We start from the raw sequence: 72,089 nt of genomic DNA on the forward strand, positions 1-72,089 counted from the left end.
ACAGTGTGGTGTTCAATCTGGACGAGGTCGCGTGGTTTTATACTATGGTGGTTTCCTCGTTAACAAAATTTCTGGTGTCTTGTGTTTTCCCCTTTCCATATTAATTATTTATCTTTATAATTGGATATACACAGGTTAGTACGTATTCAATCTAAGTAGATATGTCCGCTTAATTGTAATCGATTATGAAACTTGTTTCTTGTAGAATTTGTATCTTGAAAGATAGATAACAAGTTTAACCACTTGGCAGAATTCCGATTGGATTATTTGGATACGACTAGATCGATCTTGGATATTGATTTTTGAGATCGTCCAAGTACTCTTCTTAACAAGCAGGTTCACGGACCTTGTGTCTGTATAAGTACTGGTTGAGTAAAGGTTGAGATATAAACTCTATATACATATTGTCAAGGATTGATATTGTATTAAGTTTTGCCTAGATTTTTGTTAGAGTGAGAACAAAAAAGGATTCGAGGAGAGCAAAAATCCTTGTCGACTCGTTAACTAGGCCGATATATCTAGTGAGTCAAATTTCTTTATTTTTAGACCATAATACCCCTCCATTCTAATCACGCCTTGTAAACCGACTAAAAACTTTCCTACGATAAAATCAAAGTTATACGTCTTTGTGATCATCAACTAAAACACCATCAATCCTAGTTTTAAATGTTCTTTTTAGCTTTTAACAGTCTTGCCATTGTCGTGTTCTTTTCTAGCGGCTGGTGTTGCGGTAGTTTCATGATCTACTGCCACTAACATAAATATAGTTGATTATCGGTTTGGACGTTAGCGGCTGCCTACGTACCCTCTCCGTTGCTCGAAGAGATCAAGCACGACCGTAGTTTGTCATGATAGTATGAACTACCCATAATCACAGTAACTGCACTATAGTAACAAGCATCCGTGAAACTGGATAGTATGAATTGCACAGAAACCACTACCCCTATACCAACAATATTATAATTGACATACTGTTATACCATCTGCATAACCATTTATTAATCGTTCGAGTACATATGATAAAATATGCACTTAGATGATCCAATGAGAACACATGCACAATAATTAGTAGTAACGCGAAGTGAACAATCAAAAACATTAATCAATATACCTTCTGTTGATGTTTATACAAACCTAAAATTAGGGTTAGGGATTGGAGGTAGAAGGAATTCTGATTTCTGAAATTTGAGACGTAGATTAGGTTAGATTGTGTTTGATTTATGAGCATGTGAGGAAAACATGTGTCGTTAAGGGTATTGTTGTCTGAGCCAACACTCATTATATGAATCGTCCTAGTCAGTGAGTTGACCACGATTTTTGCTCTCCTCAAATCACATTTTGCTCTCCCTCTAACAAAAATCTTTGTCTATACAGGTTTCCGAACGAAAATTTTGGGTGTATTTGGTATCCCCTGCGTTTTTAAAGTGTTTGATATGAGGGTGTGGAAATATCTTAATGTTGTTCTCTATAAGGAAAGCGGTTAAGGATCTCAGTCATTGCATACTCCGATACAATCAAAGTTGTACGTGTTTATGTTCTTGGAACATCTACTATGAATTTGTATATACCGTGTGAAACAGTCAATTTAAAATTCAGAAAACTGACTATTTTGATACATAAAAAGATACATAAACAAGAAAATAATAATATTTCAATATCACGCGAAGCGCAATACCAACTTAATAATAACCACACGAAAGGAAGCCTTTACTAAGATAATACTTATTTATTTTCTTGTTAACAATACTAATACTCCAACAACACGGTTAAATATATTAACCTTTGTTAGAAAAAAAAATCGTTTAAAACATTATATCGGTTTCAAGATTTGTATCATTAGAAACAACTCAACAACTTCATTATCTGATCATCCATGATGGAGCATACAGGAAAAACTAATAATTCATTAAAGACGTTTGGTAGTAAGCTCACCTCTTTCTTGTACTTTGTACATGCATACATCAATTTGCACTTTAAACCCGTTGTGAATTAATGATTTTTGTGGGTCGAAGATTATTACGATTTCACCCTTACATTAGGGTTTCCAACAAACACAATAGATATAAAAACTGTGAATGATTCTAAAAATATGGATCCTACTCAAAAGTAAAGTGAAGATAGAATCAATTTTTTGTGGCAGGTTATTTGGAATACATTCTAAGGGTTTATAAAGAATAAAGGCTCTGGGAGGTTGATCGTTGGGAAACTTTAATAATGTGCATAAAAAACAGGTATACAAATATAAAGTTTTCACCAAATTTGGGGCAAATCAGTAAAAAAATCCATAGGAATTACCCAAACGGATTAACGTCTGTTGAGGATGATTCTTAAAAGAGAAGCAGAGGAAATTTGTGGGGAAAAGGTCACAGATGATCTGGTAAAATAAATTTTATGCACTTGATCCTTTCATGGGGATTAGAAATACGGGTCTCGTAATAGGGTTCGGGGTTTGAGGTTTTAATGTCCATTTAAAAAGAATTTACTTTGTAATGATGATATTGCTAAATACAAGTCGATGTGTTGTTTTTGTCAGGAAAAACTATATGTTATTTAGTATTCACTGATCATAACTAATTAACTTAGTGCAAATATTGGCATTGAACATATGTGTTTGATATTTAATCATCATTCAAATGCTGATTTATTAACTTCATATGTGATGATTGACTACTTGCTGAAAGATTAAATAAATAAAGACAAGTAAGGACGGTATATATAAAGATTATGTTTTTTTTAAACTATTAATGGGGTGATACAAAAAGAAATTGGGGATATAAGAAAAGGACAAAAACTGGTTCCAGATATCAATTCGGGGTCACCGCTTATCTAAGTATTTTACGTATTACCTAATCTACCCCTCACTAATCAGGATTAGTGATTCATAATAATTAGTAAAATCTTAAGATTTTTTATAAATGATTAGTGTGTGTTTTATTTGAATTTGGGTGAGTGAGGTGAGAGTACAAGGAGGGAAAAATATTTTTGAGTAGAAATTTTTTTGTGAAAATGGAAGATGATTGTGAGGAGAGAATTGCAGCCGCTGAATCTTTAGCTCTACTACAACAAAGAGCTAACGACAACAACTCTCAATTGCAACTCTTTGTTAAGCCAACACCCTTAAATGATGATTTTTGACGAGTATGGAGAGTTTTTCGAAGAAGCTACACAAGAAAGTAAACTTGCACAACATACAAGCATCCCCAATACACAGGTAAAGCTGCTAGGAGGTTGAAAAATCGATTTTTTTCTTTAAACCCGCCATTTTTTCAACTGTAAAACCTCGGTGCCGGCATGGTCGTAATACGAATACCATGCCGGCAGACGCGTTACCGGCATGGTATTCATATTACGACCATGCCGGTAAAGCAATATCCCCCAATTTGAATATTGATCCGGCATAGTATTCTACCAAAAAAATATGCCGGTACGCAGTCAACTTTTTTACCTACCAAGGAATATACTACGTAATATTAAATCGGCATGGGTTCATTGATAGGTTACCATGCCGGAACTGCATGAAAAACATACAGGAAACATTTCCATGTAAACCCAAAAACCAAAATTAATAACCATCAACGCCGGAACCAGTTACCGGCGTGGTACCATCAATTTCGAGAACGCCGGCAGTGGAACCGGCGTTGTTGAGTTTCAAATTTACAATGCCGGCACCTACAAAAACACATACAGGAATAAATGTTTTCCATAGCTAAATACCGGCATTACATATAAATTAATTGGAATGCTGGTAGCATGTACCGGCTTGGGACAATAAATTACGACAGTGCCGGAACCTTGTTTTCCGGCGTTGCTGTCTAATGAATAATGTATGCCGGAATATGTTTCAAATTTGGTCTTCAGTTTTGGCTAAGTTCAACAATGCCAGAATATTGGTCGAGCATGCCGGTACTTGTTTCCGGCATAGTTTTTAATTTCGTTTGGAACTAACTTTCGTTCGATCTTTAGGTGGTGACATATATTGATCCAACAAATTCAAAGCTGCTTTATCGGGATACGTCGGAATACTATAAAATACCTCCGGTATGTGTCCAGAGAATACTTTAGTAATGGATTGCTAGTAATGAACCTTCTCATGAATGTGAAATTGATCTTATGTAGGGAATAATAGATCGAAATGAAGCAATCGCTTGGGCTAAAGAGACGGCTCTTAAGAACATGTGTGTGTTGGTGAGGAATACCGAACGTTCAAAGAGGCGTTTTGAGATGGCTTGCGAGAGAAGTGGGAAATACAAGGAGAAGAATAGCCACAAGAGAAAGGATTATGTATATCCAAAGAAGACTAATAGGGTATACAAGACTCGTACGAGGAAGAATGATTTCCCGTTTAAGCTTGTTTTCCGTTTAAATGACATGAACAATTGGGATTGTGAGGTTTTGTGTGGCTGTCATAACCACCGGGATCCGAAAGATTTTGTTGGTCACTCCCTATTTGTGAAGCTGAAACCTCATGAGTTCGAGGATGTAAAGAGATTGACCAAAGCACTTATCAAACCGAGACAAATTCTCAGAGGCTTCAAGGAAAAGGATGAGTCCAACGTGTCTTCTCTACGTACAATTTATAGCGAACAAACAACTATTAGAAGGGTGGAATGGGAAGGGAGGTCCGTTATGCAAGAATTTGAGAAGATGGCTTGGGATTACAACTAAACGTGTATCATTAAAAGAGAGTCGGACGAGAAGCCACTTCAAATATTCATTTCGCATCCTTTGCTTTCACAATTGGCAAATACATGTTGTGGTGTTCTTATGATGGATTGTACCTACAAGACAAACAAATACAATATGTCGTTGTTCAACATCGTGGGGCAAACCTCGGACAAGGTAACATTCACATTGTCTTGGTGTTTAATGGAAAACGAGAGGGACTATAATTATCATTGGGCATTACGACAATTGAAATTATTCTTTCGGGAAAATCAACTTCCGAGGGTGATCGTAACCGATCAAGATGATGCATTAATGAAAGCAATATCCGACGTCTTCCCGAACGCACAAAATTTCCTATGTACATATCATATACGTCAAAATATCATAAAAACTTGTCATGCCTTGTTTGAACACACTAAGGCGGATATTAAGAAGAGAATGATTGTTCAACTAGAGGAAGATGTTCGAAAGAACAAACTATCCCCCGAAGAAGAAGAAGATGAGAGAGGCAAGATAAAGAAGCGAGTGGACAAAGAACATGCGGAAAATCATAAAAAGTGGTTGGAATTTCTAAGAGATTGGGAGAAAGTTTATTGGTCTCTTACCGAGGTTATGTACAAAAGAGATTGGAGAAGTTTATTTCCGATTGGAACGAAGTTTATCCGACTGCCGTCTGGTATTGTCGGACTCAATGGTAGGATAAGTTCAAGGAAAAATTTGTGCGTGCATGGAAAAACCGGTATAGACACTTCAAGACTGAAGCAACTAGTGCATCGGAGTCCGCTCATGGGAGATTTAAAGATCCCATCCAGTCCGGTCAAGGCAATGTGGTTACGGTCACCGAGGCAATGGAGCAATACTTTAAGAATGATATCAATAGGATCAAGGTGGCTTTTGAGAAAATCTCAATGGAAAGGATGACTCAATTTCTTCGTTATCGTAAGTTGCTCCACAGAATAGAATTCAACGTCTCTCAACATGTGCATCAAGCCTTTAAACCCCTAGGCGATCCTAGTGGACGAGTTATAGTCTCGTGAGGGTTTACATAGCTATCTACCCACAAAACCTTACGAAATACCTAACCAAATGCCATAAAAGCCTAAGCAAACACCACTAAACTATCAATCTTCTTAAGAAGAATCCGTCTCCGATTCACCCAGCTGGTGGTACTCCGTGACTTTGGTTACAATATGGTTGACGTTGGCTTCAAACATGAATGCTTCCCCCTTTTCTTGTAAGTAACGCGTTTTCACGGCTTGATGATACAAAAACAACACACAAACTTTGTTTGTTTCATAAAATTTGCAAACGAGTAGATTATGTCGAATTAATCATAAAGATACTTTCGAGTTGTTGAGGGGACAATGTATTGCGGGTAGCGTGATTGATCCGGTGTTTTATTTTTAGATAATCAACCACCGCATTTAGGATGATGTCGTGTCGTTCCTCGATTTGTTTGGCAGTTCTTCCTTTCGGGTTACCGTAATCGTGAATAAATTTGTTAAACATCTTCAACCACATGGAATCCCGCGTGTTGTTATCTATAGTTGAAGGACGAGTTTCGGCGTACCATGCTTGGGTGATTGCTAAATCTTCCTCCGAGTCGAACGACGCCATTTGTTGTATATGAGATTAGGTACTATACTAAGCTATTTATAGATAATTATTCTAGGGTTTAGGGTTTCTAAGTTAAGAGGCTCAAGGAAATATATAAGAACACACGAGTTTTGGACTTTTGGGCCCAAGTATTAGCTCACTTTATATAGAGAAAAACCTCAACGACTATTTTTTTTGAAAATCACCAAACCCGGCATTGAGGTAATTGTGACATAAGCTGCCGGCACCAAGTACCGGTACAGTTTTGCCATAAGCTAACCATGCCGGTACAAGGGAATTTCTTCACAGAGACTGGGCCAAATATGCAACCCTTACCGGTATGTTTGTACAACAACATTCAATGTCGTTACAAAGAACCGGCATTGGATCTATAATAGCGACTATGCCGGTGTTTGTGAAATTCAAAAAAAAAAACGGCTAGTTTTTTTGTAAAATAAGACCGTTGGTGATTCATTTGTATATAATACCCCCCATTCCTTGGGAAGTAAGTAGAATAAACATTACTAACAATATAATCTTCACTACTTGCAAAGTAAGTAGAATAAACATTACTAACAATATAATCTTCACTACTATGACGCATAACTAATATAATCTTCTCTTACAGAGTCATCATTGCAAGTGTCAAATTTACAAGTCACATTCTCATCTAGACATGGACTGTCCTTTTATTTATTCAAAGTGTAGAAGCTGTGATGGGACACGCCGGTTTTGGATTGCAAAAACTGATGATGCTGAAAATGGAAGAATGTTTCTAAGGTGTTTGAATCACCCCAAGTGCGATGAGTTTCAATGGTTTGACAAAGTTGTTGAACTAGCAGAGTCAAGAGAAAACCACAAGGGCCAATGCAAGCCTATCGATGGGTGTGATGGGTGTTATATAAAGGGAAAGGAATATGTTGAAAGAGAAGAAGAACCAATGAAGATTATCCTTGACACCCCCATCCCGGACGATGTCTTCGAACAGATTCGGGAAATGCTCAAAGGTTCCGCAATTGTTGAAAATGGATGAAAATAGTTAATCTTTACCCAAATGTAATCCATTCTATATTTTTTAGCATGTTTTAATTTAAAGTATCAAATCCAATGTAATAGACTTCTTAGGAATGAAATAAAAGAACATTCGAAATGGATTTATACTCAAAACTAGCAGACTGCCGGCATATAAGCGACCAATATTACATTGCCGGTTTTCTGTCGACTATGAAAATTTGGGAAAAAATCATAAAACCGGCATAAATTGTAGAAAAACGACTATGCCGGTACCTTCCAATTTCTATATAAGAACATGAAATTTTTAATCTTCTAGTTCCGGTATGGTTTTATGAAACATTTCCTTGCCGGTACAAGAAACCGGCAATGAACTGTAATTTTCTCGCATGCCGGAACCTGTACCGGCGTTGTTGAACCAAAGATTTTCCATGCCGGAAGAAGTAGTAAATAAATCTTTCAAAAATAACATTTCATTAGAAATCTAAACATGTTCAACATAAAGCAATCACTCGAAACCTAAACATGTTCAACACAAACCAAACAACTGGATTCTGCTTAAATGTTCTTAATCCAGGTAACATAAATTAAAAGAAAACCAAACAACTAAAGAGTTAAATATGAGGTACAAACGAAAACAAGTTCGTAATTGTTCAAGACGTAACAACCACCATTCAGAAAAAGAAACACAACTAAATAGTTAATCACTTGGTCTTTTGCTTCTTTTGTGCCGGTTTCTTCCTAATTTCACCGAACAAATCCCTTGCACTAGGGTCAGTTTCTTCAATTTTATCAAGCTTCTCCACGACTTCCTTCACTTCTTCATTGGATAGCCCCGCTCCTTCATCGTACTTGCAACATAACTGCTTCCTCAACTTGCCAAGCCGACGCCGCTAGTTTCATACATACAACACATAATTAGTATATATATGGTAATATAAGATTATGTGTACATTAAACGACTAAGTAATTAACAATACTTACTGGCAATCCAACGATATTATTAAGTTGGGCGATCGTAGGTGATGGCGGTGCGGGAGTTGGAACGAGAGGGTGTTTCTGGGGTGGAACTTGGACGTCATCCGGGCGGACGACAAAAGGATGTGACCATTGCAGGTAATCTTCCATGTAGTTTGCATCAACCTCATCACCATTTTCCGCAAGCTCCGACTGATCCCACTGACTAATATCTACCAAACGACGTGGTTCCCTATCCCTCCAATCTGTTGGATCCGGTTTTGGATCATACTCTACATGCAACCGATTAGGAGTTGAAAAGCACCGAGAAAGGTCAAGAACAAAACATTGAAAAGAGTCCGTCTTGATATGTGATAATTTCTTGAATCCAAGTTTGCGCATCACACGTGTAGGATTGGCCATAACGTATCCTTTTGGGTGGAACAACGACCCATGGTAGAATGCAACTTTAGCATACCTCAAAACTTGGCGGTTTCCTCTAACCTCCTTGTAATGGTCGTAGAAAACATCTTGGGTACTCATCGCGTCCAAATCCAACCTCATATTGATCAGTCGACCTATGTTACCGGGCTTCGGAGTGTTGTTGAATTCGTATCTCCTAGCTATAGGCGTATCGGGTTCGGGAAGGTCTTTGATCTTCAAGGAGGTCCAGTCCTTGAACAAGGTAGGGAAGTGTACATAAGCCCACACCTATTCCAAGGTGAAGCAATAAGTTTTGTTTCTAAGTTCACGATAAGGGTACATGTGAACAATATACATAATAACATAAGTTTAAAAACAAAATTACCTGCAGTAGAGTGAAATTCCTGAAAAATTGGTTGGTTTTAGCCTTAGAGGCCCTTCTCATCTCCATCATCAAATGCGCCATTACCGCGGTGCCCCAAGAATAACCATAGACATCTTCCAATGGATCCAAGTACTGAAGGTAGTTCCCACTAACCTTGTTGCCATTAGTGTCAGGGAATACCCTAGTGCCCAAGATGTATAACAGGTATGCATCGGCAGTATAACGAATTTCTTCAGGGTCCCATCCATCCTCCAAACATCTTTGCTTTGTGTTTTCAAACTTCTTCTTAAGCAGCTTCAACTTGATTGTCTTTGTCCTACCAGACTTGGATTCATAAAAGCTCTCCACAGAAGTTTTGTAGTCCCAACCCAACAACTTCTTAGTCAGAGCGTGCAACTTCGACCATTCTAGGTCCAGAGACTCATCTCCTTCTGCAATTGATTTGCCGGTAACATTCAAGCCTAGAATGTTTTGGGCATCATCAGGGATGAAGGTCATCTGCCCAAGAGGGAAGTGCATGGTATCGGTTTCACCATGATACCTTTCAACGAAGCAATTGACATTCAAGGAATCAGGCTTCACATAATTTTCAATAAAATCATATAGACCAGATTCCATTACTATTTGTTGGACCTATTCACATTCATCGGACAATTTCCAACAATCTGCGGCTTGGTTTCGGAAAACACGCACAACCTTCGTATGATCCTACAATTAGGAGACAATAAAATTAAGATATTTTACACAAATACACAACAATACATATGCACAAGATAAAAAAATACTTTCATAGGTTTGATAGATAGTACGAGCCCATGAGCGCTTGTATCCAAATAGTATTTTCGGTTCCGGAGCTTCACCCCAAATTCTACCACGTTCAAGGTCAGGTATCATATCATTAATATGAGGAAGGTGGGAATCTTTAACTTTCACTTTTCCATTTCCCTTCTTGCCATTTCCTTGTGTTGGTTGTTGACTTGGACCACCAACTTCGCTTTGGCTTGCTGATAATAGATTTTTGATGGGGTTGTAGTAAATAGGATTCGTTTCAGACTTGTGAAGGACATGGAATTTTTAGATTTAAAAATAAATAAATATATATACAAAAATATTAACAATGGGCGAGAGGTACTGGGACTAAGGATTTTTCCGAATTCACTACACAAGGTTCATTCATATATTCTTTGACAAATAAAAACTCAATAAAATTAACATGGACTCTGATTTTGCCAAGATAGATTCTCAAAACATCGATTGTAAGTCCTAAGCATGATGTATCAAAACACCTAAGCTAAGCATACATCATCAAATTAAATAACAACCAATTAATTCAAATCATATTTCAATTTTAAATTAATGCAAAAGTCATAAAGAAGAATAAAATAAATTTACCCGTGTATGAAATTCACCCTCCTCCGTCGTCCAAGTGTTGGGTTTAGCTCATCATGATAAAAATACGCTCAAAATATTTATTTATTGCTCAAATGGTGTTTACAATGAAGAGAAGAAGAGAAAATGGTGTAAACAACTAATGTGCGACCCACAGGAAGCGTCACAAAAGAACGATAAAAGAGAAGTGCTATTGTCGTTGTGGTTCTAAGACCCACACCTACGACCCACGCCTGTGAGTCTGTTTCACTGTTGATAAAAGGCTGTCCCTGCGAGTCTGTTCTTCGTGTTCTTGGTGTTCTTCATTATCAGCAAGAGCAGAAACAGAGTTTCATCAACTCTTGATTTCTCGCTCCTGAGCTCTCCTATCGACCCCAAACTCTCGACACCCCTTCCTTGTACCTGGAGAAACTTATTTATACTCAACAGGGCCCTTGAATCTCTCCATAACTTCAAAATATTTCCCATGACTCGGCAGTAAAGAGAAAATATTCTCGGATTGTTTTCTTTCCTTTCTTTCCTACTCACGCTGTCAACCAGTGTTTACACGTTCCAAACATGCTCCCAGATCATCAAGGAATGTGTCAAGATGTTGCAAACGCATGCCATCTTCCATACAGCATCGACACAATCCCGAGTATCTTTTCTCAACCACGTATTCCCTGATTTCTTTAAACCGAGAATCAAGCCCAACTGGATCGATTCCAACAACCAAAATAGCTTCCCATATCCATATCACGTCTACCCAACCAGAATCAGAGGTTTAGTCTACCTCTAACCCCTCCAAATATCCGATTGAAATCTGCCAGGGAAGAAAAAAAATTTCCCGCCAAAACTGAAATTTGAATTTGAGAAGAAGGACACCCCTTATCCAGTGGTCGCCCCTTATCCGCTGCTGGAGTCCGAATAACACATGTCCCTTGGGGTGTCTTTACTAATTTTTCTGGGGTGTTTCCAACATTTTTTCTGGGTTCCTCCCGTGCATTTCTGGGGTGCTTCCGGTGCATTTCTGCGGTGCCTTTAGTACTTTGTCCTGGGGTGTAAAACACTACTTTTCGAGCCCATTTCGCCGCAAAGACTTATTTCTCTAAAATTTCCTACAAAGATATAAAATAACACAATAAATACAAAATCGAGCACTAACAATACATACAAATGAGACATATTAGACACATAAATGCGTCTATCACTTGCTAATTGACTTGGAGGAACCACATTATCTTCATCCTCACTTTCCTCTTCATCTTGCTCATCTTGATCATCGTGGTCACGGATTACAGCTCGACTACGGTCACCACCACTCTCCCAAATTATCCCTCTTGTCTCAGCCCCCAAACGCTTTTTACGACCTTCATCTTTCCCTCGAGGAGGGAGAGATTGAGGAGTATCAAGACCGTCTTTCCTTCTTCTCTTAGTGACAGCATCTTTAGTTTTTCTTTTGTTAGCCTCCTTGGCTTTTGACCTATATCATAAAATCACACGAAATGAATGTGAGACAACTCACTTTCAGTTTTTCCACCTGCATTGACTTACTGAAACAAAGCACGCCGGTTGTCTGTTCCGGCATTAAACGATGACTGTCGACAATGCCAGTAATCATATGTAATTCTCCTGTATGTTTTTAATCCACTACCGGCATTCTCGAAATAAATCAATTCCATGTCGTAACCTGGTGCCGGCATTCAAATCAACCTAAAAATGTATGCCGGTACTTGTGATAAATTCATAAACTCTCCTGTATGGTTTAAGTCCACTACCGGCATGCTCGAATTTTCATAAAAGAATGCTGGTACTATAAACCGGCATACAATGGAACCAAATGTCTATGCCGGTACTGGTGACAAATTCATAAACTCTCTTGTATGTTTTTAGACCACTACCGGCATACACGAATAGTTATAAATGACTGCCGGTACCAAGAACCGGCAGGGAATTCGACCCAAATTCTATGTCGGTATCTAAAATTCAGTTTCTGGTGAATCTGCGGAGTGAAACCGGCATTGAATTCATCCTAGATTGAATGTCGGAAGGTAAAACCGGCACCGTATTCATACATATTTCAGTGTCGGTAATTACTGAAACTCAACTGTTTCAGTTAGGGTTTGCGATTCGAACCTAAACCCATTGCTATAAATCGATTAAGACACTCATAAAGTAGTTTAAAATCACTTACCTTCTCACAGAAGCCATGGTTGCGAGAGGTTGATTGTCTGAATCCGCTGCTTGTTCTTCTTCTTGCTCTTGAGCAATCTTAGTAATTCTTTGTTCCTGTTTTTGTTGAGAAATCGATTTTGAGTTCGATTGGGCATTCGTTTTCTTTCGTGGAGGCATTGTTTATGATTCGGGTAGGTTAATCGACGAAGAAATTTTTGAATCGACGATTAATCGATGAAGAACGGATGAAGAACGATGAATTTTTTTTTTCAAAAACCTAAACCTAGATCAGTGCCGGTAGATGGAAGAATAGGGGATATGTGTTTGGTTTTTAAATTTTAAGTTTTAGGGGAAAGGGTAAAGTAGTCTTTTCGTAATGTTTTTTAATTAATCAAAGGATATTTTAGTATTTTCATACACAAAAATCACCCCTTAGCACACACCATGGGTTGGGGTAAGTAATCAATATCCCCCAATTCCTTTTTTATCCCCAATTAATTGTTCTTTTTTTTCTTGGTTTTTCTACCATGAATTTTAATCAACTTCTCCAATCATTGATTAATCAATTAACTAGTGATCATGAAACTTTATCTAAATTGATAATTCCAGGAAAAATGCAATGATTTAAAACTTGGGTATATGCCTCACTATACGACGCCTTTAACAATTTCTAACGCAATTGATTATATGGTTTCAAAGGCCAACAACAAGTCCTCAAAGTTCAATGGTCAATGGAGAGTTTGTAAACAACATCAATGTCAAATCAGTTACAAATCTAAACTAGTAAAATGAACAGTTGTAAGGTTTGGTAGAAAAATATGTAATTAAATAAACAGAAATAAAAATTATGTAGCAAGAGATAACAAAATTATTTCAAACATAATTAATTGAAAGAAAACTAATTGACAGTCACCAACGGGAATATCAAAACATGTTTATACTATTGAGTACTAAATAGAACCTAGTGCTTTGGGAAACTTGTGCGATTAGGTTAATAATTTGTAGTTTTCAAAATAAAAGTAGTTCGGTAAAAAAGAGTAGTCGTGATAACATTCTGAGTATCAATCCAGGATACAGTTAAAGTTGTACGCCTTTTTGTTCATGGAGCATCTAATTTGTTTAGACCCTAGAAAAGTTCTAATTCAACAGATAGGAAACCGATTATACTAATAATAAAAATCAAAAAAAAAGGGAAAAAAGACACAAAAGCAAGAGAAAACTAATACTTCAAGTGAAACAAATTCTGGTCATATTTACTAAGACAATACTTTTTTATTTTCTTGTTAACAATGCTAATATTCAACAACACGGTTAAATAGACACTAATGACAAACAATCTTTTAAAGCATTACACCGGTTTAGAGGTTTTTATCATTACAAACTGTGGTTAAGTATTACCATTCCTTATTTGACGATCAGTTCAACAACTTCATCACGTGATCATTCATGATGGAGCTTGTGTACAGGAAATACTAATAATTCAACATCCTACTTAGTTATATGCCACCTAAGATTTAATTGGATTCTAGAAAAAAATAGCCCCCTAATCGAGATATGAAGAAGGAATATCACTGTTATGTAGTTGGTTGTTAGAAGACATTCTAGTGGTTTTAGGGGTTGGGAGAATTGGTTGTGTTTGGACCATTAAAGAAAATGGGATGCAAATGTAAAGTGTTCACCATATTGATAGCAAATTAGTAAAAATCTCCTTAAAAGACAAGCAACGAATTGTGGGGAAGGATACCATATGAACTAGTGTACTTCATCTTTTCACAGGGAAAAAAAGGGGTCTTGTCTGATGGTTTAGGATTTGAGGTTAACCTAATGATGATACTTCTAAGTTGATGTGTTATTTGCTTCAGAAAAAACATGTGTTATTCAATATCTACTGATCATTATTAATTAACTTAGTGAAAATATTGACATTAAAACTATGTTAGCACTTGATATTTACTTACCATTTAATTGCTGGTTTATTAACTTAGTAGAATTGTGATGATTGACTGGATGTAAAAGACTAAATAAAGACGAGTAAGGATGGTGTTTATAAAGATTTTTTTTTTGTTTTTGTTTTGGTGATCCCAATATAATTTTTGATTAATTTAGCCAGTCGTTGATCAATCAACTAACTAGTGATCATTAAACTTTATCCGGATAATAAGAAAAAGAAATGTATTATCTTAACACAATTGGGGTTGTTTAAAAGTACAATAATGAAATTTGTTTTTCCGTAATTAAGGAAAGGATTTTTATACTTGGCTATATGCCTCAATATAAGTGTCTTTAACAATTACTAATGCAACTAATTTACATGGTTTCAAAGGCCAATAGCCACAAGTCTCCAAAGTTCAAAGGTCAACAACGCGTCTGCGCATAACATATATGTTAAATCATATATGTGAGATTGTGAAATTAATATCTATGAGGTTTGATAGACGAACACGTAAATAGAAATTATGCAGCATCAAAACAAAAAGATTGTGAGATAAGAAAAATTATTTCAAACACCGTTAATTGAAGGAAAACCAAATGAAAGTTACCGAAGGAAAAATCAACACATGCTCATACTTTTAAGCACTTAAAGGAACTTAGCGTTTTAGGAAACTTGTGTGATGTAGGTTATTATTAAACATGTCAAGCATTATTTAGCAATGTATAGCTTTGCGAAACAAATGTAATTCAATAAAAAAAAAAGAATAATCGTGGTAACATTATGAGTATCTAATCGCAAACCTAAAGTATGGAATTGAAGTCCACTTAGCGTTATCGGAAAATAAAAATGAATACCTATACCTATCCAAAACAACAAAAGTAATCAGTAAAAAAATTAGTCATGGTAGCAATTTAACTCTCCTTTATTTGGTAAATGAAGAATTAATTTATATTTTACAATCAAAGAGACACACAATGTTTCTCCATTGCCTCAACCTCCCAATGAAGCCGGGAAGACATAAATTAACCACAAAAATTTGAAAATTCTGAAGTAGACTAGAAGTTGCCTTGTAATGATGAATATACTGACCCTGGAAGTTACCCTGGAAGTTGCCTTGTAATGATGAATATACATATATATCGAAGATTCTTGCAGCTTTGAATTTCCAAAAGCATACTGCACAACCATGCGTTATTCAATATAAAATAATAACTTACTGAAAATATTGACGTTAGCATTAGGGCTTGATTTTAGTCATCAATTAATTGCTAATTCATTAATTAAAAATATTATGGCTGAATGTTTTGATAAAATATTATCTAAGAAAAGTATTTTTCTCAGTCTAGAATCTCTAGATGCATCACAGTAATAATATTCATAAATCAAAATGGTATATATATATATATATATATATATATATATATATATATATATATTTTGTTTTTTCTGTTTGAAACCAAAACAATACAATGATTCTTTAACTTCATTATTATATGCCTAGGGCTAGCTACATGCGTTTAAAACAATTAACACTGCACTGAAGAATAACTTCATTATTCTTCAGCTGGATATTGAAGAACATCATTGAAATCATATTTCGTTTGCTTTAAAGATGGCGCAACATGCGTGAGTACTTCAAGAGATCAAGAATGTGATCAACAATGTACTAGGTGATGGTCAAGGTGATCACATAGTAGCTGGTTTGGGAGAAGTTGAGCTTTGCTTGGAAGAAGTTGGCCTTGGCTTGGGTGGTGGAACTGGGGAAGCTGGTGGAGCTGGTCCAGGCGCAATTGGCACAGGTTATTGCTGCCCGAGATCGCAGGATCAAGCGACTCATGTGGTTTGGCGGAGGTTTAGCAATGTTCCATTTTATTGGTTTTTTGATTTGGGTGCTCACTGGAGACAAGAAACCCTAACTGTTGTCTAGTGTTTTGTTCTGTGGTGGTTGTTAGATAGTGTTTTTCTGGGGAAACTGGTGTTATGTTTTTCTGAGGATTTTAGACAGTTGTGGTATTTATTATGTTATAGATATGGTAAAGTAGTATAAAAAAAAATTAACACTGCACAGATTATGTATCTTCAAACACTATAGCGAGTCCGTGAACAACATAAATGTTAAATCAGCTACTAATGTGAGATAGTGAAATGAATAGCTGTTAGGTAGTGGTAAAAGAGAACGTAAGTAAATAAATAAATCAAAATAAAATTATGTAGCAATATAACAAAAAGATTATGAGATAATTTTTTTTATCTCAAACATAATTAATCGAAAGAAAACTAAATGAGAGTTAGCAAAGGAAAAATCAAAACGAGTTTATATATTTGAGCACTAAAAGGAACCTAGTGGTTTAGGATAAAATATTACGATGTAACAACTTGGGTGATGAAGCAAAAGAGAGAACAACTTTTATCAGAGATGCATTTAAATATGTTGAGGAGTACGAAACAGCAAACCAACATAACTATTCTCCATTCCTCCATTTCCAACGTCTGAACCTAGCTTAGCTAGCATCGTACTATAATCATTCAGGGTCAAGCAAATGAAGACTGATATATATACTAACTTATAAAGAAAAACAAGTCTCTTCTTACGTACACCCAACCAAGCCTCTAATATTATAAACAACAAGTCTCTTCATATATACTTTTCTCCCTACTCTATCTTCTCTTTTTTACTTATCATTATCATGGAAGAAGAAAACGTAGGAATGTTGTATCAATCAACCAATAGTCAAAAATATGAATTCAAATCATTGGTTAAGGTTAATCTTGAGTTTACTATCGATGCTACTACACCCATGACTGGTAGTATGAACTTCCGACTAGTTGGATTTGGAGGAGCTAACATTGAACCGTCATTTTTTTACTTGAGGCACACTCGCTTTATGCAGATGGATAACTAAACATTTGTATTCACTTGACCCATTGTTCCTTGTATTGAAGTAAGTGAGCGTGAAGATGATGATCCAGAAGGAAAAGCAGTTCTTGTATATCTCAAGGGAGCTGACGAGCGTATGAGGGCTATCGAGCGATCTTTGATACCCATTGATTACCACATTAAAATCTGATGAACTCTTCAGAATCAATTACATCGGATTCACAGATCAAGCCTCATTTACGGCTATCCGATGAGTTATCTAACATCAAAACTTGAGCTAAACGACAATTAAGGTTTTAACTGAATTAAACAGAAAATAATAAAATAAATTTAAAGTAACATTTGTTGATTTAAACTTCGATTGAAGTTGAGTTATGCTCCTGATTTTAATGCAGAGTTTGATGACCTAATTGCTTGAGTTGAAATTATAACTCAGCATGTTTATGTTTACATATAAATATGAAAATTTCAAATCAAGCAATAAAACCCTAATTTTAGCACTTAATACATATATAACTAAGAATAAACAATACGAGCTACTGTTAAAATCCAACCACCACCAAAACCGTTGAAAAATGCAACTCCGCATTGATATGGTGAAGATGGACCCGAAGCTGAAACTGTTGACGTCGTTGCTTCGTCTAAATCATGGATTAGGACTAAGATGTTAATGATATGTATTGGTTTCTTTTTTGAGAAAGATCACAACCATACCTGCACAATCAATAAAAAATCCACGACGCAAAATATAATAAAAAAAAATAAAAAAAACGACCAAAACAAATCTGAATGTAAAAACCTTAGTAAATGATTAAACTAGGAGAAAGAGAGCTTTGATCTGTTGAGTCAATCTGAGCAGGAAAGCGCTCAAGCAGGTAGTACTTTTGTTTCTATTCTTTTCCTAGATAGGGCGCCCATACATAATTGTCAGAGAATATAACTGCTACTGTTACTTAAGACACTATTACCTTAATTGCATTAGGAAATTTCACTTTAAAAACCTCAGTTCATGCTATTTACATGTTCTTGTAAACACTGGGTTGGATCTGATCCAATCACTTCTTTGTACAGTGATACATAATGATTTAGCTTCAAGACCAGTTTGACCCCTTGACGATGTTTGGTCCTGCCTCTTTCTTTCGAAAGAGAAGAGAAAAGGTATTCTGAAATAGTTTTTATGACTATATAAATTGAATTGTTTATCAAGAACTGGGAAGTTACAATAGCCTAATAGAAAATATGATGATTTCGAAAAACTTATTTAAGGTTTCTGGTTTCAAAAATAGGCATTATCAATGTATTATCAATGTCTTTTATGAAAAAAAGGCTGGTTGCATATATAATTTAATTAAATTGATTTGGTTGTGTAAAAAATTGGTCCCTAAAGACATTTCTTATGGTAATGTTAGTAAAAGAATTTTTTGGCAGTCAACGTGGATGATCAAACCGGTTTTCCACTATGGAAACTGAGGTCAAAATGAACAAAAATGGTTCAGTGGGCCTCTTCCACTAGATATACACTAAAAAACAAAAACTATTAATATAATATAACATAATCTATAAAGTTTATACTATCTCCGTTTTAAAAAAAGAGATACCATCACTTTTTCAATTGAACTTATTTTTACGTTAAAATGAAAAAAATTAAAGTATCTATTTTCCTAAAAGTGGACAGACTATAATATAAAATACATTTTTTTAATAATATGATTATCCTACCGAAAAAATAGAAGGTAAAGCGGCGATTGAAAGTTGGACGTGGGTGGATAAACATAGGACGCTCGTGATTGAAAATGGTCCTTGCGAGCAAACTTCATTTGCGCGGTGTATGAAAAGACAAACCAATAAGAAATCCATTATGGTGTCTCTTGATCCGCAATAACAAACCAATAAAAATACCCATTATTCATCCGTTTTTGTGGTCTGCTCATCTCACAGTGAGAGCAAAACTTACAAATCTTTGATTTGCCAATTTCATAGGAACTGCTCTAAGCCCCGACATGAGGTGCATGCTGACGGGAGACCCTGTACCCCAGCAGCAGAGCCTGTAACCATCATCACAACACGTTACCCGCTCCCCTACACAAAATAGTCTACTCCCCATAGTTAACATAAGTGATCAATTGTTTTTTTTTTTTTTTTTAATAAAACTCTTCTTCTTCTTTAATGATTCAAAGTTGAGGTTACAAAGAGTTCAAGTACATCAAATTTAAGAACCAAATTGAAATATCATACAATACCAGTACAACATCAAGCATTCTAACAAGAAAAGAGAAAGAACACCTAATAAGGCTAGAAACATGTATGAGTAGAGAACCGATTGAATCGGAGGAGAAATGGCTTTCGGATCAATAGTCCACCATTTTTGTTGATTATCTTCTTCTATATAAAGAGATGTTCCAAAGTAGGAGTGATTTGCTTTGAGTCTTGACCGGAGTGATGAAGATTCTGATGCAACTTCCGGTCGCCGACGGTAACCTTTGATGTACCTAAAAACTAAAAACCCCAACAGAGAACGACCATTAAAGTCGATGAAAGAAGCTCGAAATGCATATAAAGAAACGTCATGATGACGCAGACAACTTGCCACCGGCAAGGGAGGGTAAACCCCAAAACTAAACCTAAAAAACATGAAAACCTAACTAAAACTAAGAACTAATGAACTAAACACTGAAAAGGAAATAGGGTACTGGTCAGATCTACTCCAAGAGGAGCAGATCTGAGCAGTTACAGCTCGCCGGAGAAGAGAGTTAGTTGCCTGAAATCGTCAGTTGTTAATACGAGACTTGTTATGCACTATTTAGACTTTTCGGTTACCATGTAGGTCTATATGGGCATCCAAATCACCACTGATTGATTTTTGTTTCATTGAGCGTGGTCAAAAGTTGTCACGATCAGTGGCGAAGCCAGGATTTTTTTTCTTTTTGCTGTCATGGCTGTTTGTGCATTTAAGGTTGAAGATAAAAAGACAACAAATAGAGGAACAAGAAAATAAAGCCTTGTTTAAGTAGCCAGCTACCACAGTTAACATACAACTTAAACCTACCAGCTAAAACAAACAACTTGAATCCACCAACTAAATAAGTCATGGACCTGTATCGCATTCACAAAAAATCAATACCCCAAAAGAAAAATAAGTGAAGGCTGGTGCATATTCTGAAGTTCTACAGCTCACTATAAAGTCAGTGTAGCAACAGAATGCTGCACATTAAAGAAAGAAAGTTTGATCTTCCCAACTGCTGAAAAGTAGGATACATCTAGCTATGGAGTCCGTGCAGCAATGAAAATTACATCCTACAAATATACAAAAAGAGACATATATATAAATTAAGATAACAGGAAAAGAGACAGTTAGTTACGGCTTACTGTCATGTTCTAATTGTTCTTCCAACGTCGGAAATCCATTGTAAGCGAAGTCGATCGATCAGGACACAATCAAATTACATGATCTCTTCAATGATGAATAAATCCTCTTTGAGGAGCATCAAAAGGGACTCCGTTGAGTCCGTTCTTGGCTTCTGCAAGGAGATGCTTCTTCAATTCTTTAGGAAACTCAGTAGGTTTAAAAGTACCTTCTCTACGGCATTTTTTCCCATATTTGGCCATGCAGTCAGCAAGCTTGTTATCATATCTTGGAATAAATTCCGCAAGGGACATGAATCCAGTAAAGTTATGTGCTGCCAACTCTACTATCTCTTGAAGGATAGGCAAGAAAAGTGAATCAGACTTGCCAAAGAACTGGCGTACGCAAATCTTGCAAATGAGATCATAGTCTTCGTTGTCAGGGTGTATAAAACATTTGGCGGCCCCTCGATACTCAAAGCTGTTGAGGACATCATGAGTCCAGCAATGATTGCAGACAACTTGCAGTATCTTGATTCCTAATTCCTTGGCAATTCGATAACCTTCTAGAACACCTTGAAGCTGATGGTACAGGGGGGAAATTGGTTTTACTGTAAATCTAGAACGGGCAATGATTGGGTTGCCAAGATGGTCTTTTACGACAAGTCCATACCCAGCAATTTTTCTCTAAAGTAGCCATCAGTTTGGATCCAATACAAGTAATCAGGGTCAATACGAGGGCTCGATTGAAAATGAATCTGGCTTTTCTGTTTCCCGATAGTTGACAACATATTCAATTCACGAGTTTTTCTTACCAGTTCAGCTTCATCATCAGAAGGATCAGAAGAATCAGAAGAGGGATGAAGGATAACCAGCAGGAGGCCCCCTATCACCGGGTAAATATCTCTTTCTTCTTATCTTAACTACCTCAACCTCATCAGCAGAATCATAATTCTCATCATCGGTCTGACCCTCATATCTGTCATAATAACCAGGAAGATCACGATAATCATAATCCGCATAGATCTCGGTTTTGTTAACAGTATTTTGGGAGACTACCGATTGAGAGCATGATCCTTTGATGTAACTTTTCGTCAGATCCATTATGATCGAGTGTTCTTTTTGTGATGATACCTCGATTGAAGTTGATATCACTTCTTCTTCTTCTTCCTTTCCTAAACTCTCCATAAATAAAAATCATTCCAAAAAAAATCATAGATCAACCCCTAGTTAGCAATTCGGGATTCGGCAAACGTACGAGTATTATACGGTTTTGTAAAATCCAGATTCGGTCCAAAATTCGGTCAACGGGAAGTGATTTGTCATTAATTCGGAACGGCATACGTACGTGTATAATTCGATTTATAAATGTGAGTTCGGCTCTGAAAATTCGGTATCTATATATAACAAATAATTTGTATTTATAAGGTCATAGACCAATTTTTATGCATATGTGTGAGTTATTTAAGGAAAAAATAAACTCAATATGATGATATTAATAATATATACAACATTAGTTATCCAAAAGGACGTCGTATGGTGGTTTAGATGCTTGGTTAGTGAGTTTGAGATCTCTCTCACCTTCACCTTCAAATCTCTTCAGTCGTTTTTGTTTCATAAAAATTACAACACGTCTAATATTCGGTCGTGTATGTTCGGGAGACAGTAAAGCCCAAAAAGTGGAGTCTTTGAAAAGTAAAAGCTAAAGAATTTATGACGAATTAAGCGGACGTATCATTCGGGATACGTAAAATTCGTGAACGATTCGCGAATAATCCGGGAATGCCACATGATACGCGACTTGGGTTCGGAGTTGCAAACGTACGCGAATAAGACGGTAAAATTCGTGATACGGAAAAATTCGCGAATCATTCGCGAACTTACTAACTAGGGATCAACCATGTAAACTTCCTCCTTTTTATCCTATATTTAGTATTTAGCCTCCTGTATTTATATAGAATGTTTTTTAGGCCCCCTTCATAAATTTTTTTGGCTCCCCCACTGGTCACGGTATGAGTTGCCCGGATGATTTAGAACACCGAAGTGTCAGACTTTCAGTGGAATGCAAGTTTCGCATTTTTACAATTTTACTTGAGCCGATAGCAATGCGTATTAGAAAATACGGTCTACATAATGTGGCATTTTTCTATTTTTCCCATACAATAATTGCCGCATTCTGTACAAGATTTCTTAATGCAACTACGCACACAGATAACAAAGGGTGTATACAAATTACTCTGTTACTGGTATAACTCGAATTTCGAAAATTTAATCCAAATTTATCTGGCAGCTGGTCGGAAAACGGACTCTTCAAATGAATGATATTGGTCAACAGTGCCAAGCTCCATTAATCCTAAATTAAAAGAAGAGTTTGAAGAAATCTTTGACATGTCGTCGGAATTACCTCCTCCGTTGGCTAAATTTGCTTCCTTCTCAATTAAAATTGCATCTTGAATCTCCTTGAGAACTTCTGATATAGATGGTCTCATACTTCCGTGGGCTTGGACACACATTAATGCTTTTTCGGCGATCTTCCAGATTGATTGTATGTTATATTCATTTTGCAGTGATGGGTCGATTATTCCTTGTATGTTCCCACTTTCAATTTGTGTCCTTGCCTGTAATCACCATAAAAACACAATGAAGCATTCTCTAGCAATTATGCAGTGTTGGAAGTAAACCAAAACCACTCTTGGCCACAACTAGTTGAAAAGTAGGCTCACCCATTGGATAATGTTATGGCAATTAGCACCGAAATTTTTGTTAGATATGGCCTCTTGACCTGAAATCAGCTCAAGAAGAATGACACCAAAACTATATACGTCGCTCTTATCTGTTAATTGTTGAGAAATGTAATACCTGTGTCACACGGCAAAGAAAATCATGTTAAGACAGACAAGAGAGTAATCAAGAGACAGAGACGAGGTTTTGTCTCTCCGTCTAGTGTGGTTAACTGCGAACAAAATGGGAGTAATTAGTTAAAATCTTACTCAGGATCTAAATACCCAATGGTCCCCCGAACTATGCTCGAGACATGGGTTGATCCATCTATTGCAAACTTTGAAAGACCGAAATCTGATATTTTTGCTTTCATATTTTTGTCAAGAAGGATGTTGCTGCTTTTCAGATCTCTGTGTATGATGGTTGGAACACAGCCTGTATGAAGGTACTCGATACCTGAAACAATTTTCAAAATTAAGAGTCAAATAGAGTTCTCGGTGCTATGAGCAAAATTTTATCGAGCTGCCAAAAATGAATACAGTCAAGTTTTGTTAACCTTTAGCAGCATCTTCAGCAATCTCGAGCCGCTTCATCCAGCTGACGACACTTTTCTCCCGTGTTAAAGGTCCTTTAGAGTTAAAAAACATGTAAGATTAAGATATTAAGTGGATATGCAGTGCCGGTAGAACGGTAAGACTCACCATAAAGATGTTCCTTTAGAGTTCCATTGTGCATGAATTCGTAAACAAGGATACATTTCCCTTCTTCTTGACAGTAGCCAAGGAACTGTACCAAGTTTCTGTGATGTATTCTTGAAAGCAAAGTTACCTGAATCAAATGCATCATCAGTTGAAAATACTTCAAGACCATTTCACAACACAGGCTGATAAACAGATTAATTCGAAACATCCGAGACTCAAGAAAACAAATGAAGTAGACAAAGAACTTACCTCATTGGTAAATTCTTTCTTTCCTTGGAAAGAATTACTTGTTAAAACTTTGACTGCAACTTCGGTTCCATCTTTCATCTTTCCATAGTACACCATTCCAAATCCCCCAGAACCAACTTTCTTCTCGAATCTCTTGGTTGCTGTTTCTATATCAGCATAAGCAAAGCAGTATGCAGCATCTATGGATGTGTCACTTAGGGAAGAAACTAGCCGCCGAGTTGTCATGCGACTCGAAACATCATCTGAACAGTTAGAGATACATGAATTTCTAGGTTCAGAAATATATGCTTTCTAAGAATTCACAAATTTCAGGAGTGTTTAATTTTAGACCTGTCTGGCTTTGCCTTTTCCTTTCCCTACAGAGTAAGAAAAGGATCACAGCAGCTAAAAACAGAACAGCAGCCCCAACTGATGCACCAACAATAATGCTCAAGCGGTGCCCTTTATTTCCTTCTCTGTCAAGATCGGGGTTTCCAGTGTAGCTATGCATTGGTAAAATTAGAAAATCTATAAGAACCATTGATAGCAAAACAGTCCACTAAAAACTTATGACCCTACTGTTTAGACTAATGCTAGCTCAAATATGCTCTATTTTAGATCTCTCCACAGAACTAAGGTCAATAATAACATACTACCACTGTGCATGTAGGAAATTGGAGCAACTATAGGGATTATATTACTGAACATCTTGCGAAGAAAAATAAGCAAATACTATAAAAGGTTGATGCAAGGCTACAAAAGGCATAGTGAAGGTCTGAAGCCAGCTTAACAAAATCCTTCGTAATGCATCCTAAAACTTCCACTAGATAATTATCTGCCACGCGAAAAAGTTAATACATACAGGATAAATGAGAAATGTACTTAAAAAGCAATTTTGGGTTTAGGAGAAGGCCTGAAGGAATAGTTCCAGACAACATATTGTCCTGCAGGTACCTGCAACCATCAGAATTAAGAGGTAACTAAAAATCTCAGAGCTTAAAATATTTTTCAATTATGGCAAGTGCAAATAACAAAGAGACATAGGAAAGGGATATTTTTATATTTGCTCCGTAGACCCTACCTATGTTATGTCATGGCTATACAGCGTATAAACAATATTTATGTGATTCATACAAACTTAGTTTAACCGAGAACTTACAATTCCTTCAATTTTTGTAGGTTCGTCAAAGATGAAGGCATCTCCCCAGTCAAGAGGTTGTTCTCCAGATGGCTACAGTAAACATTAAACAAAATGTCAAACGTTCTGATCTAATTCTATTTTGATAAATAGAACGATGAACATACTAAAGCATCGGCTTTACATGATCTTTAAATCTTTACTTGCAGTAAAATCAGGTATTGGACCGGTAAACGAGTTTCCATCAAGCCACCTGCACCACAGTGTGTTACATTAACAACTTGATGATGAAGGCAACCATAAACAACATGACGCAACCTAACCACACATTGTGTCTTACAGCTCAACTAATCCCTCCAACTTCGTGAACTCCATCGGTATGCTCCCTGTCAAATATTTCTTAGACAAAGTACTGCACAAAATAGGAGGACAAGAATAGTTACTATAAAGATCTTCATTATGTACCTCTAGCTAGGATATGAATAAGGGATCAAGCTACATATACTAGATTACAAAAATTAAGCTACTGGAAAAGAAGAGCAGAGAAAAATATTTCAGTACATTGAGATAATTTTTGGTTGTGGGTCAGAGTTGCATCGCAGCCATGACCATGGAACAGGCAAGCATGGGTCACCACCTTCTCTTGCCCAATCAGCTAACGAGTGCCGTGAAACTAAACTAGCCATAACCGTTTCTAGAGGTCATAAAAGCTTAATGTTAGAAATGCAAGTACTTCAAGATTTTTCAATCTTTCAGATAGTAAACAAACAAGGAGTTGATAACATTACCGTCTACAGAACCAGAGTTTATTTCCAAGTATCTGTTTATCTCTATAGCATTTAAGAGGGGTCCCCTGGTCGAATCAGAAGTTCTTGCAAATTCAAAATTGAAAACAAAAGGGAATGATAAGTTTGTAAATCCTGGTTCATACAACGCATACATTCCTTTGGCATTTTCTTGGATGTCAACCGTGGGTTTGCTGAGATCAGGCATGCCTGGGACTTTAAAGTGAAACTTCCTGGTATCATTTGGACTCAAATCTTCGATTTCAGCAAAGTAAGAGACTGCCCATCCAAAACCTGGGAAACCATCCAGGTTCAACCGGTAAGTTAACGACCCATTTGTACCGACTACAGCCGTCTGCATCACTTTCTCAGGGGGCCTTTCAGCTCTATCAACAGTGATAGGCATATTGGTGGATACTTTCTTAGTTCCGGGAGCCACATCAACAAGGTAATTTGCTTTCTGCAGAGAGTCTGACATCCATAATCTATCAAAAGGGTCATCCGGATACCTGAAATAACAAGAAAATTGGCTCTTTCTTATGTACAAAAAACAGTCTTTAACATTGAAGAGTGTTTCTCAAGGGAAAACAGTTTAAGCTCATTCTTTGCTAAAATTCTTTGGTTACGTACCCGATAGCATTGCATAAATAAAACATACAAGCACCCACAAGCACTTGAGAACTTAGAAAATCAAGCTAAAATAACGACGTAGTTGACCATATAATTTGAAGCATACCTGATTGGATCTGGACTCAATGCCCCAAAGTTTATTCTTGCAGATACGGCAAGAAAGAACTCAGTTTCACGTTCAGTTAAATAAATTGAACCATTAAATGGCCGAAGCTCAATAGTAGAGATAAATGGTTGCCCAGTTGTAGCATTAGACAAACACACACTAATTGAAGGTGAACTAGCCAAAACAATCAACTCTCTAACCTCTATAGTATCAACATCTGAAATGACAATCGTCGACCAATGAGTCGCCCCAAGTGAAATATCAAACTTTGGGTACACATTACTATTATCAAAATTCCCATATAAGAAAGTTGTTCTTATAAGATACCGAGTTCTTGGGTTCACATCAAGCGTATAACAATACTTTCTTGCATTATCCGGGAAGTATCGCACTGACATGTATTGTCTCCGCGTCTCATTCGGAACTGAAATCGTTGCCCGTTCACCAAACGAAAACCGATTATCAGATTTCCATTCAAGCCCTATACTGTCAGTGAAATTCTCTTTACCACCACAATTCAAGCTCACAAAACCTGTACAGTTCCATATACTTTCAAAAAATTAACTTTTGAATATGCAATAAGTATCCAATTCTCAATACAGTCATCAAAGCAGAATATTATAACCCAAATAACCCAATAAAAAGATTGTTTCAGTATCAAATTTACTTCCTCAGAATTGCAGAAAAACCAATAAAAACTAAGAAAACATGAGATGGTCAATCAAAAAGATAAGAGAAGTCAAAATTACCTGACATTTGAGCATTACTAGTCTGAATGCAAAGAATTGATATCATAATCAACAAGTAAAGCTTTTCCATTTTCATTTTCAGTTCTTCAGCCCCAGTTTCAGACAGAATTTGGTAAAGATTCTTAAAGAGAGGAAAAATCTAGAGAGGGAGAGAGAATCAGTGGGGGTATATCTAAATGTTAATTAGTGTATTATTGATTGAGAAATGAAGACTAAATGGGGTTAGCTGAAAAAAGTGTGTTCTTTTTCTTACTTTCTTTTTCTTTAACTTTCTGTCAGGATGAGTGGATATGTGAATGGGATCTTTTTAGCCTCTTTTGATTGATTGCTACTAACTTATATATTTTTGACTTCTACAACTGCTGGTTGTATGTGGAACAGTGATTTTGACAACAACAGTGATTCATAAAGAGTAACAATGAGTGACAGGTACAAGGATATTTATCTCACATTCAATGCCAACTGACATTCAATGTCAATTTATCCGCATGTGAACAAAACTATTTTATACTTACACCCTAGTTACACCCCTTGTTACGAGGCTAGATAACAAGTATGCACACACTTTTAAGGGGCATTCAACTAGATTTTTATTTTATTTTTCTTTCAAAGAAAATAAAAAGTTGGAGATTTTAAACATCATGAAGTTCTTCAAAGTCCACTTCATTTTTAAATAAGAGTTTGAGCTGGGGAAGGATTTTTGGAAGCACATGCAAATCTGCTATGTTAACACTCATCAAGTCGAAAGCGATCCATGTTTTATGCGCATGTTCCTCATCAAAAACTGGAATCTTTGGATACCTCTGACTAAAATGTGTGAGGATGACCCGATATGCACCATCCCGAGGATATTCACCACCTCCAACTTCAATAGCTTGCTTCGTTGTACTGTGATTCTTTTCTTTAGCCTTTTCGACCATATTCTCCTCAAAAGTTGCCTGCAATAATGAAGTTAAGGGATCAATTGCAGCACTTTTTCATCTTAAGGCCACAATTTTTTTCAGAATATCATGTACTGTTATCCTAATTTCAACAACAATATAAAAAGGTTTAAAACCTCAGAAACTGGGAACACATGCGTTGAGTGAAAATAAGCTTAAAACTGTAACTTTGTTGTACGATTTTATTCAAAACTGACAGACCGACAGAAACATAACCGAAATTAGCAAAACCAGAACTATGCATCCAATGGTTGTGAATTTCAAGGCATTGTAGTAAAAAACTGCTAAATGGAAGGCTGTACTTGACAACAGTAAAGATTTATCCATTACATGACATGTTACCTCATGTATAAGAACAGTCGCTTCCTTAGACGCATCCGTCAGTTCTTGGCAAGGTCTAGTATCACCTGAGTAAACAAGTTTCCAGCCAGGTATAGTTTTACCATCAGTATTATGTCTCTCTACAGCCTTCAAAACAAGACCAAATGGATCTCCACCATGAATAACAGGAACACTAATAAGAGCTTCCAAACCAACTTCACCTAACATCTTTTTCAACTTCTGCTGAACTTGAAAATCCTCGGTTAATTCGCCAAGACTTCCTGGTCCCATACGGTAATTCTCAAAACCCTGCCACCCAACATCCGTCGTTTGTCCACAATAAAGGAACTGCACATTTAGATCCTCGGCACATTGGTGTGCATCTAAGAATTTCTTCAGTTGTTTTGGTGCAATAACAAATATCTTTTCCTGACTTGAACCTTTTAATAATTGGCATCGGAGGGCGAGAATACTTGCCAGACCAGTGTGATGATCTGCATGCATATGGGAAATCCAAATACATTTCAAGCCTCTTATAGCATCATTAGCACCAATCACACCAAACCTGTTCATAATCAGTTCACAATGAATATCCATAATAAAATGGGGACACAAATATAAGAACTCGTGATTAACTAGCATACTTGTTTGACAAATTAGAAGAGAAGCATTTTTTGTGCCCACATGAAGATGGTGTTAAAAGTACGAGAATGATGTACCACACAAGAACTTCCGTAAGTAAACACTCCTAACCCCATCAAAGTGTTGCAAAATGTTGCTTTAATGGATCCCAAAGTACACAATTATTGATGGCTTTGGATGATGTTAGAATATGATATACAGAAAGGATAACCTAATCAGCGGGATCTAGCCCCCAGAACATCACCTACATGTAGAGTCACAATACTAAACCCACACTTTTGGATGGATAAGAGCAATCATCAATCACATGTAGAAAGATAAAAGAATAATACAGTGTAGGAAAAACTTAGGTAAAATACCAATACCTTCTTCTCAGTTGTCCTAGAGTTCCCTCACCACAATCTAAGAGTAGACTTCCTTTGGCGAAAAGATTAATGAAGATTGAACTAACATTCCTATGTTTTGAAGGCTGGGATGATCCTGTTCCTAGAAACACAATCTCCATCTCTTCTCTGGTTACATTTTCCAAACAACTAGGGAGATTAGATTCAGACTTATTCCAAAAATTGCTAACTTCAATCGCAGCATCTGCTATCTCAGGAATTTCTAAGAGAAGATCATCAATGACCTCTGCATGGCTCAACAACTTCGGTATTGTAGAATTATCCAACCCCAACAATGAGCAGGGACGCAAATGGAACTGAAATGCACATTAAGGGGATATTCAGAATTTAGGGTGATATTAAGGACTTATCTACCAGGAGTGTAGCCACATAAATAGTTAACTTACTGAAAACTGTATAATAGATACCTTGAGATGATTTTCAGCAGCAATATATTTAGATGGACTTGAGACAGAAACCTGAATACAACAAAAAAATAAACTACTAATTTTCTAGTAACATGTAAATATAACTACCAATTAGTAATTACTAACACTCTAAGATACAATCCATCAAAATCGAGAACTACTTCCCCAAGCAAAAAAAAATTATTATAAAGAGCGACACAAAAAGAACCAGTACATAGACCGTGCCTCAAAAAAGAAATAGAGAAGAACTCTGAAAGCATCGTATTGCATCTTAGGAAAGCTAGGAATTTTAGGATAGTGACTACCTTTAAAACAAAAGCCATTATGGTTTGTGACGTTAAAAAACTGAAAAGTTGAAAAGAATGCAGGGAGAAAGAACAGAAGATAGTATTCCATTGCAAAAGAAGGAGACCGTAGTTAACTTACCATGTTTGATGCGATGCTATCTTGTTCACCATTGTGAAAATTCGGACGAGCCAAAAATCCACATGATGGAAAGAAGTTGGGACAAAGATAATTAAGTCGAGCTGCCATTTTTGCTGTTGTTGTCAGAATTGGGATCTCCATGTTTTTTCTGCAATTGTTTTTTTGGGAATTTTGCAGTTAAAGGTCAATACAAGCCTCTTAACCTTATTATATCTCAAGAAAGAGCAAATCTTACTTTTCATGCCCAGCCATGATGTGCTGGGCTCCGCCGAATCTTCTCATCCAAGTTTGGTACTCGGCGGTCAGTGTGACAGCTGATGGACTCAAGTGAATAACACAACTCACAATCTTAACACCGTCGAAGTAACTTCTGACAGACTGTAGAGATACCAATTGTTGCAAATGAGAAAGGGTAGGGCAATCCACAAGGAGCACAATCGGGCCAGCAACTGAGGGACCCATTACATCACTTGGATGAACCTGAACAAACAAGAAAATTGGCACCTTATTAACAAATATATAATGGCATACTGCACATAAAAATCCAAAGTAAGATAACCAGTGTTTTTAGTTCAACCCACTGTGATATTTTGATAATCTGAACGAACTGATTGCCCAAGTTGCAGATCACGAAATTTTGGTCCCTGTTTTAGTCCAAGCGCCATGGCTTTCTTTGGGTCAAATTTTCCAATAATTTCGGGTAATTCAACAAAATATATAACAGAAATATCACCAGCCTTTAGCTTTGCCCTGTCTAACTTTGTGAATGTGATGCAACAGGTTTTAGAAATGAAGAATTTGGCGGTGGACAGCAACTTGGTCTTAAAAGAAGAGCCGATATCTTCACAACCTTATTAGCAAATATAGTTGTAGGTTCTTTAAATAATAGTTCACTATCCAAAATAGGATCTCCATTAGAAGTCAAAGCCATGGGTTAGTTCACTATCCAAAATAGGATCTCCATTAGAAGTCAAAGCCATGGGTTCTTCCAAAATTTCACTATGAAAAATAGGAGCTGCATTAGAAGTCGAAGTAGGCCCAATGATATTAGTATGAAGCACTGCCTCGTCTGGGACGAACGTTTTCACAGCATTTATTAAACATTTGAGACCAGAGGGACCCCATATGTTAACCTGCAAAAGAAAAGAAACTACACGTTACAATATATAGTTATGCAACTAAATCTCTGCTCTTGGGTGGAAAAGGTAATAAGCTGGTATTCTACACAATCTCCTCCCTTTATATTGTCTTAATTACTTACTTTCATCCCTATGCCAGCCAGAGTCAACAAAAGACCTGTGAGCACGTAATAAACAAACCACAAATTATAAACTATTCATCCATTTGTTGTCACTTATATTTGATTAAATTTTCAATTTATGAGTAGGTAGGTAGATTCCATACATAATAATAATAATCTATGTTGTACTAGGCGGCTGCAAAGTGGTCTTGTTTTCCACTGGGTGCCATGCAGCGGAAAAAGAGAAGCCACTATCAGAAGGGGCGCCCAGGCCAAGGCGCCAATTGTCTGAGCGCCCACGCCAATCGTCTGAGCGCCCAAAATGATACAGTATATATTAATAATCAACCCAAGAAAATTTAAAACCTACAAAATAGATAAAGAGGTTCAACAAGCTACTTACCCGCTAGTCCACCAGTGGTTTCTGAGCAGGCACGAGAAAAGAATATGTGACCAATCTGGCAAGGAACGGCTTAAATTAATATCAGCAGTATATGTTTCACCAGTTCAAGAAACAGATAACACATGTGTCGGTTACGCTGGAGGACTATATCAAGGATGTCCACAGTTGAGAAAAAAAAGTACATCTATTTCTGGACAATTCTTTAGGCTTTAACAAACAAAGGAAAAAAAAAATCTTGAACAAAAATCTTGGCAACAAAGAATGTAGGAAAACTAGTATACGAGCAAAAACATTCATCACACTAATGAACAAAATCTAGACATTTTAGAAAACTGGTACACAACCAAACAAATGCACGCGTATGGTACTCTGGACTAAAATGAAACCAAATTTCCTTAAAAACAAGGGATCGTGTTAAAATGGGCCTTTCGCCTCATTTTCAGTTCACAATAGGCCAAACTAAACCAAATTTGTATAATCTGAATGTACGCCATACCTTGGATAACTTAAAATTGTGCTCAATGCAGAACCGTTGCAACCCCTGTAACACGCAAAACTCGTTCAAAATGAAGCATTTTCTGACTGCTAGTGAAATTGATCAATAATACAAATAGAGAGCGCAGAAAAATGCGGATTTTTAAGCGTTTTTGCGCCTAATGATAACAATTAAGCGTTTTTGAGCACAATCAGAGGGAATAACCACCAACGGTGAAGTTGTAAACATCTCACACCTAAGATAAACTAACCATGAAAGGTGAAATGGTAAAAGTCTGCATCTAATCAAAATATACAGTACGTTTTTGTGGAGCAATATTTAATTTTGTTTCTCATCAATTTGGTAATCTTACTGAAATCTAGGTCAATGATCAAATACCCCTACGGTGTGCTTCCTTACCAAACCAAAATATTGTCAAATTGGAACTGTTTCGTGAACTGCATGCCTTATTCACAAGATTTTAAACTGAATAGAGCAAAATCAATTATCATGCTAGTAATTTTGTAAACCACTTACCTCTCCAGCATTAAAAATAAAGCTCTGCTTATCGAACAACAACAAAATCGATGGTGAAGTATCTTGCGTATCCAATCCATTTCCCAATATCTGTAGTAGTAGAAAACATCATAATCCAAAAACAACTTAATTCAATCAAACCCCAAAACTAAGCATAATCAAGAGATAAGAAATCCCTTTTTCCAAACTATCACATAAGGTAAAAAAAAAGGGATAAATACCTGAACATAGCAGGTATTGCTGAGAGGATCTATCTTCGGAATTTTCAGTTGTAGGATTTTACGTTTACCACCTTCGGCTTTTCTCTTATTGCAGCATACTGGTTCACTATTTGCCTCCATTAATGGAGGTATTTTCTCTTCTTTTTTAGCTTTTCTGGGAGTTTCCGCAGACAAGAAGAGACGACACTTGTACTAGTAAAGAGGAGAGGCAGCGCTTAACAAGAGAAAATCATCAAAATTGGGCCCTAACTCTCGTGAGCAGGCCCACACAACAAATCCAACATAGATCGTGTGGCCCATGTCCATAAAAGAAGAAAGATTTTTCGGGGACCATGGTTCTATTTTTAGTAAGATATTTAGAAGTAAAGTGAAGACACCATTATCCAAATACTTATTTAATACGAAAATTACCCTTTCTAATTAAGTTTGTGTAATGATTAGTTAGTGTAATTAAATTTGGTTAATTAGTGATTAGTGTAAGATAAAATCAATATTATTTTTTCTTAAATAAATTATTCAAAGGGAAGAAGAAGGAGATTATAAGAGTTGGAAAAACTCAATTATTTTTTTATTTTTTGAATCTGAACCTTCAAATCACCCAGGCATACTTCAAATATAGTTTTTTGTTGCTTGAATTGGCCAAAATTTCCTGAAAATAAGAAATTTTATAGCTTGAATTGGGTTAAGTCAAACAAGTTCGGCTATAAGATCTGAAGAACAGGTAGCCGAACTAATTTGGAAGTGTAGTTTCGGCTGCTTTTTCCTAAAACGCATGTAGCTGAACTCGCTTTTAATGGAGGTTTTGATGATCGGCTAACAGGTTCTGGAACAGGTAACCGAACTTTTATCCAAGAGTATACAGAGTAATGTTCGGTTTCCAACATTAATTTTCGACTGAACTGAACTCAATATAAGATGAAGTACGGTTAGGAGAAAAAATTCTCAAATAAACCAAACTCAATATATGTGTTTGCATCAGTAGAGTTCGGTTAGAAAAAAAAAATTGTGAACCAACCGAACTCAACATATTGATTTTTAGAGAAGGGTTTGGTTAACAATTTTTTTTTTGCGAACCAACCGAACTCAACATATTGATTTTCAGAGAATGGTTCGGTTAGCATTTTTTTTTTTGCGGACCAACCGAACTCAACATATTGATTTTCAGAGAAGGGTTCGGTTAGCAATTTATTTATTTTGGCGAACCAGCCGAACTCAGCATTTGTTGTTTGAATACAAGTGTTCGGTTAAAGGACAAAATTTTCCAATTAACCTAACCAACCGAACACAATATATTGGTTTTCAATGAGGAGTTCGGTTAAAACAATTTTTTGCGGACCAACCAAACTCGGAGTTCGGTTTTGAAAAAATAAATTCGTGATAACCGAAGTGTTCTTCGTGTTCTTGGTTTCAGAATATTCGGTTGGAAAACTTTTTTTTTTTAACTATTCCTAATCGAACATGCCACTTTAACTTCCTTTAAACCATATTTTGATGATTTGTACTCAATTTTCCCAATCAAAAACGAATTAAAAACGGTTGATGTGTTTTTCAATCGAACGCAGAACATCAAGGAAAAAGAGAAGAAGAAGAGAATAATTTATTTTTTCAAAACTAAAAAATTTCGATGCCCCTCATTATCTTTGTTTTTATTTTTGATTTTGGTTAATAGATACATTTGGATTAGATGTATATGATTAGATTTATATAGTTATTAGGTTAGTTTAGTTTAAATTAAAGTAAAGGGTAAATATGTATTTACCTAACTTTAGGAAACCCCTTATAAGTATAGGGAGGTTTCCCTAATAAAATCATGGTCCCCCAAAAAAATCATGGTCCCAAAAAATCGTTCAAAGAAGAACGAAAAAAATCAACAATTCTTCAACATTTACACCCATAAATCCCGATGAACCCATAAATCTCAAGGAAAATCCTATTCTACCATGAGGATAGGAAAAGTGCAAAGTGGGTCTCGCTCAGTAGAGTGTGGTTTCATTCTTACTTTCACATAGAATTTATTTTTGGAGATTTTTTCTGATTAACCAATCAATCTCAAGAAAAAATAGGGAATCCAGATGGAAGTCGCATGGAAGTATAATGGTGGAGCTAAAATTTTCATATAAATGGGATGAGTATATAGATTTTTTTTTTTGGTTTGTAAGGGCAAGTTTAAAGATGTAAGCGTAAGTTTAAATTTCAATGTTTGTTGATTTATCTACGTGTAATAAACTACGTTATACTTTGTAGTTACATCTTGTTATGAGGCTAGATGTAACAAGTACGCGCACCATTTTGAGGGGCATTTAATTAGAGTTTTTTTTATTTGTTGTCAGAGAAGTAAAAGGTTAAAATTTTAGATGGTATTTTTATAGTTAAAGGTGACTTTGAATAAATTTTCTCTCGATTTGAGATTATACGATTGGTTTGACCATGGGTATGTCTGCCTCCCTTAAGTAACATCATGAAATTCTTCATTCCTAATTTCATTTCTAAATAAGAGTTTGAGCTGAGGAAAATTCTTTAAAAACACGTACAAATGCGGCAAATCTGTTATGTTAACACTCATATTATCGACATGTGTTTTCTCTTCTGGATTCAAATAGAAAATTTTATTAACCTTTTAGTTACTAAGGAACATATAATGAGATCCATGACCAATAATTCCTATGTCTGTGAAAATCACTTTTCAACTCAAAAATATTACTCTAATCTGGTGTTTTAAGCTTTCTTATTTTGTTTCAAAGAACACTTTAATTGATGACCTTTTAGAGATGTTAAAAGAAAAGGTTTGGAACTTCGCTCTCAAGAAGTTCATCATCAACAATCAAAGTTCCCTCGGAACTAAACTCAACAAGCAAAATTGATATGAAGCAAAAGGTATTGACGGTCAAAAAGCCGTAAATGAGTCGATCAAGTGGTGGGAAAGAAACGATTCATATTGCAAAAGAATTAATGAAATCCCCTAAAGGTCAGAGAGCTAAAATTTTGGTGTTCGTATCATGGATTTTGGTTCGCGCTTTATGACATTTTTATTATCAAACTAATCCAATCCCGCAAAGGATTGTGCACGAAACAACAATCGAGAGGAGTTGTTCGGTAGTAGGGCTTTAGTCCCAATGTCACTTGAAAAAGCGGGGATCTAACAACCACACCCAATATTTCGATTAGCAATCTGCATGGGCGAACTCTAATATACTTTTAATAGAATTAAGTAGACAGTCAGACTCAATCTTAATAAAAAGTATATCAAGGAGTGAATATCTCTATCTCTTGATTTGATTTATACTCAAGCAAATAGAAATCTGCGAGTCTTTATCAAATACAAGGATAATAAACTTGGATGGTACCAAAGACCAATATCCAAGGATCAATCAATTTCCAATCTACAACCAAAGGTTGGATTTCACAATTGATCGATACAAACGCACAACCTGTGATATTTCAATTAAATAACAAAATATAATGCAGAACATAAATAACACAGACACCAGAAATTTTGTTAACGAGGAAACCGCAAATGCAGAAAAACCCCGAGACCTAGTCCATATTGAACACCACACTGTATTAGCCGCTACAGACACTAGCCTACTACAAACAAACTTCGGTCTGGACTGTAGTTGAACCCTAATCAATATCACACTGATTCAAAGTACAGTTGCGCTCCTTACGTCTCTGATCCCAGCAGGATACTGCACACTTGATTCCCTTAGCTGATCTCACCCACAACCAAGAGTTGCTACGAGCCAAAGTCGAAGACTTTAATAAACAAATCTGTATCACACAGAAAAGTCCATGATAATAGATAAATTTGTCTCTCACAGATAAACCTAGAAGTTTTGTTCCGTTTTTTGATAAATCAAGGTGAACAGGAACCAATTGATAAACCGGACTTATATTCCCGAAGAACAACCTATTATTATCAATCACCTCACAATAATCTAAATTGTACGGTAGCGAAACTAGATATTGCGGAATCACAAACGATGAGACGAAGATATTTACGATTTCTTTTTATCTTGCCCTATCGGAGATATAATCTCAAGCCAATCTTACAATTGAACTCGTACGATAGAAAATGGCAAGATCAGATCGCTCAACTACAAGAGAAATAGTTTCGTCTGGCTTCACAATTCCAATGAAGTCTTTAAGTCGTTAACCGACAGGGTCTCGAGAAGAAACCTACGGTTAAAGGAGAATCGACTCTAGAAAACCAACTAGTATCACACAGGAGGTGTGGGGATTAGTTTTTCCAGTTGCTAGAGTTCTCCCTTATATAGTCTTTCAAATCAGGGTTTGCAATCCAAGTTACCTTGGTAACAAAGCATTCAATATTCACCGTTAGATGAAAAACCTGATTTATCCAAGCTAATATCTTTCAACCGTTAGATCGAAACATAGCTTGTCACACACATAAATGAAATGTATTCATTTAGGTTTGAGTAACCGTACCTAAACGTGTACACTTAGTTGGTTCACAAATAGTTAACCAATGGTTAGCCATATGAGCACTTTCATATTAACCGTATTCATCTTTCTCATAACTAGTTCAAATGTCTCATAAGAACTAGTTCAAGAGTTGTTCAATTGCTTAGATCTTTATACATACACACAATTGAAACAAAATCGGTTTGATTCACTTGAATCAATTCATGAACAATATAACCACGGTTTGCAAAGATTACATTCCTTATTGATTTATTGTTTGAGTTCATGAAACTACCGATTTGAGAAATATAACCAGCTTGGGTACGCGTATGGGTATGCGTATTTTAGCTACCGGATTTGAGTTGGTTTTGGTTTCCAAACTCAGCAGAACTTTTCGGGTAGAAAAGTTTCGCCAGTACGCGTACCTAAGGTGACTGTTTTATGAGTTCGTAAACTCCATACTCAGCAGAATTTTCCGGGAGGAAAAGTTCCGCCAGTACGCGTACGGGTACGCGTACCCAACCTGTTTCCTTCACTAATACCGCATGCACACATATGCACGCACTTGGTTTCCGGCACATGGATTTATACACTAATGTGCGAACACACTATATATGCTTATATCCATAGTTGGTTACGTAATCTCAACTCTACATTTAAATCATTGAAACATTCTTCTACAATGTTATAATAGTCGTTAGACATAAAGAATCGACTATCGTCATCAAAACTATTTTCAAGATTGAAACGGCATCATGACTTTCGTCACGGGTAAAGATGAAAATGGTTAAAGCAAAAGCTTACCTATACATATTTCGAGAAAAAGATAGGCGAGTAAACTCGGCTCGAAATAGCAGAATTTGTATGTATGAAAACTATCATACTTATACGACTTTTGTCTCAAGAGTAGGAGATAGGGTAGATAGACTTTTGGGTGACAGATGAGTTAAAGTCTCCACATACCTTTTGGTCGGATGAAGTTCCAATGGTTCCTTGAGTAGTTCTTCGTCTTCATAAGATAATCGCCATGGAGTCTGGAGCTCAACTATTCCTAACTATCCTAGACCGAGACTTAGTCATAAGTAAACTAGAAATCAAGACATATAGTTTTGATCACTAACATTTACAAACATGCTTGAGATAACAACGCATGCGAGTTCGACCGAGCAATGCTCTAACATCACTACCAAACCTCTACCCTATCTTGATATATGAAAATTTAGCTACAAAGTCTGGATATCTTCGTTCAGGGCATCCTGCTGGAGCGGTTTCATCGGGGCAAAAACACTTGATGCAGGACACTCAAAGGTCAACCTTTTATCTTGGTTCACTAGACTTCTGATCATGCTTTTGGAAGGTGACAAAACCAAGGGCTTTCTAACTATGATGTCTTTATAAAGCAAGTCTCAAATCACATTGATAGGACTAGAGGTCAGATGAAGATTAATCTTTGGATTCTTTAGTATTCTGATTATGCTAGACCTGTGGTGATAAGTAAAAACGCGGGGGTACCAAAATATACCACCAACTTTTTATTAGGAAATCTGTATGGACAAACACAATACAACTCCGAGTGTTCAACTCAATCAAGGAATAATATCTAGAGTTATATCTCTCTATCTTGAGATTAGAACGTTTACAAAATCAAATCCGTGAACCTAATTCCGAAGAGATTACTTGGACGGTACCAAAGACCAATATCCAAGAATCAATCAAGTCGTATCCAACAAACTAGGTCGGATGTATCTACTATGATTGATTAACACACAACCTGTGATATTCCAATTATAAAGATAAACAATATAATGCGTAAAATGAAATAACACGGACACTAGAAGTTTTGTTAACGAGGAAACCGCAAATGCAGAAAAACCCCGGGGCCTAGTCTAGATTGAACACCAAACGGTATTAAGCCGCTACAGACACTATCCTACTACCAATTAACTTTGGACTGGAATGTAGTTGAGACCTAAAAGGTATCTCATCGATTAAGGTACACTCGTGCTCCGTATGCTCGGTTGAACGCAATGATGACTGTCTTGATTCTCAACTACATTTTTATCCTAGTCCGAGACTTAACTAACTGTATACTAGAAATCAAGATGTATTTTTGACAACTAAATTTGACAAAAATCTTGAGATAGCAACACTTGTAAATTCGACCGAGCAATGCTCTAATAATAAGTAAAAGTAAGCAAGCAATTTCTGTGGTCCAAGAAAACAGATGCACGTGCTAACGCACAACGACTTTATAGGTAGGAGTCATTGCTTCTTGGGATTGTCGTCTTCTTCAGTAATATATGCAATGAAGGAATTAAAAAAGGGTCAGGCATTCTGCTTCTGCAACAGCTGCGGAAGATAAAGAAAAAATACCAATGCTATTGGCCCTAGCTCTTGAAAGACCACATATCCAAGCTTTGTTTCGTTCCAAATAACATCCTTTCGAACTCTCCTTTTTGTGCAATTGAACGTGTCTCAGATCTCAATCAAAAGTGGACCGTCTAAAGAAGATATCTACTTGGATCTTTGGCATAAGATGGAACTAGAAAAAAAAGGGTCTAAAATCTATAATATTTGTGGCTGGCGTAGGTATACATGCAGCGAATAACTTGTTTGATCAACTTCGTGGGACCGTTAGCAGAGGTGTTATAGTTGTTAAACATAGTGGACTTGGTCAATTACAAGGACCTTATAAAATATAATATTTTTCTGGAGGTTCACTGATCGCTTGTTTTTTTACCTTATAGCCATCGGAGGGACAGTCGCCAACTCTTTCCTGACCTTGAATTGGGAGCAAAGGTTTACATTAAATTATGAGATCCACTTTCAAACACACCTCTGTATATATCGACTGAGAATATGTTTTAGTCGGTGAAACCGGTGAACCATGCGATCTGGTTAGATGCGTGGGGCAGAGGGATCGTAGTACCCCCTTTGATCCAGCCTCAGATTCACCTACTCAAGGGACAGTCCTGACAGCATGCAAGCTGTGAAAGGCTCTTGAGTCCCGAAACTTTTCGAGCAGACTCTATTTTCTCAGAGGTCATGCCACCACATGGATGCCTCTCTGATCCGCTGAAATCATTTACTTTGTCGACTTCTTTCGTTATTCAACCCCATCTCCAAATGAGACCATTAGTTATTGTTCTTGAGAAATGACATGGTCTGACCCATTCCTCGAAAGAAGTTTTGAGATACAAGAGATTCACTTCATTATCGAGATTGGAATGGCTTTCTTTCTCGCCGAAAGATTCCCAAACTATGCTTCTGACTTTGATTCCTTACTTTACTTCGGTACAACCTGGTGAACCAGGCATATAAAAGAATCTTTCGGTTTGAAGCGGGTAGAAAAGATCAACTAGCTGTAGTTTGGTTGACTCAAAAGAAGCGGAAAATAAAAGACGCTAGTTAATGACCTCGCTGATCACATACGCTATCTCTTACAATACTCTCGCTACTCCCATAAATGAATTCCTTCTTAATCTTTTCTGAAAAAGAGGGGGTCTAACAACCTCACCCAATATTTCGATTAGCAATCTGTATGGACTAACTCCAATATACTTTCTAGAGAATCAACTAGACAATCAGACTCAATCTAGATAAAAGTATATCAAAGAGTTAATATCTTAATCTCTCGATTTGATCTATACTCAAGCAAATGGAAATCTGCGAGTCTTTATCAAATACAAGAGAGTTAAACTTGGATGGTACCAAATACCAATATCCAAGTGTAAATCAATTTAAATCAACAACCAAAGGTTGAATATACTAATTTATTGATCTTAACACACAACCTGTGATATTTCAATTATATAACAAAATATTATGCGGAATAGAAATAACACAGACATCAGAAATTTTGTTAACGAGGAAACCGCAAATGCAGAAAAACCCCGGGACCTAGTCCAGATTGAACACCATACTGTATTAAGCCGCTACAGACACTAGCCTATTACAAACTAACTTCGGTCTGGACTGTAGTTGAACCTTAATCAATATCACACTGATTCAAGGTATAGTTGCGCTCCTTACGTCTCTGATCCCAGCATGATACTACGCACTTGATTCCCTTACCTGATCTCACCCACAACCAAGAGTTGTTACGACCCAAAGTCGAAGACTTTAATAAACAAATATGTATCACACAGAAAAGTCTATGATGATAGATAAATTTGTCTCCCACAGATAAACCTAAGAGTTTTGTTCCGTCTTTTGATAAAATCAAGGTGAACATGAACCAATTGATAACTCGGACTTATATTTCCGAAGAACAACCTAGAATTATCAATCATCACAGAATAATCTAAATTGTATGGTAGCGAAACTAGATATTTTGGAATCACAAACGATGAGACGAAGATGTTTGTGATTTCTTTTTATCTTGCCATATCGTTAACCTACAGGGTCTCGAGAAGAAGCCTAAGGTTAAAGGAGAATGGACTCTAGCAAAACCAACTAGTATCACACAGGAGGTGTGGGGATTAGTTTTTCCAGTTGCTAAATGTCTCCTTTATATAGTTTTCAAATCAGGGTTCGCAATCCAAGTTACCTTGGTAACAAAGCATTCAATATTCAAATCAGGTTCTCGAGATGAAGAACCTGATTTAACCAAGCTAATATCTTTAAACCGTTAGATCGAAACTTATCTTGTCACACACAAATGAAATGTATTTCATTTAGGTTTGAGTAACCGTACCTAAACGTGTACACTTAGTTGGTTCACAAATAGTTAACCAGCTTGGGTACGTATACCATAGCTACCGGATTTTATTTTGGAAACTCAGCAGAAATTTTCGGTTGAAAACTTCCGTGGGTAGGCGTACGGGTATCCGTACCTAAGGTGACTGGTTTAACAGTTTTCAAACTTACAAACTCAGCAGAAATTTTCGGTTCGAAAACTTCCGCTGGAACGCGTACCGAACCTGTCTCCTTCACCAATACCGTATGCACACATATACACACACTAGGTTTCCGGCACATGGATTTATACACTAATGTGCGAACACACTATATATGCTTATATCCATAGTTAGTTACGTAATCTCAACTCTACATTTCAATCATTGAAACATTTTTCTATGATGTTATAATAGTCGTTGTTCACAACTATCGTCATCAAAGATATTTTCAAGATTGAAACTTCATCATGACTTTCGTCATGGGTTATGATGAAAAGTGCTTAAAGCGAAAGCTTACCAACATATATTTCGAGAAAAAGATAGGCGAGTAAACTCGGCTCGAAATAGAAAATGTGTATATATGAAAACGATCATACTTATATGACTTTGTCTAAAGAGTAGAAGATATAGTAGATAGACTTTTGAGTGATAGATAAGTTCAAGTCTCCACATACCTTTTTGGTCGGATGAAGTTCCACTGGTTCTTTGAGTAGTTCTTAGTCTTTGTAAGATGATCGCCATGGAGTCTGGAGCTCAACTACACTAAACTGTCCTAAGCCGAGACTTAGATATAAGTAGTCTAGAAATCAAGAAATATAGTTTTGACAACTAAACTTGACAAACATGCTTGAGATAGCAACGCATGCGAGTTCGACCGAGCAATGCTCTAACAATCTCCCCTTTTGTCAATTTTAGTGACAAAAGTATCAATACATATGGATTACAAAATAGATAAAACTTTGTAGATTCTCGTCCACATGCTTGATCTCCTTGGTGCTTCAACATAACTCAAAAACTTCGTCTTTTCCAAGTACTCCCATGATTCCATAGATTTTCAATTCAGCATCATAGTTATTGAAGATCGTAGCCATAACAATGAGAAAAAAAAATCTCTCGATCATTGTTATACAGTGTCATAGTATTATTACACAGTATCAAAGTTCTTATATCACAACTTCGACAACAATACTATGGTAATATGTATCACTCCCCCTTAGTCAATACTTTCATCTTAACATGAAAACCACTCCCCCTTACATAATGATCCGTAAACCATATGTATTTGTAGTGTGAACTACATATTAATTCTCCACCATTTTTTCAATAAAATTGGCAAAGGTACGAAAAAGAGATCCTAATGAAATTTCCATGGAGATGCTTCAAGACCAAAGAAAAGTACATATCAACTTGTTTAGATGCAATCATAAAGCCGAAGCTAAACGCATTAATCAAGGAGTTTATAAAGATACAAGATAACCCCTAAAATATTCCACAGCCTCACTCCACACAAAGATATGGAAATTAAGCACAAGTTCAAAAAAACTCTCCCCCATTTGATGTCATTCCCGAAAGAACAACAAGAGCGACCTTACTTTTATAAGAAAAGAAGGATTTCTTTGGACACTAAAAACCATAAGGAAATGATTTTGTATCCATAATTTCTCAATCAAACTAATCACAAGAGAACCCATGATTAATTTAATCGGAAACACACAACCAAATTAATCACAAACGAATCTATGATTTGTTTAGTTGGAAATGCTCACATAAGTAAACTTATGGAGCCGCATAATATATACATAAAATATGGATCAGGGAAGATCAATACTGCGGAATATACAAAGATTCATTCTATTCTCATCACTATTTTCATAACGACATATAATAGACATAATCTTTGTAAATAAAAATTCATCCTATCTTCCATCAATTATTTGCATAACGACATAATAGGTTCAATTTTTGTTTGTCAAAAGTTCATCGATATTTTATCAATACATGCATATCGACATATTAAGGAGATAACTTTTGACATTGTATGGGACAATCATAGTTCACGGATGCAAATACACATATCCCATAACATATTGCAATATATAAAATCATAAAGATTAATACTGCAAAAATCAATCTTTGTCCTTAAAAGGTAGAATCAATCTTTTTCGCACCAAGAGTGGTTACCAAAAGCGTATAAAAATATTTTCTTAACAAAGAAGAACATACAAAGTCATTAAAGACCATGCATCATAGTTCACATAAGGTGATTGTGAACATTCAAAAATTCCATAACAATGCATACTACTTCCCATCTTGAACTTCCTTCTTTGTGATTCACCAACATCATTCTTGTAAAAGCTACAAATGATCTTATAAGAGAATTACTCCAAGAATCCAAGTGCCCAGGTCCAGTAGAACAAGTGCGACGAAACGGAGCATAACACTCAAAAACAAGATACGAGACAAATACCAACCTCAAATAATTCACATTTAGGATTTCTCATCACCATTTTGAAGATAATTCAAATAGGAAGATAATGCAAAAAGAATGAGGTCATTCCGAGTTCGGACGAAGAAGTTACGACCAAAACAAATTTACCGGATATCGACGTCAAGTATGCATACGGGTTTGCAAACGAATTTTCGTATCTTGGAGCAGTATGTAAACGGGTATGCATACCTAAACCCCTGGATTTTGATTTTAAATGATGTTATGCATACCTGGTATGTGTACCATGTACTCCAGACATCCCGAACTATTATTTTCAAACCTAAACATTTAAAAACATTAAACACATATCAAGTTAGGTAGAAAAGAACGATAAGAAAGGTACATGGATCATTATAAGTACTTTAAGCAAATAAGAACATAAATCTTTCTCAGGTTTATAGACATACCTTTTTAGAAGAATCCAGTCGAATTCTACAGCCTTGCCGAACATAATTTGTGTGCCCCAATTCTAGTGCTTCCCTCACCGTATACATAGCAGGACATTCCTTGGTGAGGATGCACTTACAACACAATCAAGTTGCATTGGGGTGAACAATGTCCTGCTCACCACAAGTGACCTTTGGTTTATCATGAAAGAGATCGCTTTTAGAACCTTTCACATCCAATTCCATTTTTCCAAAAAACTTGTTAAGTTCCAACATCATGGATACTGCCTTCTCCATAGTCATGGAATTTTCTGGAAGATCATTCCTTTTCACACTCAAAGCATCATTGAATTTCTTTGGTACCCACTTCTGAGTGCGTTTACGAACAACCGGAACCTTCTTCCCATTACTCTCTTCAAGATTTCTCGGAAGAGAATTGGATTGACTATTCTTTTACAAGTTAGTCTTTCTCCAACTGGGAGCATCGGATCTTGTATTAGTCTTTACGAAGTTATCCTTTTGATAACCATTACGATTGTGAAAAGGATTTGTATGACGTTTATAGGCAAATCTAGATTTATCACATCATTGATTCCTTTGCCTAAAGGTTGGACAGTTACAACGTGTTACATTAAGTGGATTAGTCTTAACATATGATCTTGGTTTCACAACTTCTTATGAGACCAAACAAGAACATCATGAAGTTTCTCATTCCATATACGGAAGCGAAATCTCCTTTCCAGGTGACCTTTATTTCCGCAATAGTGACAAACATAAGGAATGTTCTTACCTTGATCCGTGTATGCTAACTTTGGAGGTTGATATACTTTTCTCTTTCAAACCTTAACTGCCGGTGAAGGTATTTCACTTTTTCCATCAGTGGAAAACTTTTGTTGAGAAGCATCACTAGCCTTGACAAATTTTACCTCTTTGCTAGTACTTGGAGCATCTATTCCCTTATAGCCCAATCCTCGTGTATCACGATGATTTTAAGAGGAACCCAATAAAAAAAAAAACAAAGTTAATTTGCTTGAACTAGAATTGAACTTTTTCAAGTCATCTTCCAACATCTTGATTTTATCAAGAGCAGCAGTTAAATCATCCTCAAGGCGTTTTTCTCGAGTGAGATAAACACTTTCTCTGTCATCAAAACTAATTTGTTGAGAGTTAAACCTTGCTTCAGATTCTTCAAGTTTCTCTTCCAACAAAAAGTACTTTTGATAAAGATTATCACATTCAAGTGACTTCATATGTAGGTTTTCCTCAGAATCCTTGAAGATCGATTCGTTAAAACGATTCGGAAAAAAAAAACACCTGCGTAACATCTTCTCAATTTCTTGTTTTCTCGACAGATAGGAGTCAGAAGTGGTGAGACATGAGAAGTTTTAATCTTCTTCATATTCCACGAATCCAAAAACTTAACATACTCTGTGACTTCCTAATCAACATCTCTATCAACATCTGAATCACCTTCATGAGAAAGTTCATCCAACTGTTCTTCTAGGAGAGTTTCTCAATCAACAGTTTTTATATCAAGAGAATGTTTAGATATTGACTTATATGTGACAGTTCTCTCAGGTGAATCCAAGCTTTTAGAATCATCTGGTAATTTCTGAACTGGTACGTTATTAGAGATAGACTCGTCCATAATCAGATCGCTACAAACACAAACTTATAAGGTTTTTAACGTGTTTTCCTGCTCTGATACCAATTGAAAAAGCGGGGGTCTAACAACCTCACCCAATATTTCGCTTAACAATTTGTATAGACTAACTCTAATATACTTTCTAGAGAATCAACTAGACAGTCAGAATCAATCTAGATAAAAGTATATCAAAGAGTTAATATCTCAATCTCTCGATTTGATCTATACTCAAGCAAATGGAAATCTGCGAGTCTTTATAAAATACAAAAGAGATAAACTTGGATGGTACCAAAGACCAATATCCAAGTGTCAATCAATTTAAATCAACAACCAAAGGTTGGATATTCTAATTGATTGATCTTAAAGCACAACCTGTGATATTTCAATTATATAACAAAATATAATGCGGAATAGAAATAACCCACAACCAAGAGTTGTTACGACCCAAAGTCGAAGACTTTAATAAAAAAATCTGTATCACACAGAAAGTCTACGATGATAGATAAATTTGTCTCCCATAGAAAAACCTAAGAGTTTTGTTCCGTCTTTTGATAAAATCATGGTGAACAGGAACCAATTGATAACCCGGACTTATATTCCCGAAGAACAGCCTAGAATTATCAATCACCTCACAATAATCTAAATCGTATGGTAGAGAAACTAGATATTGTGTAATCACAAACGATGAGACGAAGATGTTTGTGATTTATTTTTATCTTGCCATATCGGAGATATAATCTCAAGTCAACTATTCAATTGAACTCGTACGATAGAAAATGGAAAGATCAGATCGCTCAACTACAAGAGAAGTAGTTTCGTCTGGCTTCACAATCCCAATGAAGTCTTTCAGTCGTTAACCTACAGGGTCTCGAGAAGAAACCTAAGGTTAAAGGAGAATAAACTCTAGCAAAACCAATTATTATCACACAGGAGGTGTGGGGATTGGTTTTTCCAGTTGCTAGATGTCTCCTTTATATAGTTTTCAAATCAGGGTTTGCAATCCAAGTTACCTTGGTAACAAAGCATTCAATATTCACCATTAGATGAAAAACCTGATTTAACCAGGCTAATATCTTTCAACCGTTAGATCGAAACTTAGCTTGTCACACACAAATGAAATGTATTTCATTTAGGTTTGAGTAACCGTACCTAAACGTGTACACTTAGTTGGTTCACAAATAGTTAACCAATGGTTAGCCATATGAGCACTTCCATATTAACCATATTCATCTTCTTCACATAACTAGTTCAAATGACTCATAAGTTGAAGAGTTGTTCAATTGCTTAGGTCTTTATGAATAGACACAATTGAATCAAAATCGGTTTGATTCACTTGAATCAATTCATGAAAAATATAGCCACGGTTTGCAAAGATTGCATTCCTTATTGATTTATTGTTTAAGTTCATGATCTTCCGATTTGATAAATATAACCATCTTGGGTACGCGTACGGGTACGTGTACCATAGCTACCGGATTTGAGTTTAGAAACTCAGCAGAAATTTTCGGTCGAAAACTTCCGTGGGTACGCGTACGGGTATGCGTACCTAAGGTGACTGGTTTAACAGTTTGCAAACTTACAAACTCAGCAGAAATTTTCGGTTCGAAAACTTCCGCTAGAACGCGTACCCAACCTGTCTCCTTCACCAATACCGGATGCACACACTAGGTTTCCGGCACATGGATTTATACACTAATGTGCGAAGACACTATAAATGCTTATATCCATAGTTGGTTACGTAATCTCAACTATACATTTTAATCATTGAAACATTCTTTTATAATGTTATAATAGTCGTTGTTCACAACTATCGTCATCAAAGCTATTTTCAAGATTGAAATGTCATTATGACTTTCGTCACGGGTTAAGATGAAAAATGGTTAAAGCGAAAGCTTACCAACACATATTTCGAGAAAAAGATAGGCGAGTAAACTCGGCTCGAAATAGAAAATGTGTATGTATGAAAACTATCATACTTATACGACTTTGTCTCAAGAGTCTTCGTAAGATGATCGCCATGGAGTCTGGAGCTCAACTACGCTAAACTGTCCTAAACCGAGACTTAGCTATAAGTAGTCTAGAAATCAAGACATATAGTTTTGACAACTAAACTTGACAAACATGCTTGAGATAGCAACGCATGCGAGTTCGAACGAGCAATGCCCTAACATTTTCTATCCGTGAGGATCCCACCAGAGTGCCTGAAAACGCGGGGGTACCAAAATACACCACCACTTTTTTCTTAGGAAATCTGTATGGACAAACTCAATACAACTCCGAGAGTTAAACTCAATCAAGGAATAATATCTAGAGTTATCTCTCTCTCTCTCTTGCGATTAGAACGTTTACAGAAACAAATCCGTGAACCTTATCAAAAACAGATTACTTGGACGGTACCAACGGCCTATGTCCAAGAATCAATCAAGTCTTATCCAATAAACTAAGTCGGATATATCTACTATGATTGATTAACGTACAACCTGTGATATTTCAGTTATAAAGATAAACAATATAATGCGGAAAAAGAAATAACACGGACACCAGAAGTTTTGTTAACGAGGAAACCGCAAATGCAGAAAAACCCCGGGATCTAATCTTGATTGAACACCAAACTGTATTAACATGCTACAGACACTAGCCTGCTACCAATTAACTTTGGAATGTAATGTTGTTGAGCCATAAAAGGTATCCCACCGATTAAGGTACGCCTATTGAATCCTAGTAGGACTCCGCGCAAAAAAAATTCTTTTAGCTGACGTTACACCAACTAAGAGTTGCTTCAACTCAATTGAAGACTTTGAACCAATCTGCCTCCCACAAATTAATCCTATATATGATTTCCTTTTACAATCAAATAGTTTGATCAAAGATGATGGAAATCGATAGCAATAGACAAAGTCTAGCTAACTCAAAATCCGGACTTATGCAACCTGAAGTGCAACCTAGATTATTATTCACCTCACAAGTATAAAACCTGTAGAATCAACAAAGTTTGAGACGAAGAGAGAACTTTGATGATTTTTATCTATCCTGATCAAGTGAGCAGCTCAACAATCGATCAAGATCATGATACTAGAGTTATCAAGGAAAGATAACTGGACCTGACTTCACGAATTCCTATGAAGTCTTTGTAATCGCTAAACCCTAAAAGAGTTAGGAAGAGGACGACTCTAGATACAACTAGGACACACCAAAAAGTAGTGTCGGGATTCAAAGATCCCCAGTTGCTTGAAGTTCCCCTTTTATAGACATTCAAAGCATATGTTCCTTTAGGTTTAAGCTAAGATAGCTTTGGAACCTCGTTTGATTGGGGTCCATGAATACTAATTGGGGGCCTCAACCATTTTATTCCCACCCCAAATATTTTGGGGGTGTTATAAAATATAGTGAATATACTATTTTAACCTTGACTATTTTTTTCTTCTTCAACTAACGACTCTGATTAACGACCCTTCAAAGACAATAACGACTGTTAAGGATCATCATGGTCGTTGTAATTGCAGGAAATCCCACAACACACCCCTTGTATTATCATGACTATAATTTCTAGATCTAAACTTAGTTGATATGAAAATAAAGATAAAAATAATGAAAATAGAAAATAAGACACAAGATTTACGTGGTTCGATCAATTTGATCTACATCCACGGAGTTAGGTTTCACTATGATTGTTTGTAATTACATATGGATTACAATTGAGACTCCATTAATGAGTATTTGGAGCTCTCTATCTCTCTGGTTTTTGGGGAAGAATAAAAAGATAATAATAATACCCGTCCCTTTTCTCTCTCCTACCTTTCTTTTTATATAGATATTTACATAGTGGATGACAGCTCATATGTGGTGGAATACAACTAACATTTCCCCTAATTTCGGAATCACCGTGCGATGTTCTCGCAGGCTCACGTTGGATCTTAATTTGCACACATGTTACGTTCTCTCGCAAGCTTCCCTACATTCTCGCGAGATATTTATTATTGTGCGATATTTGGATCCTACATCTTGCCTTCTTTTTTTGAATATTGCTTGAAGAGCAATCTTTACGGAAAAATCCGTCTTTTTGAAGTTGTTGGAGTAGTCTTTAATCTTTATTGATGAAGGAACGAGCGAAAGAATACTGGACTTGAAAAGTACGTACTTGCCTCTATTCTTTTGTGAAGTTCTGGAACGTTGCGAAGTAAATAAGAAGTATCATCTCTTGAAGTATGCGAAGTATGAAGTATCCTTGAAGAAGTATAAGAAGCATGAAGTATCCTCGATGAAGTATAAAAAATATTCAATTCTCAAAATATAAGAAGTATCCGTCCTTGAATGAGAATAATAAGTATTGCCTCTATTCATGCGAAATTATTACTCCATTTTTGGTGATTCTTGCCGAGAAGATAAAGAACATAAAATGTTTTCTTGGTAATCCATAGTTGCCTCTGTTCTTTATCTACGAGGATAGAATCTTTGAGAAAATGTTGAATGTGCGAATTGTTTCCTCATTCTTATCTTGCCTCTGTCTCATGTGTTGTGCTCATGCGATAGTATAATCTCTTCAAGTTGCTTATAATTGTGTGAAATAATTGAGCGAAATAATTATATCGTTCGGAATAATCGCATTCTGCAAAATTCTGACACATTTGACGAAATTTTGAATCATTCTGCGAAATTCTGAATAATTCTGCGAAATTCTGAATAACTCTGCGAATCTAATGCTTATGTGATGATTATGTTATGAAATGTGTATGCGATGTTTATGCCATGAAATGCTTGTGCAATGCTTTTATGATGCGAGTATGATGCTTGTATGATGAGAATGCTTATCTATTGCAATATGTAGTTAATGTTTGTGTTACTTAGCTCATTTTGCCGTCTAAAATTGATGTAACTTTAAATTGCTTCCATTCTTCATTTCTCTGGCTTTTTCTTTAGTGTATTCATTCCTCTTCGTGTAGTTATTATTCCTCACAAGTTCTTACTTGTGTTTCATCTTTCCTCTTTCCTGCACTATTAGTATCTCACAACAGTATGATCATAATATCAAGTCTGCGGCATTTTCACTGCCTCAGTTTCATTTCCACGTACATATTCGCAAGCTTGTTTGCTTACATATAATCATTCTCGCAAGCTTACTTGCTTACTCATTTTCTTATGTGGTCTTATTTTTCCTTCCTAGTTAAAGGTCTTATTTTGCCACCTCTTGTCATTGCGACAAAATCGCAGGACGTCTTTGCACTTTCATGCAAAAACCCATTGATCTTGCCTTAACTTTTTCTTTTGTATTATTGCCTCTTCAGGATTGTTGCGACAATATGACAGGCCTAAATATTCTTGCGAAAATAAAGCCCCATGACATTGCCGTCTTGCGACAAAATCGTAGGACGTCTTCACACTTTCATGTAATGACCCATTGATCTCGTCTTATCTTTTTCTCTAGTATTATTGCCTCTTCAGGATTGTTGCACAAATATGACAAGCCTTAAAACCCTTGCGAGTAAAAAGCCTCATGACATTTGCGTCTTAAGATACTTATCAGCTCCCCAATGGAGGGTGCCGCCCTTATCTCCCCCCTGGTTGCCCCTTCAAGGAGGCGTACTTCTACCATACAAGGTTAGCTCCTCCCATCCGGTCTTAACAACAACCAGTTGTTTTCGCAGCCTCTTATCCCTTTTACCTATAAGGCTTATGGTTACGAGACTGCACCCTAAGTGGGGTTTTCTTCGGGCCTAGTGCAGTATAAGCCAAGACTTGTCAAGAATGGCAAGGACGCTTCAAACACCCATGGCACTCTTGACTCAACCGTGTACCTCGGCGCCTTAATCAGATTCTGCACTCCTTGAGAGAGTCCTTATTACCTTAGTCGCCCAACCTAAGTCATATGCTTAAGCTGAGAATCCAAGGTGCCTCTCCCGGATGGGCTTTATTGACCCCAAATCTCCATGACTTAGGTTCCGGGGGCGGTGTAACCTTTCCCTGAGTCATGCAACAGGTACCCCCTTATATGACGTACTTTAGGTCTTACATTTTCCTCTTGCGAAATTTTATTCGCGAACTAGGGTGTACGCCATAAAGGTTCGCCCCTATCTGCGAAATTTTCGCGTCTCTTTGTTTCTGCAAAATGTTCGCGTTTCTTTATTCTCTCATTCATCTTTTCATTTCTGTCATCTCTTTCATTCATTCTTTCATTTCTGCCATCTCTTTCATTCGTTCTTTCATTCTCATAATATCATATCATTTGAATCAAAATAAATATTCAAGAGAAACTCTAATACATGGTAAATATGAAATCTTTGTAGTTGTGAAATCTTTGTAATTCTGCGATTCTATCGCGTTTTTTAAATCAAATCAAAAATCTTTTTATTCTCTGCAAAAGAAATATTCTAGAGAAATATGTAAATTGAATTTTCTCAGTTTTCTGTAATTTTGAAATCTCGCAATCTTTGTAATTTTGAAATCTTTGTAATCTTGAAATCTTAGTAATCTTTATAATCTTTGAAATCTTGAAATCTTTGAAATCTTTGTAAATCAAATCAAAAATCTTTTATTTTCTGTAAAAGAAATATTCTAGAAATATATATAAATGGTTTTTTTTTTTAAATCTTGAAATCTTAGTAATTTTTGTAATTTTTGAAATCTTGAAATTTTTGTTATCATGCGATTGAATCGCTTTTTGTAAATCAAATCAAAAATCTTTTTATTCGTTCTTAGTATAAAGTAAAATGTTCAAGGAAGTGGTACTTATCTTTCATGTGAGTCGTTGTTGTTATCAGAGAAGTGAATAAATGCCTTGAAATGTATGAATTTCGCGCAGCAAAAAGAAGTATGAGAAGTGAGATTTGAACCCTTGATCTGCTTTTTGGATTTTCTCGCACCATACCAACTGTGCTAAGCCTCTTTTGCAAAATAATCAAAGTTATCCCGCGACCTACTGCTTGCATTCATGCCTCCTGACCAACTGTGCTAACCCTCTCTTGCGAAATAATCAAAGACTGTGCGAAGTAATCAAATATCAACTCTGCGAAATGAATATTTGCGAAGAAAAAATTAAATTATTTGGTCGCAGAGAGAATCGAACCCATGTCCTCTAGTTTGCATACTCCTTCTCTGACCATCTGCGCTACTTGTTGCTTGCGAAAGAAACACACAATGTTGTACTTTATTCCATTTCTTAGACTTTAGGATTTCCAAAATGTGCGAAAAATTAAGCTTGATGAGGGATTCAAACTCGAGTCTTACAACTCACTCTAGCGAAGCTTGACCAACTGTGCTACCTCTTGTTTGCGATCTAATGAAACAATATTGCGAAATTACTCATTTTTTCGCTATCTGTAAAAAAGAAGAAAACTATGATCGCAGGGAAGTTCGAACTTGCGACCACGAACGTACATATTGTTCTCTTTACCAACTGTTCAAGAATCTCTTTGCGAAATAAACGCACAATATTTTTCTCTTATTCTTTTATTCTCCCATGCAAATGAGAAGAAAATGAAAAATATGTGTCTCTGCGAAATTTGAATCCGTGACCTATCGCTTACTCGCTCCAGCTCAAACCATCTGTGCGAATTTCTGTTTGTGATAAACATTACAGCATCTGCCTCTTATCTTTTCTTCGTCCTTCCTTAATTTCTTTCACATTTGCCTTCTTCTCCTGAACATGAAAATCTTCCACTGAAACTTCCATTTTCTCCTTAAATTTCACCACTACAACTAATTTTTTCTCTCATTTTTTCATGTCTTTGAATTGTTGATGATGTTTACTCCCCGAAAGTGTGATTTCTTCCATAAAATTTCCATTTTTGAACCTAAATTTTCTAGATCTAGAAAAATATGAACAGTAGCTAATCTTCATGAAAAATTCTTGAATCAACAAGTTACAGGAAGGATAAATCCTTTACTCGTCCCTATTTCTAGCGCCATTATGTAATTGCAGGAAATCCCACAACACACCCCCTGTATTATCATGACTATAATTTCTAGATCTAAACTTATTTGATATGAAAATAAAGATAAAAATAATGAAAATATAAAATAAGACACAAGATTTACGTGGTTCGATCAATTTGATCTACATCCACGGAGTTAGGTTTCACTATGATTGTTTGTAATTACATATGGATTACAATTGAGACTCCATTAATGAGTATTTGGAGCTCTCTCTGGTTTTTGGGGAAGAATAAAAAGATAATAATAATACCCGTCCCTTTTCTCTCTCCTACCTTTATCTTTATATAGATATTTACATAGTGGATGACAACTCATATGTGGTGGGATACAACTAACATTTTCCCTAATTTCGGAATCACCGTGCGATGTTCTCGCAGGCTCACGTTGGATCTTAATTTGCACACATGCTACGTTCTCTCGCAAGCTTCCCTACATTCTCGCGAGATCTTATTATTGTGCGATATTTGGATCCTACAGTTGTATTCAATACTATTACGACCCTTTAATGCATTTCTTCCATTAATGACTGTTCGAAGATAACGACTCTTTTTAGACAATAACGACTGTCCAGTAACGACACTTCAAAATAATAACGACTGTTTGGAGTCGTCATATACATAATCAATTCTCTGACGACGCTTTAAAAAAAATAACGACCCTTTCAAAGGGTCGTTAGGGAATTGATTATGTATATGACGAATCCAAACAGTCATACAGGCTACGTATTTCCGCCGTTAATGACTTTCGAAGAAGATAACGACTCTTTTATAGGAAATAACGACTGTTTAGAGTCGTCATTGAAACACTCCAATACCATGATGATTTTTCATACAAATCTGGGCAAAAAAAAAATTGCAAACAAAAAAATTGAAAAAAAAGTTAAACTCTAATTAAATAAGATTATCACTAATTAATTAAGATTATCACTAATAATATAAGGGTAGATTAGCCATTTAATATATTTTTTGATAAGGGGTGACTCAAATTAGGTTTTAGTGAACCGTTATGTCCTCTGGTGGAGGGCCCCAATTAGTATTCATGGCCCCCAATCAAACGAGGCATTGGAACCAAACAATCAATATCCACCGTTAGATGAATTTTTGAATCTGATTTATATAAACAAGATATACACTCTGGTCATGTTAAACCATAACCGAACCGTGTTCAACATGGTTAGCCAAAACTAGCCGATTTGAACTTAAAAGCTTAATATTCATTTTCATGAACACATAAGACATTAACTCTGAGTTACAATCATGTGATCAAATAAGTCTGGTGTTTAGTGAGTTAATCAAATGTTAATTATCTCATAGAAATAATTTAATCGCACTTGAAAATAATCGACATGGTTAGTAGGTGTAGAAGGTACAAATACCATTGACGTCCGTGAGTCGGTTCAGTCACAGTACGTGTACCGGTTTGTAAGCTAACGATCCAAACCAAGTTCTGGATTTACAGAACTATTTAGGTATGCGTACCGACATGGTTACCTTAAGACTATCACCGGTTCTGTAGTTCACAAAACTATTTTGGTTTGCGTACCGGTTTGGATAAACAGTCGAGTTTGGGAACACAAAACTATTTTGGTTTGCGTACCGGTTTGAAAACTAATCTCGGTTTCATAACCACAGGTCCAAAATGGTTTGCACACAAGTATGCATATCGATCTAGTTCACGAGTTAAACAGATTTTCACATGATGTGCATAAGAATATGCGTACCACAAATCTGTAAGTCGATATATAGCTACTATGTTACGTGTACGAGTACATGTAATTCGGGTTTAGACTTATAACAGTTTTCCCAGTTTGTAAGACTGATAACACCGCATTGTATCTGAATCTATAGTAGTTCTATATTTCTCTCTAAATCGATTCGAAACATTCCCGAATAATATCAATGACACATATCCCTGTTCCAGGCTATTTTCAAACGACAAAACTTGAATTATGATTTTGATTCTGAACTATAAATTGCCCTTAACCGAAATTCATCAAGTATGAACAAATATTCATTAAGCTTAGTCATTATATTTCGAGAACTTATTATCAAGATAAACTTGACTCGAAATTCTTGTCTATGCATAATAGTTTAATCTATGCGACATTGTCTCGATGATAAAAAAAGTGAATATAACCTGAGAATAGGTGGTTCAGTCTTCACTTACCTTTTGTTGATGAAGTTCTCCAAAAGCTTCGGTTGATCTTCGCCTTTAAACGGTAGAACGCAATGATGACTGCCGTGATCCACTATTTCTCAACTACATTTCTATCTTAGTCCGAGACTTAACTAATTGTAGACTAGAAATCAAGATATGGTTTTGACAATTAAATTTGCCAACAATATTGAGATAGAAACACTTATGAGTTCGACCGAGCGATGCTCTAACAACGCCTTCTACTTCTAATAGGCCATGAACTATACCAAAATCATTCTCAACGAATCCATAAGAAGTGATCCAATTTTTTTCATCGGGTCACCCGTTATTGATTGTACGATTTATTCCTGATCTAACATGCCACTTTACTCAGTCAGATAGAAGATTTGCTCTTGCTTCGTACTTAAAGAAAGATTCTATATAAACAATTACGAAGCTAGATTTTCTCCTGCTGCATCAATGCTCGCCTTTGTTCTTACTGCTCATGAACAGAAATGATCGCTTGTCTTTCAGTTTGCCCTGGAAGAATCTCTAACTTGCTTGGCTTAGCGCTTGCATTTTGTGGGAGCGAGAAGTATAGTATATGTTTGGTGTTTCTTCCATCAATCATCCAGATCTATGCCGTATATCAACAGATCATGGTTTAAGGGTTATCTATTATGAAAATATCTTCTTACCGCCCTACCTACATCATTTATGAAGATTATTTGGAGTATCTTCCCGATATCGTTCGTGACTACATTAAATCCACCGACGGTGTTGATGCAGAAGGGAATTATGGTTACCATGTCGTTGTGGAACAACTTAGATGTTTTAGTGGGGGCGAAAGATTACGGTGTGGAACAATACACCTACTTAAGGAAAAGAATGTTGAGTGACCTACACCATGACTGTGATTTTTACAAGTCAATGATGAGAACGGGGGAACGAGGAGAACAAGAGAAGAAGGTGCTAGAATATTGAGACAATGAACAATAATGTTAGATATATCAAAGTATATATAAAGAAATGAATTAAAATAACTCTACCACAAACAACTTGACGAGGAAAAAAATCATGGGTTCTTCGTTTACACATTAATTATTTCGCGGGCATACTCAAGAGTGAGCAATGCTATACCCCGACTTTACTATGATAAGACTGCCCGATATAGCTTGTATTAGCATAACATAAAATACTCACTCTCTGAACCTAGCAACTGGATTGAAAAGAATTAAACAAGCAATGCGCAAAACAAAGCGAGAGGTTAGGGAAAAAAAGTCAGGATAGTAGCCGCTTCCGGAAAGAAGAGAAGGTTGCTTGCAAATTAAGGTAGGTTTAAGTTTTCTTACAAAAACAAGTTTTGTTTCTTGTAAAAGAATTCAAAAATGAAAATTGAATTTTCCCATAAATAAAACATGCATATGGCATATATGAGGAGACGTAGTATTCGGACGGCCGTGCACGCCCATCTATATTGTATATTGGACTATTGTCCATAATAGTATATATGGAGGAAATCATTCTATAGTATACCCAATGTAGGACTAAAGAGTTTCATTCACTCAAACAAAATGAGTGAGCATCCATAAAACTCTTAGGTCCTAAGATCAAACAACACCAATGCGAAAAAATATTTATTTAAACACATTTTATCCAACAATCCCTCACATGAACGAAATCTCGCTAAAAACAAAGAATCGAAATATGAAAAAAAATACAATAAAGTGTCAATAAGGTCTTGAATCCTTGCTTAGTGAGAAACTGAAACTCATGACCTTGCATTTCCCTTTTGAGATCAGTACATTTAGTATCACTATTTAATTTGTTACCATCAGGCGCACAACTACTTGCATGGAAACAACAGGAGTCATAAGAGCTCCACAAAACTTAACAACATTTGAGTCTAAGAAACTATGTATGCTACCACTATCAATGGGGATGCTCAACTTTTTCTTCTTAAATAGATCATGAATTTTAATTGTGGTGTGAGAAACATTATCATAGAGTGCATGAAGTGAAATCTCAACTGCTTCCTCAGACTCTTGGACTAAATGTATAGAAGCAACAGGTGATGTAACTTCAGAAGTAGTTCCTTCATTTTCATCTGCTGCTAACATGAATAACTGTTGCTTAACATATTTATGGCCAACTGAGAACTCTTCATCACAATTGTAACAAAGCCTTTTGTCCCTCTTAGCTCTCACTTTAGCATAAGAAAGTTTTTTAATATGGGATATTGAAGGACTTGTTTTGTAATACCATATGAAACTGGTTTAAGTGGCACCCTTAGACTTGTGCTAGTAGATGTAAAGTTCATGCTAGAAGAAGAATGTGAAGGAACATATAATGGTGATGGTCTATGAAACCCCTTATTCTTCTTAAAAGAATTTTCTAATAAGTACTCTTGCATCTTTGCCAAATAAATAGAATGGTCCAGTGTTTGTGGAGAAAATATTTGTATATACATACGTAGTTCCTCTTTAAGTCCACTAACAAAACTAGAGGTAAAATATGCTTCAGTGAGATGACAATTCTTAGCCAGCATTAAAGTCTTTAATTCTTCAAATATCTCTTGGTAGTCAAGAACAGATCCGATTTGACTCAGTTTATTAAACTCACCCACAATATCATCATGTCCAATCTCTTGAAAAGGAGTACAAATATCTTTAAGGAAATTTTCCGAGACAACTGCTTGTTTACACACTTGATAATCTTGAAACCAAACATCAGCCTTACCCTATAAATAAAGAGAAGTTAGATTTACCTTCTGATCATCATCCATGTGATGGATTTGAAAATATTTTATGCACTTCCTGATCCATGACCTTGGTTTCTATCTATCAAATCTAGAAAATTCCACCTTTGGTTTTGGTTGATGGTAACTGCCTGCACCTAAACCAGCTACATTTCGATGTGAGTGACTCCCTTCGTATGTGAAATTAGATCTCGAATTTGTATTAGAAATTGGAGGTGTACCAAGTAAACTCCCAGGAATATCTTGTTGAAACTCTCGGTGATTAAAGGATCTGTTATTATTTTCGAGGATTTGGGAAAACATTTCTCTCTTAACTTTCATGTGTTCATCATAAGGTTTTTTATAGTTGTATGTGACATTTTGAAGAAGAGCATCATGTTTTTGAGATAATTTTTCTTGGTTTTGAGAAAATTCAACATGTTTCTGGGTGAGATCTTCTATTTTCTTAGTAAGTTCATCGACTGCATCTCTATTCGTCATGAGAGAGAGAAAAAAATATTTAATGAGGACGTTACAGCTCTGGTACCGATTTGTAGTGGTATACACATACAAAGGCGTCATCCAACACATTCACGTAATAAAACAGAGAAGGACTGAAGTAAAGATGAGATATCAGAAGAGATTAGAAATGAAAGGAGGAGAATGAAGCATAGAATGAAGAGATAAGAATTACTCGGAAGGGGAAAAGATGAACATAATAACAGAAGAGAAAGATATTTCTTTTACTAATAATTCATAACAACCAAAGAAGAGCAGGATACGACTAAATACAACAACATGCACGTGAAGAGTAAAAACTATTAAGGCACTCGACTACTAACTAACGACAACTCAACTGTTAGGTGGCCCATAAGAGGATATGTCATGGCTAGGGACATGACACACGATCACGATGAGGGTCTTGATATTAGCTTGGATCAAACAAAGAATCAGTTTTAATTTTGAAACCGTATATTTATAGTCTTTGTGGCATTGTATGGTAATCATAATGGAAGATCATTCGAAGTCATTTGAAATGATTCGATAAGCTCTTCAAAGAGTTGATTAATTTCAAAAGCAATTGTCCGATGTTAAGGAATCTCATCCTACACATCCCATTTGGAGATGAGAAAGTATATCTTAGTAAATAACTTAAACCATTGCAAACAATTTCATTCACGTTTAATTAATATTTATCATTTAAAACAAAAAAATCATTCACGTCTAGTTAATATTTATCATTTAAAACAAAAAATTGTGCTAAAAATCCATATCTATGCTAAAAATTCATAACCAAGTTACATTACGACAGATTCATAACTTAAAACAAATTCAATGTGCGTAAGATCCATAATGAAACACCACTACAAAGTCAAGAAAATTCATTCATTCGTCATTAGTTAGCCACACCTCTACATGAGTCTTTTCTGCTCGAGCTCTTTACTTTGTTGACGAGTACCGCGAACACCCCGACCTTGGCCGAGAACATCCTCTTCATCGGTAAATGACTCCACCTCATTAGCAATAGACAGAGTTTCCCTAGATGAAGGCGGAGTGTCCCTAGATGAAGAACCCCTATTCCTCTCGGAAATTCTTGGTTCATCTTGATAGAGATGCTGATAATGAGGCATGTAATCAACAACCATATTGAATCAAATAGGTTTCAAAGATTTTTAGAAAATAAAAACAAACTAACGTCAAAGGGGTCAATATAAGGTCAACTGTTGACCGGACCCGAACACAACTCTTGATAGAGTTGGGACCTAATCACAAAGATGTACCATTTAATGGCCCAATGTCAATATACCCAACTATTTATTATAGGTAAATACTCCTTCCTTCCCACCAAAGTTGACCTAGTAGGCACAATCTAAGGATATACTCCCTCCGTCCCTAATTAGATGACCTAGTTGTAGTTTGCACAATTTTTAAGACAAGAATGTTAGTAAAACTTAGAAATGGTTTATCTCTTAAACTATATCACGGTTTTTCGTAAACCTTATACCGTTGAAAAGCATTTTAAAACACCTACGTAACGAATATAAACATAACTATCAAATTATATATATTTCTTATAGTAACAAAAATAGGTCATCTATTTATGGGACAAAACTTAAAACCAAGTAGGTTATCTAATTAAGGACGGAGGGAGTAATAGAAACGATTGTAAACTTTATACCATTGAATAATATTTTAAAACGCTTAACTAACAAATATAACATGACTATCAAATATGACATTGTTTAATGGTAAAGGTTAATTTTGAAGGGAATGTATTTAATATGAAAAAAAGGTCACTTGAGTGGAATAATATAGATTTTCTTTGTCAGGGTGCTGGACAAAACCAAGAAACCGAACTAGCCATAGCCCTGGATAATGAAAACGATAAATTGAATAAACTAAACGTAACTAGGTGCATCCATGGATAATGAAAACGCTAAATTGAATAAAGAATTAAAGAGTAAGGTCCTGTTTGGTATAGTTTTCAAAAACAGTTTTCTGTTTTTAAAAACAGAGAAAACGGAAAACAGGAGAAAACGCGTTTGGTAAGGACATTTTCAGAAAATGTTTTCTATTTGTTTTCTGTTTTTAAAAACAAAAAAATGAAAACAACAAATTATTGTTTTCTGTGTTTTCTCTTTTTTTCTTTTCTTTATTCTTTTCTTCTTTTCAGAACAAAGTAAGAGATGGGGAATGACTGCAAGTGAGTCATGGCTAATATCACTATCTCTTAGACGAATCTTTACATTTGATCCGATTTAGTTGGTTTTCCTTGTTTTCAAAAACAGTTTACCAAACAATTTTTAGAAAATGAAAACAAGGAAAAAAAGGTATGTTTTTAAAACAGTGGAAAACTATTTTTGAAAAGTGTTTTTCAAAACTATATCAAACGGGCCCTAAGGTTTTCAATTTTAGACCTACCACGGGTCTTTCCTGCTCGAGCGCTTTTATATTTCCACGACCTCTATCACGGGTCTTTCCTGCTCGAGCTCTTTTACTTTGTTCACGAGTACGTGGAGCACCTTGGTCCCGAGCTTGGCGAGGAACATCTACTTCATCATTAGATGACTCCACCTTACCAACAATATGTGGAGCACCCCTAGATGCAGAACCCCTACTCCTCCTTGGTTCGTCTTGATGGACATGCTGAGAGTGAGGCGTGCCTTGATCAAGGCCCATATTCTGATTTTCAAATCACATGCTTAGGACATATTTAACGGTAGTTCAAGCGGTCAGTCAAATATAGATTAATTTCAGAAAATAAATATAAAGTAACGGTCAAGAAGTCAGTTTTGGGTCAACTGTTTGACCAAGAAGCCAAACTAGACAAAGATAAGCAGCTAGAGAGTAAGGTTTTGAATGTTAGACCTCTCTGGGTGTGCTTTTCCCTTTACTTTTCATACGGAGTAAGGAAATGATCACAACAGCTAAAAGCAGAAGAGCGACCCCAACTGATACACCAATAACAATGCTTAAGCCGTGCCAGTTGCTTCCTTCTTTGTTAAGATCGTGGTTTCCAGAGTAGCTATGCGGCAGATAAAAATTACAGGATCAACTTTGGGACCAAAAAAATGTTCAATAAAAATGTTTATACATACAAGAAAAACAAGAAACCTACTTAAAAACCAATTTCTGGTTTTCGAGAAGGTCTGAAGGAATAGTTCCAGACAACATATTTCCCTGCAAGTACCTGCAACCATCATAAATAAAAATCAGAACATAAATAGTTTTCAAAAACAGTTTTCTGTTTTTAAAAACAGAGAAAACAGAAAACAGGAGAAAACGCATTTGGTAAGGACATTTTCAGAAAATGTTTTCTATCTGTTTTCTGTTTTTAAAAACAAAAAAATGAAAACAACAAATTATTGTTTTCTGTGTTTTCTCTTTTTTTTCTTTTTTTTATTCTTTTTTTCTTTTCAGAACAAAGTAAGAGATGGGGAATGACTGCAAGTGAGTCATGGCTAACATCACTATCTCTTAGACGAATCTTTACATTTAATCCGATTTAGTTGGTTTTCCTTGTTTTCAAAAACAGTTTACCAAACAATTTTTAGAAAATGAAAACAAGGAAAAAAGGGTATGTTTTTAAAACAGTGTAAAACTATTTTTGAAAACTGTTTTTCAAAACTGTACCAAACAGGCCCTAAGACTTCCAGCCAATATAAGGTACTCTAAGATTTGAGAAACTTACAATTCTTCCAATTTTGGCAGGTTCGTCAGAGATGAAGGGATCTCTCCAGTCAAGAGGTTGTTCTCCAGATGGCTACAGTAAACATTAAACAAAAATGTCAAACCTTCTGATATAATTTTTTTTTTTTTTTTTTTTTGAAAGGCTAACACCAGAAAGACTAAAAATTGGCTTTACATGATCCTCAAATCTGTACATGCAGTGAAATCGGGTATTCGACCGGTAAGTGAGTTTCCATCAAGCCATCTGCACCACAGTATAATGCATTGACAATAGCATGAGAAATGCAACCATGAAAAACCTGACATAACTTAAGAACATGTTGTAGCCTTACAGCTCAACTAATCCTTGCAACTTTGTGAGCTCCAACGGGATGTTTCCTGTCAAATTTTTCTTAGACAAAGTACTGCGAAAAATAGGAGCACGAGATTAGTTGTTAGAAAGATCTTTATTACAATTAAGCTACATAGTTTACAATTAGGAGCAGAGAAAAATCCTCGAGTACATTGAGATAATCTTCGGTTGGGGGTCAGAGTTGCATTGCACCCATGACCATGGAACAGGCAAGCATGGATCACCACCTTCTTTCGCCCAATCAGCTGACGAGTGATGTGAAGCTAAACTAGCCATAACGGTTGCTAGAAGTCATAAAAGCTAAATATTAGAAATGCAAGTACTTGAAGCAAAAATAAAAATAAAAATTGTTGGATCTTTCAGATGGTGAACAAGCTAGCAAGGAATTGATGACATTACCATCTATTGAACCGGGGTTTATTTTCAAGTGTTTGTTTATCTCCATAGCATTCAAGAGAGGTCCTCTAGTCGAACCAGAAGCTTTTCCAAATTTGAAATTGAATACCAAAGGGAGTGAAATGTTGGTAAATTCTTTTTCATACAACTGAAACTTCCCTTTGGCATTTTCTTGGATGTCAATCGTTGTTTTGCTGACGCCAGGCATGCCTGGGATTACTAAGCTAAACTTCCTGGTATCCTTTGGACTCAAATCTTCGATTTCAGCAAAGTAAAAGACTGCCCATCCAAAGCCTGGGAAACCATCCAAGTTCAACCGGTAAGTTAACGACCCAGTTGTGCCAACTACAGCCGTCTGCATCACTTTCTCAGGAGGTCTTTCATCTCTATCAACGTTGATAGGCGTATTAGTAGATACTTTCTTAGTTCCGGGAGCAACATTAATAAGGTAATTTGGTTTCTGCAGAGAGTCTGACTCCCATAATCTATCAAAAGGGTCATCCGGATACCTGAAATAATCAGCTCATGTTTTACTTGAGAACTTAGAAAATCAAGCTAAAAGAAGAACGCTTTTCGGAGTACAATTTTGAAGCATACCTGATTGGATCTTGAGTGAGTGCACCGAAGTTAATTCTTGCAGACACGGAAAGAAAGAATTCATTTTCTTGTCCATGAGTATAATAAATGGCACCATTAAATTGCCGGAGCTCAATAGTAGAGATAAATGGTTGCCCAGTTGTAGCATTAGACAAACACACACTAATTGTAGGTGAATTAGCCAAAATAATCAGCTCTCTAACCTCTATAGTATTAGCATCTGAAATGACAATCGTCGACCAATGAGTCGCCCCAAGTGAAATATCAAACGTTGGATACACATTACCATTATCAAAATTCCCATATAAGAAGGTTGTTCTTATAAGATACCGAGTTTTTCTTTTCACATTAAGCGTATAACAATACTTTCTTGCATCTGCCGGGAAGTATCTCACTGACATGTATTGTTTCCGTAACTCATTCGGAACTGAAATTGTTGCCCGCTCACCAAATGGAAATTGGTTGTCGGATTTCCATTCAAGTCCTATGATGTCAGTGGAATCCTCTTCTCCACCACAATTTAAGCTCACAAAACCTGTGCAGTTCCATAGATTTTCCAAGAATTAACATTTGAATATGCAATAAGTATCAACATTCTCAATACGGTTACCAAAATCGAATACTGACATCTAACAGAGTTTCTGTAAAAATTTACCTGACAGTTGAGCGTTACTAGAGTAGATCATGCAAAGAAGAGAACATATTGATATCATCATAATCAATAAGTAAAGCTTTTTCATTCTCTTGCCCGCGTTCGCGTGCCTGATCTTGTTTGTTTTTTCAGTGTATGCAAAGAAGAGAAGAGATTGATATCATAATCAATAAGTAAGGCTTTTTCATTTTCAGTTTCACTTTCTTTGCTAGAGAACGAGAAATGAAGAACAGTCTTTCTTTTTCTTTAACTTTCTGTCTGGATTAAAGGATATGTGAATAGGACCTTTTAATCTCTTTTGATTAAAAGAAGGACGCAACAATGATTATAACAACAAGAACTTTATAAGACTAACTAACTTGACTGACAGGTACAAGAATAGTATCCACATGTGACAAACTTTTCTTTTCTTACACACAAGTTACACCGGCTAGTCCGGGGATGGAAGCTGCTGTTAAAAGAAGTTGCAGAAGGTTCAGTTTTAGGCCTTTCTCTCTGGAAGTGCTTTTTCCTTTTCTTTTCCTACAGAGTACAAAAAGGATCACAACAGCTAAAAGCAGAACAATAATGCTCGTGCTGTAGCGTTTACTTCCTTCTTTGTCGAGATCGGGGTTTCCAGAGTAGCTGCGCATCAAGAAAATTGAAGGATTTGTAAGTACCTTTGATAGAAAAACAGTCCAATGGAAACTTATGAACCTAATTAGACTAATGCTAGCTCAAATATGCTCTATTCCAAGATTTCTCTACAGAAATGAGGCCAATAATAACATACTGTCAATGTGCATATAGAGATTAGAAGCAAGTAGACTAACAGTTGATGCACTGTTACTAAGGTGTAAAGGCATGGTGTACGTCTGCGGCCAGCTTTACAAAATCCTTTCTAATGATTATATGCCACGGAAAAAAGTTAATGCATACAGGAGAAATGAGAAACCTACTTAAAAAGCCAACTTCTTTTCTAGAAGAAGGCCTGAAGGAATAGTTCCAGACAGCATATATTGCCCTGCACATACCTGTAACCATCATAAGTTTGAATTAACTTAACAGACTAAAACATTGACCATCCGAAGTAGCACAAATATGCTGTCTAGTTAATTCAAACATATAAACATTGCAATGAGAGTCAATTTTGTTTAAAGTGTGCAGGATGATACCAGGGATGGTAGAGGCTGAGTTGTCATGGAGGCTGTCCCACGGGCAAACGAAATGCTGCTAATGTGCATCCTGTTCAAAAATCAGATAAGGCTCTAAGCTTAGTTTTTGTATGATGTTCTTTATAGACATTAACCAAACTATTATGGGGGTAAAAGCAAAGTCGCGATACACGAAATACACCCTGGTCATGTATTCTTTCCTTGATAGAAATTACTCAGATAAATACAATTTGACATTGCATTTCCTCAATCAAGTGCCCAGATTACATATTAAAATACAGTACAGTAACCATCTCTTGCATATATAAAGAGCCCAACCTGCTATAACGGGGGGACTCCTAGTTCCTACCTATAACAATGAAGTGAACTTGAGGTAAAATGTTCAGTTCTGGTCTTATCAATTGACTAGTATTAGTAGTGAAATATCAATGTAAGAAGACTTACAGCAATTTGTCTTGCGAGTGCTGACAAACCATTTACAATTTCACTTACAGCAATTTGTCACGGAAGTTTCCAGAGATTGAAGCCTCTAATGCCTGATGGTACCTCCTGGATAGTTTAACTCTTCCAACATGTCCTGCTCCTAGTGTCTCAAGGATATTCTGAACATCTACTCTAACTCCATTCGATACCAGCAGATGCAAGATACGAGTGGAGTTCATTGTAGAAGTTCAAAATTTTCTCGGGATTCACAAGACCAACACCATTTTTCGCAATGCTGTTAAAAGCATCACAAGGTTCATTGGACTGAATGAAATTGGGTATATCATCTTAGATTCATAGTGTTCCATTCCAGTGGCACCAGGTCTAACTCCACCCCAGTAATCGCACGCCAGACACAAACATATCTGTAAATTTACAGGCAATCAGATTTGGATCAATAACTAAGTCCAACAACATCAAAGAAATAATTTAATAGGGTGGTGAGAAAAATGCAATGGAACCAACAAAGATTAAGATTCTAAGTTCTCTTACCTGTAAATGCGTTTCCAATTCCATGAAGCCATCTGCACCATATACATAGTACATTACATTAACAACAGGATGAGAAATGCAACAACGAACAACATGATGCGACCAAAGAACATATATTGTAGTCATTAATAAAGATATGATCCAAATGAACTTGTTTACATTGCTCTTATTCTCTGCTACATACATAAATAAATCAAGAATTGCCTATATATATACTCTTAGATTACAAATAAATTTGATAAATATAATAACTCATAAGATATAATTTCCACCCCCATGAAAACTGTTATCCGAAGAAGACGAGGTAGAAATGGTGATCATCTCGTTGCAATCCGAAACACTATCCTGCAAACTCAACAGTAGATGGGTAGTACTGAAACACAATGAAGGTTTTGTTTTCGGAACAATTGGAACTTGCGCTTCGCCTAAAAACATTTGAACAACACATCTCATTGTAGGCCGAGCAACCGGATCAGGGTTTGAACAATTCAATCCAATCAATAACACTTTCAACATCTCTTCTTCATCGAATTCACCTCTGATTCTAGCATCAACTGCCTCTAATAATCTTCCTTCTCTATGTAAATTCCATACAAATTCAACCAAACTAGTGCTACCTCCAACCCCACCAATTTTACCGACATCCCTTTCAATGGGTCTTCTTCCAGTGATCACCTCAAGAACAACAGCACCATAGCTAAAAACATCTGTTTTATCAGTGGCTCTTCCTGTTAGAAGATATTCAGGTGCCAAATAACCCATTGTTCCAGCAGCAATTGTTGCATCGGGAGATTTATCATGTTCAATCTGTTTTGCTAGTCCGAAATCACCTACCCGGGCATTGAAAAACTCGTCGAGCATAATGTTACTAGCTTTGATATCTCTATGAATTACTTGGCTTTCACATTCTTCATGCAAGTAGGCTAAAGCTGAAGCAACACCCATTAAAACTCTTTTCCTGCTCGGCCATGGTAATGGAAATTTAGCTTCAAACAAAGCCTTATCGAGACTCCCATTAGGCATGAAGTCATAGACAAGTAAAATTTCGCCTTTTTCGTGACACCAACCTTGTAATGTAACAAGATTTCTGTGCCTCAGGGTTCCAATTATCGAAAGTTCGGATAAAAATTCCGCCTTACCTTGACCACCACTATGCCTACATCTTTTCACAGCTATCATCGATCCTGTTTCGGGCATTACACCTTTATAGACAGTTCCAAATGCACCATGCCCGATAATTCTCGACGAATTGAAGCAATTTGTGGCAGATTTCAAGTCTTTGTAACTGAACTCTTTTGGGGTTTTGACAATCTCCAGAGATATAGAATCTGCTGCTTTCTCCCTGAATTTAATTCTTTTCGTCACTACCCAAATCAGTAAACAAGCAACCATTATAAGAAACAATACCCCAATAGTTATAACCCCTGCAATCAGCATGGATTTGGTTCTCAAGGAAGAATTACCAATGTTACCCGGGTTTTTGTAGCTTGGAACAGAACCACCACTTGTAGGAGCTACCGAAATAGCAGACGACGGCGCCGTGGAGCTGGTAACGTTACCAACATGATCACCACCAGCTGAAGGTGACGACGGGGCTACCGCAGACTCCGAAAACGTATCAAAAGAAGATTTAAAACTCCACCATTCAATATTATGAACCTCAGTACTACCTTGAGTGGAAGCAGAAAACCCCACGAACATATAATCTTCCACAAACCGATTCAAATCAACAGGAAACGAAAAAAGAGGTGTTTTAGGCCGGATATTGGAATATGAAACCGATACATTAAGAAGACGAGCAAGACCATCATAATCAATCCATGAATTCACGCTGTTACCACTCTTGAGATGAATTCCGACAGTATCTAAATCAACAACTTTAGCTGAAATTAAACTATTCAGATCTAAACCAACATGATTTCCATTAACATCCTCAAATTGCAAATCCATTAACGTATCAAATTCAACTCCAACAAACCCCCCTTTGTCATCAGAAGTATCATCCTCTAACCCCAGAAACCCACCAGATTTTCCGGTGGTTTCATCACCAGATGAGATCATAAAAGCAAGTCCAGCACCAACTGAAGATGGGTTTAGATTAGTAATTGAGAAAGTAAAGAAAGTTGAAAAGGAAGTAAGAATCTGCTGAGTTCCTCCTTGTTTTTTTCGAAATCTGATTGGTTTACTGTAAAGAAGTCTACCTGAACCTGAATTTGGAACGGAAAGATCACGTGTTAATCTTACAGTTCCATTGTTTAAATGAGCATCTCCCAATAACTTTAAACTTTTTAGACTTAAGTTCCCAAAATCAAATTCTGTCTTCTCACCATCTACTATGAAGAACAAAACCAGTAACAGTAAGATTGAATACTTCACCATTGTTAAATTTTTGAAGAACCCATGTTTAGATTTCAATTTGGGTTTTTGAGGTTGATGAAGAAAGTATCAGTTAATCAATGAAGAGAGATGGGTAATGAAGAGGAATAGAAAGTGGGAACGGAGTGTGAACAATGGTACAGACACTGTGATTGGAAAAAGTTAGACTTTTGATGTCGGAACTACGTGTGCTAGTTCCTAACGGCTATGTTTTGATAGGTACAGAAAGAAACAGGAAAGAATCTAGTATTTTTCCGTTAATTTGGTCGTGGTGTAATAACGTTGACTGACAACGTACAGCCGTTGGAAATTGGAAAGATATTAATGAAGAGACATTATACTAATTATCATCCGTCTTAATTACATTTATTGAACTAAAACAAGATTAATAAAATGTTTTCAAGATAACAAAACCCAAAAGATTATGAATCTATGATTCGTTTTTTCTAATGTTTTGTACAGTCACGAACAACGAGAGAAGAAGAGGATTTATTAAACAAAGGGGGTTTGAAATTGAAAGTAGAATCAAATGTGATGATTAAAAATAAAAAGAGAATCAAATATTTTTTTAATTCATTGGTGTGATGATTAAGGTGTAATTATTTGGTTGGCTTCTAAGCCCTTTGTATTAAAGTTAAGCCACTTGCATTTTATTTTTCATTTTGAAGCATAACATTTGGTGAGTATAATAAATACACACTAATTGTGGGTGAATTAGCCCAAATAATCAACTCTCTAACCTCTATAGTACACATCTGAAATGACAATGGTCGACCAATAGTCGCCCGACTCGCCCCAATGAAATACTGTTTCAAACTTTGGATACACATTATTGCTGTCAAAATTCACATGTATTGTTTGTAGGATTTCCGTGTGAGAGGAATTCTCTTCACCACCCCAATTTTCTTTTGATGCTAAAAATGATTTATAGATTAGAAACAAACATTACGGAAATCTTTTTCCACTACATCAGAGATGTCAGTGGTACATTTTTCACAAAACTGAAAGCTTAAAGTATCATCTCGAGCATTTTTAGCAAAACTGAATGAGCTACAATTTTACTAAGCTTGTGTACGGACTTGCAAAACCAAAAGTTTCTATCCTTAAATTTATTTTTGATTTGCAAATAATTTCTTGATTAAACCCGTGAACCTGCAACTCTTCTT

General features: G+C 36.2%; 4 protein-coding genes across 6 annotated transcripts; all 4 read right to left on the bottom strand.

The window, feature by feature from the left end:
* Positions 1-22,843: 22,843 nt before the first annotated feature.
* On the bottom strand, positions 22,844-28,083 carry LOC113307553 (probable LRR receptor-like serine/threonine-protein kinase At1g67720). The gene is made up of 15 exons (XM_026555987.1): positions 27,792-28,083; positions 27,043-27,574; positions 26,310-26,815; positions 26,083-26,215; positions 25,862-25,933; positions 25,706-25,774; positions 25,543-25,614; positions 25,266-25,337; positions 24,735-24,886; positions 24,405-24,646; positions 24,156-24,282; positions 24,011-24,082; positions 23,724-23,910; positions 23,457-23,592; positions 22,844-23,351 (listed from the first exon to the last, which is right to left on the bottom strand). The coding sequence occupies exons 1-15, from the start codon at positions 27,865-27,867 to the stop codon at positions 23,013-23,015; spliced, it is 2,787 nt and encodes a 928-aa protein (XP_026411772.1). The 5' UTR covers positions 27,868-28,083; the 3' UTR covers positions 22,844-23,012.
* Positions 28,084-28,229: 146 nt separating this feature from the next.
* Positions 28,230-33,983, bottom strand: LOC113307557 (tRNAse Z TRZ4, mitochondrial-like). Its single transcript, XM_026555994.1, has 14 exons — positions 33,809-33,983; positions 33,588-33,677; positions 33,072-33,116; positions 32,576-32,630; positions 32,194-32,228; positions 31,933-32,065; positions 31,743-31,808; positions 31,514-31,686; positions 31,168-31,412; positions 30,933-31,080; positions 30,507-30,557; positions 30,061-30,395; positions 29,075-29,618; positions 28,230-28,729 (listed from the first exon to the last, which is right to left on the bottom strand). The coding sequence occupies exons 1-14, from the start codon at positions 33,926-33,928 to the stop codon at positions 28,424-28,426; spliced, it is 2,346 nt and encodes a 781-aa protein (XP_026411779.1). The 5' UTR covers positions 33,929-33,983; the 3' UTR covers positions 28,230-28,423.
* A 27,464-nt stretch (positions 33,984-61,447) lies between these two features.
* LOC113307554 (probable LRR receptor-like serine/threonine-protein kinase At1g67720) lies at positions 61,448-68,650 on the bottom strand. 3 transcript variants are annotated; one of them, XM_026555990.1, is made up of 15 exons: positions 68,548-68,650; positions 68,065-68,420; positions 67,573-67,642; positions 67,357-67,431; positions 66,422-67,042; positions 65,767-66,301; positions 65,173-65,678; positions 64,925-65,057; positions 64,754-64,825; positions 64,597-64,665; positions 64,423-64,494; positions 63,850-63,921; positions 63,600-63,756; positions 63,153-63,413; positions 61,448-61,846 (listed from the first exon to the last, which is right to left on the bottom strand). In XM_026555990.1, exons 5-15 carry the CDS (start codon positions 66,504-66,506, stop codon positions 61,643-61,645), a joined length of 2,166 nt encoding a protein of 721 aa, XP_026411775.1. In that variant the 5' UTR covers positions 66,507-67,042; positions 67,357-67,431; positions 67,573-67,642; positions 68,065-68,420; positions 68,548-68,650; the 3' UTR covers positions 61,448-61,642. The 3 variants fall into 3 exon arrangements, with proteins under 3 accessions (XP_026411775.1, XP_026411774.1, XP_026411773.1); XM_026555989.1 differs by having other exon boundaries at positions 68,017-68,420; XM_026555988.1 differs by having other exon boundaries at positions 67,573-68,420.
* LOC113307555 (L-type lectin-domain containing receptor kinase VIII.1-like) lies at positions 68,645-71,055 on the bottom strand. Its single transcript, XM_026555992.1, has 2 exons — positions 70,011-71,055; positions 68,645-69,911 (listed from the first exon to the last, which is right to left on the bottom strand). Exons 1-2 carry the CDS (start codon positions 70,924-70,926, stop codon positions 68,800-68,802), a joined length of 2,028 nt encoding a protein of 675 aa, XP_026411777.1. The 5' UTR covers positions 70,927-71,055; the 3' UTR covers positions 68,645-68,799.
* Positions 71,056-72,089: the final 1,034 nt, after the last annotated feature.

This window comes from Papaver somniferum, chromosome 9, assembly GCF_003573695.1.
Source record: "Papaver somniferum cultivar HN1 chromosome 9, ASM357369v1, whole genome shotgun sequence".
Classification (NCBI taxonomy): domain Eukaryota; kingdom Viridiplantae; phylum Streptophyta; class Magnoliopsida; order Ranunculales; family Papaveraceae; genus Papaver; species Papaver somniferum.

What these genes read in the sequence shown, in the direction of transcription:
- LOC113307553 (XM_026555987.1), bottom strand. Translation starts at nt 27,867, where the DNA reads ATGAAAATGGAAAAGCTTTACTTGTTGATTATGATATCAATTCTTTGC. An exon ending in CAACCAAAAATTATCTCAAT is followed by an intron (nt 25,934 to 26,082) that starts GTACTGAAATAT and finishes TATTTTGTGCAG; the next exon opens with TACTTTGTCTAAGAAATATT. An exon ending in AGTAAAGATTTAAAGATCAT is followed by an intron (nt 25,615 to 25,705) that starts GTAAAGCCGATG and finishes TGTTTACTGTAG; the next exon opens with CCATCTGGAGAACAACCTCT.
- LOC113307557 (XM_026555994.1), bottom strand. Translation starts at nt 33,928, where the DNA reads ATGGAGGCAAATAGTGAACCAGTATGCTGCAATAAGAGAAAAGCCGAA. An exon ending in TTATTTTTAATGCTGGAGAG is followed by an intron (nt 33,117 to 33,587) that starts GTAAGTGGTTTA and finishes TGCGTGTTACAG; the next exon opens with GGGTTGCAACGGTTCTGCAT. An exon ending in CAGATTATCAAAATATCACA is followed by an intron (nt 31,413 to 31,513) that starts GTGGGTTGAACT and finishes TTGTTTGTTCAG; the next exon opens with GTTCATCCAAGTGATGTAAT.
- LOC113307554 (XM_026555990.1), bottom strand. Translation starts at nt 66,506, where the DNA reads ATGAAAAAGCTTTACTTATTGATTATGATGATATCAATATGTTCTCTT. An exon ending in TTGCAAGGATTAGTTGAGCT is followed by an intron (nt 64,666 to 64,753) that starts GTAAGGCTACAA and finishes ACTGTGGTGCAG; the next exon opens with ATGGCTTGATGGAAACTCAC. An exon ending in GGAAAAGCACACCCAGAGAG is followed by an intron (nt 63,414 to 63,599) that starts GTCTAACATTCA and finishes TTTGAAAATCAG; the next exon opens with AATATGGGCCTTGATCAAGG.
- LOC113307555 (XM_026555992.1), bottom strand. Translation starts at nt 70,926, where the DNA reads ATGGTGAAGTATTCAATCTTACTGTTACTGGTTTTGTTCTTCATAGTA. An exon ending in CAAAAACCCGGGTAACATTG is followed by an intron (nt 69,912 to 70,010) that starts GTAATTCTTCCT and finishes TGATTTGGGTAG; the next exon opens with TGACGAAAAGAATTAAATTC.